The sequence below is a fragment of the Propithecus coquereli genome, unplaced genomic scaffold (assembly GCF_000956105.1).
Source record: "Propithecus coquereli isolate 6110/MARCELLA unplaced genomic scaffold, Pcoq_1.0 Scaffold168, whole genome shotgun sequence".
Lineage (NCBI taxonomy): Eukaryota > Metazoa > Chordata > Mammalia > Primates > Indriidae > Propithecus > Propithecus coquereli.
In genome coordinates this window covers 420174-485599 of record NW_012141413.1, presented here as the reverse complement: position 1 = coordinate 485599, position 65426 = coordinate 420174, and the positions used below count along the sequence as shown (strand labels likewise).

At 43.4% G+C, this 65426-nt stretch overlaps 1 protein-coding gene across 1 annotated transcript; it reads left to right on the top strand.

The window, feature by feature from the left end:
* The first annotated feature begins 28326 nt into the window (after positions 1-28326).
* On the top strand, positions 28327-56466 carry FGF9 (fibroblast growth factor 9). The gene is made up of 3 exons (XM_012641694.1): positions 28327-29439; positions 37790-37893; positions 55949-56466. Exons 1-3 carry the CDS (start codon positions 29163-29165, stop codon positions 56192-56194), a joined length of 627 nt encoding a protein of 208 aa, XP_012497148.1. The 5' UTR covers positions 28327-29162; the 3' UTR covers positions 56195-56466.
* Positions 56467-65426: the final 8960 nt, after the last annotated feature.

Sequence of the window (65426 nt, the reverse complement as noted above, 5' to 3'; positions counted from 1 at the left end):
GTATATAATTTTTTCCCTCAATAAAGTTAAGGTTGTAAAACTACATCATAATTATTGTTTCCTACAAAACACATTGTAGTTTAACAGGTATTATATTCTCTAGTTAAGATATTTAAAGAAAATACTTGTGAAAAATACATCAAATTCTTTGGGAGAAGAGGTGCTATTTGAATAGAGGCAAAGGTGTTATTATTCTAATGTTTGTACCGAGGACAAGAGAGAAATACCTGTTCGTCCATTGTATGCATTAATACGAATGTTTGAATTCTCTAGAAGTTCATTTTATTTTTGAATGAATAATTGACTTCAAAGCTTTAAGATACTCTTTAGCATGATAAATTTTGGAATGGGGTTCTGAAAATTTCTTAAATACTGACCACAAAAAGAAAAAGTTTTTTCCTAGCACTTAAGTGTGGTATAATAATAGCTAACATAATCGATGCCACTTGCCTGGCACTGACTCAGTGCTCAGCGCGTATGGGCTCATTTAATCTTCCCAGAAGCCCTAGAGGAAGTCACTGTGTTCGTCATTCCGCTGAGGGTGCGGCGCAGGGAAGCTGGGTAAGTTGCCCAGGGCAGTCAGGTTCCAGTCTTCTTTCTTAAGTCCAGCGTGGTGCTACCTTTCATTGAGCTCCGCCATTAATACATGGCCCTTTTTAACACTAACCCTCCACCTCAACTAATGAATTTCTGAAGGGATAATTGGTCGAATTTAAAATTTCTTTCCCAATTTTTAAAGGAATTATATAATTTTGGATCTGGAAGAAAGCTTTGAAATTATTTATTAACTCTAATTTTACAAAGGAAGTAAAACGAACCCAGAGACTTGAAGTTTTTGTGCTAGATCCCGAAATAGAGCCCAGGTCTACTCACTCCGACTTAAATACTTTCTTCCAGATGAAGATTTTACTTCTTTTTTTTTAAGCATCAACTTGGTATTCAATAATTTAACATTCTGTAAGATAGACTAGTGAAAACAAAGCTAAAGCTAAAAACAAAACAAAGTCGACCAACATGTGGACTCATTATTTCCAGTGGTTTCTTAGTTGTGGGGTAGTGGGAAGACCAACAGCTTTTTTTTTTTTTGCGAGACAGAATCTCACTCTGTTGCCCTGGGTAAAATGCAGTGGCGCCGTCATAGCGCACTGTAACCTCGAACTCCTGGGCTAAAGTGATCCTCCTGCCTCAGCCTCCCGAGTAGCTGGGACTACGGTACAAGCTACTGTGCCCAGCTAATTTTTCTATTTTTAGTAGAGAAGAAGTCTCGCTCTTGCTGAGGCTGATCTTGAACTCCTGAGCTCAATGAATCCTCCCACCTCGGGCTCCCAGAGTGCTAGGATTACAGGTGTGAGCCACTGCACCTGGCCCCAACAGCTTTGGTAGGAGAGGACCAGGGCAAAGAGAGGGCAATTGATGTGTATGGGGTGCCTACTCAGTGCTGGTGATGTGCCGGGGTCTATGTCTATTGTCCTATTCAGTTATTCCATCTAGATTTATAACCTCCATGTTATAGAATGGAAAATTCCATTTCCCAGAGATCAAGTAAGTTGCCCGAGGTTGTCCAGCTTACATGGTCAGACCTGGGATTCCAGTTCCGGGCCTGCTCCCGCTCAGATCCTCACTGCTCTGTGGAGCCTGCCAGGCTGCTCTTCCCAAGCTCCCAGGTCAGGTGGCTTCTGCATTCATTGGGCTGAAAGAAGGCTCTGGTAGGAGCTCGGCAGGAAGGTGGAAGCCAGTGAGTCTCTCCCCCTCTCCTCCTCTCTCTGCCATGGCTCTGTCAGGCCCACCACGGGTCCCAATGGCACTGCCTCCCATCTTAGTTCGGGGTTGGTGGCAGTTTCCTGTTCTTGCTAATCCCTGAATTGCTCTACTCAGCTCTTCCATCACCTCTGTAACCCAGCTGCTGCATTAAATTCTTCAAGAGGTTTCCTAGTCAGATGCTGACCTCTATTCCAAATTTATTTAACTTAAAAGTTGATATTTTAAAAGAAATTATCTGATTTAAGTCCAAGGGCTGCTAATTATTACCTGATTTATCTTCTCTAAAATCGAGCTAATTTTTCTGCTTTCCCTTTCTCTCAGGACTGTTTGAAGCTCAAATGAGATAATGTAGGGGAAATCTTTGTAGTAAGGAGATGCATTATTATTATATGTTCTTGTCGCTGAAATTAATAACCTATGTAGGCATAGGGTCCCAGACTTCAGCAAAGCCTTTCTGTCTATAAAGTCTTTTGCCCAGGGGAGCTTTAAAAATTGCTGCTGCCTGGGTGTCATCTGTAGAGATTCTGATTTCAGTTGTCTTGGATGTGGCCCAGGCAACCCAAATTCTCAGAAGTCTGTTGGTGGCTCTATATGTGCTGGCAGGGTGAGAACCAAGCATTGCTTTACATCAGTGGTTCTCTCAACGTGTGGTCTGCAGGCCACAGCATCAGTATCACCTGGAAACGTGGTAGAGACTCACATTCTTGGGCTCTAAGCCAGACTTACTGAATCAGAGACTGCAGGGTGGGGCCCAGCACTCTGCATTTAACAAAGCCTCCCGAGCAGTGTGAGGCCCACTGAAGTTTGGATGTGGTGTGTTAGGTGAGTGCGTCATACCTCAGCCTGGGAAGTTCAGCCACCCCTGGCCTTCCCCTGCACCCCGCCCCCCCGGCTCCTCTGTCTCCCCTGGATGGCAAAGGGGGGCTTCTGGCGATTTCAGCCACAATTCCTCTTAACTCTTGCTGCTCCCACGTACACGTTACTACCTACATGACTGACTCGACGGCTGCTTCCAGAAAGCCAAATTTGGATGTTGAAATGGGATTTATTTGTGCAGCAGCACCTAGTTATCAAGTGCCTACTATGTACCAGAAACTGGGCAAGGCCTCGAGAGTGCAATAGTCAAAAGAGGAGATGGTCGCTGACTTCACAGTGCTTGCTAAGGAGAGACAGGCTTGCAGCCCAGCAATCCAGGTAGATCATAATAAACGCTCCGAAATAGCACTTGCCCTAGCTTGTTTTCCAAACCTAAGAACAGCATTATTGCTGCTCTGAAGACAATGATTGCAAGATTTATTGATAGCAGGTTTTCTTTTTCATATAATGAAGATAAAATTAATGTACAATGTTTGATACATGGAAGGACCAGGTCATTAGACGTGTAGTGACAGGGCTACGATGACTTCAGTGTATCCCGAAATGAGACCCACAGAAGTCTCTAGGAGCCAACGAGCCAGGCTGGCCCCTGGTCTTGTCTGAAATTCCAGCAGAGGAGGCACTATGGTAACTCACAAATGGGTCTACTAAGTTAACCCAAGAACTAGAATTTGGGACGTAAGGCCTCTGATTGCAGAGCAAATGACACTATGACGCCCTTGCCTGGAAGGACAAATATTCACTTGGGGAATAATTAGGAAGGCAAGTGTCTTTAAAAATAAATATATAATTTAGGTAAACCAAAGACAGTAAAATAAAAAAAAAAAAAAATGATTTGGGATGTGGATTTGGAGAAAGCCAGCAATTTTGAAGTGGTAGTGTTGGCTCTCTACACAAGAGGGCGCCTATATTCTTTGTTTTTATTTTCTATCTGGAAGCAACAATTTATGTTTTCATGCTGGCACAGAATAAACAGAAGAGTGACTTATGTTTTGCTGTTTGAAGAGCTGATTTTATGTAATTTTGATAGGTCAATTACATTCCAAACAGTTATAGTTTTTTCCTTTGGCACTGTGAAATGAGGGTAGGACATCAGAAATGAATGGGCTATGGCTCTCTGAACAGCATCCTTGTAATACATAAGCTCTATGCTATTTGGATTATCTGTAAAAGTATCTCCCTCATTAGGGCCTATGAACAAGCTCTGTCAGCAAAACAGTTGTCTCCAAAATATGCTTCTGCATATTTGGAAGAATATTTACATAACACTGAAAACAATTGGTAGATTCATTTAAAGGAGTGGAACAATGGAATGATACATTTTCTCACTACAGCACTATTGCGCCTAACAAATTCAGACAAGTAACACCACACTTTTCCAGATCTCACCCAGGAATAAGGAAGGGGCTGTCTGTCCCAGAGGTGGGCCTGGGGGTGAGGCAGACACAGGTAAGGGGGGGTAGAGAAGTCCGAAAATCAAAAAGCGGCTGCTTTTGAACCTAGTGTGAAATTGCAACGTAAATAGAACGTAGCAGATAGGAGAATGGAAGCAGAGGTGAAATGTTAATAGCGCTGGAGAAAAGCATGAGAAAGCCAGTCCCTGTGGCCCAGGGCTCTGTCGCGTCTGGTGGTGTAACACATCGGTGCGTGGGGATGAAGACACGATTTTTAGAGCAGAGTTTTGCAATTTTCTGCTTTCCTGGGAAATAATCCCCTTTCTCCCTCCCAGCCTCCCCCCAGCCCCCAACCCCACACTCCTCCAACCATTCTGCTCCTGAGCTAATAATAAGACTTGGGGAGAGGGGGTATCCGATATCTAGGTTGGGTTTAAGTTCTCTACAGTTTTCTGCGTAGGTCGGAGAAAGTAAAACTTCTGAGACTAATGATTTCGCTTCACCTTGTGGTGAGAACTTCTTTCCTGGCGAAAGGAAGAGGAGCTGGGAAAGACAAAACAACTTTCTGCGGGTCTCTATTATGTCCAGTCTTTTCTCTAAAAGTCTCGTATGTGGGTGAAAACGTGCAGCTTTAAATTAGCGTGACCCAGCGTTCACACGGCCGATTGTGTCGACCAGCCTGGCTGCGTGAGGATTCAGGGCTCTGGAGTTTATTTCTGTGGATGTCATCAGCAGAGATCATGATGAGGGAAGGGCTGTGGGGCTCGGAAAGTTTCTAGTGTGCTCCACGTTTTGTCATTATCCCAGGGTAATTGGAGTTGAGAGGGAAGGGCCTCTAATGAGCGCGTCTGTCGCCTAATGGATGGGAGAGTGGAAATTAGTGTAGCTCCTGCTGTTCTACATGAGTGCACTGGGCCGCTGGAGCCTCCAGCCAGTCCCTCCAGGAAGTTTTAGGCAACTGCCTAATGGCAGCCTCGCTAATGGCGACAATTACAGGACAGCCTTTTCAATAAGACCCGTGTGCATCAGTTAGAGACTAATCTCATTGGGCAACAACAGGCCTGCGACACGTCCGTTTGGTGACTAGCGCTTTGGCGTTGTTGGCTGGAGGTGGTTTGCACGTCTCCTGGAGGTTGAGAAGCTCCTGAGAAGGCCAAAACACGTATAATGGGACATGAGCCTATGCCCTTTTGCAAAAACCGAGTTGGAATAGCGAGTGAATAAAAGATGCTTGCTTCTCTCAAACCCCGTCCGCTGCAAGGCTGCCCCTTTCTTGTTTCAGGCCTTGCATTTAACAAGCACCGAGTGTGGGGGCAAATACAGAGTCATTTGCCTTTCCCCAGGCTCTGGCTTCGCAGTTACAAACTGCAACGCTCGAGCGTGAGAAATGGAGGGACAAAGGACAAGGACGGATGAGGGTTCTCGTGGGGTGGAGTTCCTCCCGCGGTGAGCAGGGCTGTTCAGTGCCAGTTAGCACGATCGACCCGGCTGCATCCCAGGTGTTAGCACTGCAGGTGTGACAACGCAGTGCTGCCGGGCCCTGCCTGTGAGAACCCTGCTTTCAGGGCACGGGAGGATGTGGCTTTGCCGGATCGTGGCAGCACTGGCTGGACCCAGAGGACTGGGGCGTGGGTGACCAGAGTGAGGGGCACCATGTGCAGAAGGTAAGGAGGGCTCCCTCTCAGGGTTGCTGGGTCACAGGCTCAGCTCCTGACAGGCGGGGCCTCTTACGTTTTGTGTCATAGGCGTCTCAATTGCCTCACCCTCGTGCTGGCCCTGAGAGGAATCACTTAATTTTTAGTCATGAGAACTCTTTCTCTAAATGACGTGAGTAATTGATTTTACTGAACTTAATACATTGCTAAGGGGCATAATATGGACACAGGCTGTATCTTCTGTGTGCAAAGACATAGATGTTCAATGGGTTGCAAAATACTTTTAATAGAAGAAAATAAAATTTAAGACAACAATTGAGCAGATTTTAAAATAAGCTAACTCTTTTTTTTTGCTACAATAATCTTTTCCTTGACTCATGTCTGGTCATTTTTGTTTGGAAAAGAAAAGTGAGGAACTTTGGAGTTTTTTTTTTACCTTTTTAAAATTTGTATGGTAGCTGTTGATTTATTGTCTTAGAAAAATGAAGATGAAGGGTGGGAGAATATCCAAAATATGTTCAGTGTACTAGGCTTTAAAAAGAGTTCTTGTTGTCATTTTTAGGGTTACGCATTTGTCTCAGCTATAGCATGCAGAGACAAAAATTTCTCATAACATAATATCACTAGAAGATCATTCCTTATTCAGTTAAACTGAGGAGCCAGTGCCGAATTCAGCTCACAAGTGACCAATTTAACTCATATTATTTGTGCGTGAAAATAATTGTAGGTGCAAAAAGGGAGGGCGCTGCTGAGCCACTGGCCTTGGGTACGCCAGGCACCGCGCAAGCGTCCTGTGAGAGTCCTTCTCTGCTTTGGCTCCGGTCGTTTCAGTGGCCTGTAGCTTTACAGGGAGAAGGTACAAAGAAAACCAGCAGACCTCGCCTTGTGTAAAAGAAAGGCTTTCTATTGACCTCATTTTACTCTTTTCATCTCAGAATTCAGAGGTGGAGCAGCTCACAAAGCACCTATTTCTGGTTTCAAATACGAGTCGTGGTTTCCCATTTGACAAACATTTGCTGTATTTTTAAGACCCTTTGCCTAAGAGTTGATGAAGTGCTTGTAAAGTTATGGTTGTAAGGGGAGATCCAAAATTCCCCAGGGAACTAATTTTTTGTTGTTATTCTCCAAATAGAAGAGGGGTTAGCTTTAGATGGCAGTGACTACCTGTGGTGATTTCTAAATCAGAAGTGGACGTAGGACACGTGGTCATGTTTGTGTGTGATCTTTGTTGTAAGCAAATTCCTCGCTTTGAAAGTCCAACTGAATCCTTTCCTTTAGAGAAATAGAAAAAAAATCGAATGGACTTGATAATCATTCTTGTCCCACACTGACCCAATCCACCTGATCCATGATTTAGGGGTACCAGTGTGAGGGGGTGGGGTTAGGTGCAGTCCTCGGTCCACGGAAAACCTCAAGCGTGTGAGCAGAGCGGTGACTTCTGGCAGCCACAGGGCTTCAGGACAACGTGCCGGTTACTGGGGAAAACAAACAGCTGGCAGTTTCTACACCCCCATCAGGAGATATGAAAAACAGAGTGCATACATTTTTTAATTTAGTGCATTTTTGCTGCTCAATAAATGTATAATAATAATAATCATCACATTTTTATTAGACACTGTGCATTTATGAGCAAGCTTGGTGGTCTCTTTGGGCCTCTGCCAAGGTCTAATGGAGCCTTCATAGTTGTTCAGATTCCTCTTTTTAGGTTTTCCTCTTCTTTTTGCATAATCAAAGAATAACAGCAAACCTACCTAGAATAAAGGAAAAGTGAAGAAAGTAGTTTTTATCTGAGTGTCAATCTATCCCAGTTTTTCCAAGCCAAGGACATTCTTATAGAAATCACAGTACTCTATAACAAAAGTTGAACAGGAGGTAAGCACTCACAAAGGAAAAGAAAAATGTTATTAGCCTTTTGTTCAAAAATTGGTTTCTGATCCAAGTCTCGATATTCATTAACCTATGATGCCAAATAGTTTGCTTACTTATCAATAACTGTGCAGCTGGGACTTGGGACAGAAGCACTACATGGCTTTTTAGAAACCAGAGGTGAAACATGCGCGAAGGCAAAGCTAATGCTGTAACATCAAGGCTAATGAATAAAAAATACCTTGAGTAAATGATAAAGATTTGGAAAGTAGCACAAAAATTATTTAGTAGAACTTAAAAATACCTTCCCTTACATTCAAGCAGATGGCTATAAGGTGTAATTAAACATCCTGATAACCAGCACAATTATATCAGGAGAGGGGAATTTGATTTTTTAGCATATCACCTTAATCAGTACCTTGTCAGATATAATCAGGCCTGGAACATAGAAGGGCGAGACAGGGACATTCATTCCATCAGGCAGCATCTTCATTGACACTTAACATGGCCCAGCCCCTGCTCTTAAGGTTTGCATGTGGCAGTGAACAGGGCAGAGTTCACACTTGGGTGTATATTAGGGGGCATAGCTCACTGAATAGAAAGCTCAGAGGAAATCTAAAATATAGTGTGAGTCTGCAAGTTTGGAAAATGAAAATGAAATAAGGAAACTAGTATTACTTAGCTTGGGAAGACATGACTGAAATGAGACTTATTGATCTATTCAGAAATACACAGAATTGTTATGTGGGTGATTATCTCCTTTGAGGATAGTACAGAATGAACTGACCCAAGTACTAGGAGGGAAATCTAAACTCGAAGGTGTGGGAAAATGACAATAAGAACTGGAATGCAATGTCAGTGGAAGGAAGAACCATGAGATACATTACATGTAATCTTCCTGAAACCAGCAGGGGTCTGGGTTCTCCAGAGAAGCAGGAATATATACAAAGAGATTTTCTATAATGAATTCGCTCATGTGATTACTAGAAGTCCCAAGACCTTCAGCCGGCAAGATGGAGACCAAGAAAGACCATGGTGTAGTTTCCGTCTGAGTCTGAAGGCTTGAGATCCAGGAGAGCCGACCGTGTCTGAGTTCCAGTCATGAGGCAGAGGACCAATGTCCCAATGCGAAGGCGATCAGGCAGGAAGAGAGAATCTTTCTCAGTCAGCCCTTGTGTCTATTCAGACCTCCAGCGGGTTGAGTGAGACCCACCCACGTTGGGGAGGGCGATCTACTTTACTCACTCACCCATTCACCTGTTAATCTCATCCAGGAACACCCTCATCGACACACCAGAAATAATGTTTGACTGAACATCTGGGCACCATGGGGCCCAGTCAAGTTGACACGTAAGATTAACCATCACAGTCATGAAGTATCGTCAAGCTTTATTTATTCTGTCTTTAAAACCTGAAACAGCTATAAACTTATTTACATGAATAAAAATACTGAATCATTGTTTTAGAGAAATAAACACCAAATAGTAGAGCACACATAGTTCTGTACCTCTAGAGCACATACGCATGTTGTGTCTCACATGTAGTAGCTGAGTGGGACTACATGGAAGGAAAATTTTCTCCCATCTGAGGAGATGAGTAACGTAACGTCCACGCACAAGGCTGGTTTATCACTTCCAGGTGTGTTGTATGCCCACACACATAATGTATATATGTGTGATTTATAATTATGATTTTTTTTTCCAAGATGTACAGTCAACATATCTCCCAGAGGATAAATCTTTGAGATGTTTGTAGAGTGATTTCATCTCTTGAAATTTGGGCAGGTACTGAGACAGCAGCGAGGTCAGTCTAGGAGCATAATTAGTAAAGGTTTAAGCACAGGTTCAGAGCAGGGCCTGGTGAGACACCCACTCTGCCCCCGCTTTGCACTGTGTCCCCATTACGAGATCACGTGACACAGCGTATGTGGAGCCTCTTAGGCGTGGAGGCCGGATCCTATGCAGTGTCGGTTCTCTGGCGTCTGGCGCAGGGCTGAGAGCTCAGCGGGAGCTCAGCCCAAGATTCTTGGTCTGAGCTGAATCTCATAAGCAGGAAAGGAGCCTCCTCAGGAAGAACCGCAAGACCAAGGACTGTGCTGAGGGAGCTGTCACTTTGCGCAGGTCTTTCCGCTCTACTCCAGGGCGTGTCTTTTGCCTTCTTGGAGCACTGCTTCCCGCACTTGTGCAAAGAGGGGTACTGACCTCAGGAGGGGATGGTGCCCAGTTTTAACAGAAGTTCATCATGTTCAAATGTTGACAATCCAGACATCCACCACTGGGGAAAATTGTTAAATCATGGTACACAGACACTCTGGAAAACGAAGTGGCCATTAACAAAGAATGAGGCAAGTCACGTGTTCTGACTGAGGAGGATCCAGGGTATAGCGCTGATTTTAGAAAGCAAGCTGCATATCAATATGTATAATTTATTCTCATATAAAGGAACAGTCCTATGCATCACACATGTCAGCACTTAGAAAAATGTCTGAGGCTGGGTGCGGTGGCTCACACCTGTAATCCTAGCACTCTGGGAGGCCGAGGTGGGAGGATTGCTTGAGGTCAGGTGTTTAAGATCAGCCTGAGCAAGAGTGAGACCCCGTCTCTATGGAAAATAGAAAAATTAGCTGGGTGCGGTGGTGCACGCCTATAGTCCCAGCTACTAGGGAGGCTGAGGCAGGAGGATTGCTTGAGCCTAGGAGTTTGAGGTTGTAGTGAGCTGTGATCACGCCATGGCACTCTAGCCTGGGTGATAGAACAAGACTGTGTCTCAAAAAAAAAAAAAAGCAAAGCAAAGAAAACTGGAAGGATGCGCACCACGTCCTAGTGAGTGCCTCTGAGAAAATGAGCGGGATTGTTTATTTTTACTCCCTACACTTCTGCATTGTTTGAATGCGTTACAAAGCGTGCATTACTTTTGCAATACCCTATATATTACATATATATGCATATATGTTACTACAAAAGGAGGGTCCTCTCTGATGTGTTTTGATAACCAAGAATGAATATATAAATGATATGTTAAATATTTATTTACTAAATATTTATTCTTTGTGAATTTAGTAACCATTTCTTTTTGGCGACCTAAAGCAGAAGAGTTCTCATGAAGGAGCAGGACCCTCTTTACTGGAAGGAATATCCCATTTTCTGTGACTGAAAGCCCCGTTACTTGGGCTTGGATTTCTTTTGGTGGGGAGTGAGAGGCCCCAGAAAGGGCCCTTCTGGGATCACGTGCGGGATGGGGAGGCTGTGGCGCAGAAGGACCTCTTTCTGTTTGGCGCGAAAGTCCGAGTCCTTGATCTCTATGATCTTGTTGTTCCCTGGAGTTGGGGTCCTGGCTGTGGGCACCCAAACAGGTGGTTTGCTCGGGTGCTCACAACTTGGTGATGAGGCTGGCTGAGCAGTCCAGTGAAAGTTGTTTTGCAGACCACTGACTACACCCTCAGAGTAGACTGTCACCTGGGAGCTTTACAGAAATGCATGGAGGTGGACTCCCTCTGGACCAATTTACTCAGAATATTTGAGGATAGAGCCTGGCACCCAGATGATTCCAACACTCAGCCAAGTTTATGAACCACTGGGTCAAGAAGAAAACCAGGTAAGAGAATGCAAATCAATCAGCAAAAATCACGACAGGTGAAACAAGTTGAAGGCTACACCACATTGCAGAGTTTCTACAGGTGTGTGTTCCGTGATCACCATTCAGGAATGTGCATTTTAAACACGGACCCCAGGTGGTTTCCAGGTAAAATTCTAGAACCCTTTGTCCACAGACAGTGGTTCAATAGCAGCATCTTTGGATTGAGAAGAATGCATTCATCAACCTTTCTGATAGAGGTAGCATATTTCAGTAACTGATTTTGCAAAACTAAAGAAAAATTTTCTGACTATATTGATTATGCTGTGGCTTCAGAGTTTGTGTTTATGTGGTACCTTTTATCCAAGGATCTTAATGTATTTTACAGGCATTCTTCTTGTAATGATTCTGTTGGTGTTTGTACTGTCCTCACTTTTCAGTATGAGGGTAACAGATTCATAATTAAAAGTCACATCCTGGAAATAAGAACCAGTATTTCTTTGGACTTTGTTGTAGTTCACACACCATGTGGTACAAGAAGAATATTGTTGTCATTAATATCAGAGCTTTAGACTCTGATAGGGTGGCATTTAAACATTTCAGTATTGTTAACAGATAGATGTGCTGTAAATTTACAACTGAATTCTGGTCCCAGACGTTCATCAAGTTAAAATCAATACTCTGTATTTCTACTTTTTGGTGATTAACTTCAGAAATGACCTTAGTAAGACTTTCTCTGATCCAAAACTTTATTTTAGAGGTAGAGAAAAGTAGTCGTGAAAATATTGCTTCTAAAATTATAGGCCTGTTTTTTTTTTTAAATCATAATTTGCACGTCCAATATTCTGTTTTTTTTTTTCCTGCTTTTTGCTTTGGCGTGTCTAAATAAAGCAAGCCAAAAGTTTAAGTAAAATTCCAGATCAGCGTTCACAGTTGAAGGGGAGGGGAATCCTAGCAGTGAGCTGAGATGGGCCCCACGCAACTGTACTCTCACGCCAGCCCACGACGATCCTGAGGGGAGCCAGGGCCGAGCCTGCTCCGGGGCTCCCTTCGGTGGTAACAGTGCTCCTCAAAGTGCCAGTCATGCGCCTGTGCAATCTTGACTTTCAGAAAAGAGAGCAACAGTGACACATCATTTCACCAATGCAAGTTTGGACTTTCCCCATTCCTTGTAGTGATCAGCATCAGATCCTAGTTTGGTATTTAAATGCTCATTATTTTAAAAGTGTCTGGAATCAAGGTTCCATCAATAATTTGAGACAGACCTAAATCACTGCCATACTTTCACTCTGGCAGCGGTTTGGATGAGATGCTCACAGTTTCCTCCCAACCAGATGATTCTATTTTAGGGCCCTGGCGAGTGAGGACCTGCGCACTCTAACTGGGTTCAGATTTCTCGGCTGGGTGAGTTGTATCCTAAGGTACTACAAAGATAAACGTTTCTGATGGCAGAGCCTTGGTCAATGGTGTTTTAGAAATGTTTTCAGGGCACTAAACAATCTTCTACCACACTAAAACACAATAGTTTGTAATATTATGTATCAATGTGTGTGGCTGCATCAGTCTATTTAACTCATTCCCTACTATTGAACATTTATTTGCAGTTTTCCTTCTCTCTTTCTGGTGTCTTTTTCCCCCTCGGTAGATGTGATCGTTAATTGTATGTGTCAACTTGACTGGGCTGTGGGCTGCTCAGATTCTTGGTCAAACGTTATTCCGGTGTTTCCGTGAGAATGTTCTTGGATGAAATGAACATTTAGATCTGTAGACTGAGTACAGCAGATGGCCCTCCCTAGTGTGGGCAGGCCGTGTCCTGTCGGATGGAGGCCTGAGTAGAGCAAGGCTGCCCTCCCCAGAGTGAGAGGGAATTCTTCTGCCTGATGGCCTCTGGAGTGGGACACGGCTCTTCCTGGTGACCCGGCAGCTTCCGGCCTTTCGACTTGAACTGAAATATCAGCTTTGCGGATTTTGGACTTGCCAGTCTCCATAATCATGTGAGCCAATTCCTCATAATCAATCTCTTTATGCATGTCTTCGTATATCTCCTATTGATTCTATTTCTGTGGAGAACCCTGACTAAGAATTCAATGGATGATGACAAACACGTGATTTTCAGTATATTTTCAGCCTTTTTTCCTCAATGACAAAAATATAGATTGTTAGCAGAAAAATATGTATTGTATTAGTTGTAAATTAGATACAATGGGCATGAGGATACTATAGTTATAATCTAGAAACCTCTTCTTATTCCAGTTTTGAGATAAAACAGATTTGGAAATGAGCAAATGCTGCTTAATGTAAGTTCAATTCAAAAATGGTAAGTGAAAATCAAATAAATCACTTGAAATACGTAACTTTAAAAAATTACGTTTCATGATAAACTAACAGCAGTATGATAGACATGTTATACATGTGATTATATTTAAAGTTTTAATAGTTTTACTACGATCAGTAACAATAACTTTCACTAATTCAGAAAAGTTAGTATTTTCAGCTATTTTAAAAAGGGACATATTTTCTTCATCTTACCCTTCCAAAATCACTCAAAACTTTGACACAAAAGGCAATTTCAGCTGGCCTCCACCTTGTGCCTCCTTACGTTTGACATTGTTGTCAAAGGGAAGCAAACTTTGCTTTACGTTGGCTTTTCCCAGCCTCTCTACGGTGGTTTCACCAGGATGGAAGCAGCAGGCTACGCGGAGGAGGAGGAACGCTGTCGCCGCTTGCTGTGGCATCTCCAGCGAGAGTACGGGAATGATGGTCGATGGTTGGCTGAGTGTCGAGTTCCTTACAAGCCTAGCACTGCATCGCTGGGCCTCGGGAAGGAAGTCAGGGACTCAGCAAGGGACCATTTCTGGGGGGGTCTACAACTGGTTGAGATACTAGTGGTTTTAAATACACTAGGAATTAGGAGAAAATAAAGAGAAATGTTGAATTTGATGTGTCGAGGCTGTAGTCCCCAGTTAGTCAATTGAATTGTGATTAACATCTATAGTCAGTTAACTTTAACTGAGGGAGATGATCCTAGATGATCTGGGTGAGCTTCCTCCAAGCAAGTTGCAAGGCCTTAAAAGCAGAACTGAGGTTTCCCTGAGGAAGGAAAAATTCTGCCCGTGGACTGCAGGGTCAGCTCCTGCCCTGCAGCCAGCGCTAAGAGCTCCAGAAGCCAATTCTCTTCTTGCAACGAATCTCTCCCTCTCCCTCTTTCTTCCCCTGCTCCTTCTCTCCTCTCCCCTACTCTCTGTCTCTCTCCCCGTCCCCTCCCTTTTCCTCTGCTTCCCTGGTGGCATCCTGACCAATACAGTGACCCTTAATACACCAACTGATTCACAATCGGAGAACTACCACCACTGTTGTTATCAAGGGACGTAATGAGGGCGGGACCCCATCTCATTTATTTTGTTTCCTCCTAGAGCCTGGCACATGGCTCTCAATAATGAAATCATTGTTAGCAATCATTGCAAACAGCTCTGGAGTGTATAAAACAATATCTTGAAAGTTTCTGCTAGGAAGTAGATAATTTATTCCAAAAAAAGCGTCATTTAGCTTTCAAAATTCAATATTTATATATTTTTATGTATATAAGTAATAGATCATACTACTGAAAATCTGGACAATAGAGGACAAAAACAGCATTAAGTTCATGATCCTAACATATATTTCCTTCTTGTTTACCCTTTCGAGCCCCTATCTTGTGCATGTGTTGTTTTTGTACAGTGGTAATCATACTGTACTTAAATTTTTTTTTCCTGCTTTTCCCCTTGTTATTACCTAGTCTTCAAAACATTTTTCTCTCTTTTTTTTTCCTGTTGAAAACAGCCTTACTGCTTAGGTAAAGTTAATTTATGCTCATTACCAAGATGTATCTGTATTGAGCTCTTCTTGGGCACCAGTATCAGGCACTGAACTATGCATTTTACATAGTCTAACTCTTTTTATCCTCAAAACAAATATGTGACAAGTATTATTACCATCCCCCTGGTACAGGTGAGGAAATCGATTTTGGAACTATTAAAGAACTTGTTCAATTGGCCAGATGGGAAAACTTCTGAAGACTGTGCAATTTCTACCTTGCTATACAGTCTCATTTATTTATTTTACATTATCTTTTCTTTTGTGGATGAAGGGCTATATGAATTGTGAGAAAGCTTTCCCTTTCATCTTGTCCTGTGAAAAAGAGTATGTGCAAAGACTCAACACTCTGGCTTCATAGTTTGCCATGTAGTACAGTGTTTTTCTTAAACTCAGCAAAGTGAAGCATGCCTTTTCTCTTTTGGGTGCATAACTATTGATGTTTTACTTCTATTCATATTTTCAAATTTAGTTCACATTCCAATAATTTTTACTGAGGTAAAAAGCCATAGATTTTTTAGGCATGGCATTAGTCACTGTTAACTATACTGCTCGCAACCCACATAATCAGACACCGACTTGAAGTGGACAGAAAAAGTGCTACATGGTCATCCCACCCAAGTGGAAGGATGCAAAGTGAAATAAATGAATAGGTGAATAAATAAATTCCAGCTATCATTAAAGAAATGTTCAATGATTAATAATGGGCGCTGTCAGTGGCTCTCCTCTTAGTTTTCCAGGTGAGAAGTGATTCAAAACACAGAATTCTCTCCAGATTTGGATATACTTAGAAATGCTAAGAAATTTTTATTGTTCTTTCACTGTGTGTTCAACACATTGAAGCAAACAATGCCAAACCAAACAATCCCAAATTAAAATATGTACTCGATCAAATTACAGCATTGAGGAGAAGGAAAGCATTACCACTCTTGGCATTTTAAAAATTTTTAAACACAATTTCACTTCCTTTGCCCCAAAGTAGCTCTTGTATATTGCAAATAAGAATGCTACATCAACATTAGCTGTCTACAGTGATGTAGTATGCTGAGTATGACCATATTTTCTTACTTTTCTTTGAACGCATGCTATCAGTTATTCTTGAGTAAATGCTGACATACAACTTGATGTTAACTGTGTGTCTTCTGGGTCTGGCTAGTTCGTGAATAAAATTTGGTCTCCTCTACCCTCTGATTTTTTTATTTTTTTAATTGTAGTGCTGGGTGAGGAGTTTTGAGCATAGGGATTTTCGGGATCTCCTTCAGAGGACAGCACACGAGCGTTGCTGACCACTATGCCGAAGACCACCTCAGCTGAATAGCAACTACTCTGCCACATAGAAGGGGCTTTGCTGAATTACAGAAGCTATCTAGAGGATGGTACTTAAGGATGTTGCACATTCCACTTCCTTGAAACACCAGCTTGATAGAGCTATCTAGAGAGATAGTAAGATCAAATATATCCTCCCAGCTCTGTTGAGAAGTCAGGATAGTTATCTCGAGGTGACTCTACATACCTACATAATTCATAGAAGTAACATGTCAGGAGGTTCATATAGGGTACAATATTATTCTTATGTAGCCTTAGAAAAATTTGGAATGTTATTTTTGATTTTGTGTTTTCTCCAATCAGCAACCCAGTAGAAAATGCTGCCTGAGGCGATTGTTTCATAAATGTTATAAACTTGCCTTTTCCAAGATCTAGGAAAGTGATTCAGTAGTAACTTTAAATCTCAACTTGCATCTGCATTCATGCAGTTTTGTAGATAAAGATTAAGTGCAAATCTGTTGAAGACTGTGTTATTTGGCCTGCTGAATCTCCCATTAATTTTATATCCTTATGTTAGAGAGAGAGTACAAGCTCGTCTCAGAAGGACTCAGAAAAGCCCTCCCAGCCTTTCCCATGCACAGCTGTGCTCAGGTGGGGTGACTTCAGAGGTTCCTACTGACGCAGGTACCCCCGTTTACTTACATCACAGACTTGGTAAAGGGTTTAACTGAGATAGTGTAAGACTTTTGACAACTGTAGACACTGTGAAATATGGAAAGAATACTTGCTATAATAATTTTCTCATTTTCAAAAATGAAATAGATGACTACTTCTGGATAGGAGGTAACTGGTCCCACTTTAGCAACTAGGAAAAACTGGAGAAATTACAAAAATCCTATTTTTATAAACATCAGAGAGTTGTGGAAGAAATGAGTATTAGATGAACTAAAATTACAGAGAGGAGAAAACTGTTCCAAGGTAAACTGATGACTGACTTTTTTCTGGGCCCCAGGGGCATTTGTTGATTCTGGACACTTGTTGAAGATTGCACTTGGTTCAGGTAGAGAGTCCTTGAGAAGGAAAGAGAAACCCGCAACGCTTTAACCAACATGGAGCAGGTGTGATGAATTGGCCACCTGGGGTGCTTCCAACTCAGAAATGGTTTTCCCCACCAGATATTTGCTGAGTTTGTGGGCTTTACAGGATACTGAGGAGTGAGTCTGAAAAATTTTAAAGGCTCCCTGAGGCTTATGTTCTTAAGAAACAAGGAGCCCCTGGGGGATAAGAGCCTGTTTTTAAGCACATGGCTATTTTCCCCCTTAAGACCTTTGCCAGATTTTGAAGTTTTTTGGGCCAAGAGGCTGGAAAGCTGGTGTGAAAACCTCTGAAGGGTAAAGAGAGTTTCAGGAATCTTTTAGGATTGAGGAAACTGATACCCACCAGACTCTCCATCAGAGGCCTGAGAGGGATATACCTAAGGGACGGGGTGAACCAAAGGTCTATTCAGTCTTGCTAAAACTGCAACAAAGTCCCAACCCAATTCAATTTCTGATTGGATTCAGGTGATCAGCCCCTCATCCAATCTGTCTAAAAAAAGAAAACACACTCTGATGAAATGTCACATCATCTGAAGCCTTCACTTTTTGACACAATGTCTGGCATACAATCAATAATATCCAGACATGCAAAGGGGCAAAAAATATGAATGATAATCAAGAGACAAAAAACAGGTAGCAGAAGCAGACCAGATGGTAAAACTATTAGAATTAGTAGATAGGAACTTTTAAAATAATGTTCAAGAAAAAAAGAGATGGAAACAACACAAGAAAATATGGAAAATTTCACCAGATAATGGGATTCTATTATTCAAAAATAAATTCAAATGGATAGTCAGAATTCAAAAAGTCAATATCTGAAATTAAGAGCTTAGTGGATTAGTTGCACAGCAGAAGGGATATAGTAGAAACTAGGATTAGTGAATCGGAAGAGAAGTCAGTAGAAGCTATACAAACTGAAGCCCAAACTGAAGCACAGAGAAATAAACTACTAGAAAAAAAATGTCTGACATACACATAATTGTAGTCCCAGAAAAAGAGTAGAGAGAGAATAGGAATGAAGCAATATTCAAAAACATGACTAAGAATTTTTCAAAACTAGAGGGCATCAATTATGGATTTAAGAAGCTCAGCAACTCCCAGGGAGAAAAAAACACACAATTTTTTTTTTTTTTTAAATCTAGGGACAACATATTAAAGCTGCTGAAAAATCAAATGCTAAAAAAGAAAAATCTTAGAAGCATCCAGAGATAAAAGACACATTATCTGTAAAATAGCAACAATAAGACTTGTAGTTTACTTCCTAACTGAAATTATAGAAGTTAGACTATGAGATGACGACTTTAAAATGGTAAAATAAAATAACTGTCAACCAGGAATTCTATGCCCAGTGAAAATATCCTTAAAAGGTGAAATAAATACATTTTGGACAAATAAAAACTGAGGGGATTTGGGGCCAGTAGGCCTAACTAAAAGAAAAGCCACACAGAGTTCTTTAGGCAGAATAAAAATGATTCCAGGTGAAAACAGGGAAATGCAGGAGGTAATAAAGGAAAGGGAAAATATAAATGAATATAGGCTATATGAAAACAAAGATAAGATTCATAACCATTTCCTATATGTATGCACATCCCAAACAAACCTCAAGCGCAGTGCCTTACACAAAGTACATGCAGCACAATAAAATTTTTCTGGATATTTTCTCCTTTCTAGAGAAATTCTGATCTAATAGGAAAGCAGCTATTTAATAACTGTATAAATTTTTTTTGAAAGAGAGATTATAGGAGTTAGATGCTCTTCTTTCATTTTTTTCTCTTTACCATTTTTCTTTTTTTTCCCTCATCCTTCACCACATTTGATATATGACTTCTACACATTTAAGTCACATCTCTAATCCTATTTTATTGCTCTTAATATAATTTATGCTTGTATAGTTTTTCTACTCTTCCTATGTCTTATGTTTTTAGGTTATACATACTTAGTCCAAAAATGGCACTTTGGTAATTATTCATTGAATCACTAAAAAGCATAGGACTATGAGAAATGCAGCAGCAGACAGATGCTCCATTAAACTTAGCATCCTCATTAATGGTGATGACAAAGGGAAGAGTTGTAAATAAATGGAGATGGGGAGAATTTAGACAGATAACTCAGTGGGAGTCTGAATAGAAATTAGGTTTAAGTTGAGGAGAAGGAGCAGAGGAAGCTGGGGGGAAATATAGTCTTAGAAAATGATAATTAGTGACAGCAAATATAGGGAAAGGTAAAACTGTTATTCTAATGAGAGTTACTAAAATTGTAGCCAGAAGATTTTCATGGTTGTTATTCAACACTGTTTAGCATTTGTTATGTTTGAAAAGTGAAGAAACTGCATTGCGTGGCCTGTGGATTCTTTTAAGGGAATCAGTCACCATGATGGTTGCTCATCACACTTAGAATAACATTCGACCCCAGAGCAAGGCTGACACGGATCTAGGGGACCTGTCCCTTGTGTGTCTCTCCCATTCATTTCACAGGATTTCTCTCCTCACTCACTCTGCCAGTGCCATTGGCTGCCTTTCTATTCGTCAGTCATTTCCGGGTCATTCGCGGGTCACTTCCGCCTCATGTCTCTGTACTGCTGATCCCTCCGCCGGGAAGTCCTTGTACAACGATGGCCTCTTATCCATACGGGATGTGTTTCAAGACCCCAGCGCATGCCTGAACCTGCGGGTAGCCCTGCACCCTACATATTCTTTAATGTCTTTTGGTCTGATAACCACGATGGCTGCTGAGTGACTAACGGGCAGGCGGGGTAGGTGGCATGAATTCACAGGACAAAGGGACGATTCACGTCCCGGGCAGACGCAGCAGAGTTCATCGCGGGAGAGTTCATCGTGCTACTCAGAATGGTGGTGAGCAATTTAAAACTTGTGAATTATTTATTTCTGGAATTTTCCATTTAATATTTTCAGACCTTGGTTGACCGCGGGTAACTGAAACTGCGGAAAGCCAAACTGCAGATAAGGGCGACTACTGTATTCAGATCTTAGCAAGGCCAGCTCCGTTTTGTCATTCAAGTCTCAGCTGAAGTGTCATCTTCTTAGAAAGCCCTGGAAAGCAGAGCTTCCAGCCACTTCCACAACATTCTGCTTTGTTTTCCTTTTGGCACTTACTAGAATTAGCTTCTTTACTTGCGTGTTGTCTGTTTCTCTCCTAAGAATGTAAGCTCCTAGCAGCAAAGGCCTGTTCTGTCTTACTGTTGTAAATACATCAGCCAGTAATAATTATTGTGAAGAAAAATAGTGATCGTGGGTGACCGGCTATTTTAGATAGAGTGGTCAAAGCAAACCCCTCTGAGGAGGTGACGATTCCGTGGAGACCCTCCCGAAGTGAGAGAACAAGCCATGAACAATTGAGGGAAAGGTGATGTAAGCAGAAGGCCAGCAGATGGGGATGTACCGGCACATTTGAGAGACAACAAGGAGGCCCGCCTTGCAGGAGTAGAGTGAACACATGGATGGTGGCAGGAAATAGAATCAGAGTGGGGGCCAGGGGTCAGAGAGTTAATGCTACTGTAGGTAATTTGGTGTCAGGGTAACTGAGAATGACACAACTTGACTTACATTGTGTGGCTTGTGTGTACGATGCCTATGCAAGAAGCCCAGTGAGGAAGTCATTGCCATAATCCAGGGACGAGATGTTGGTGGCTAGAGCCACGGTGGAATCAGTGAAGTTGTTAAAAAGTCGTTGGATTTTGGATCTATTTTGAAAGTAGAACTGTTACGGTTTGGATGAGGAACAACTCCACTGTTTTTGGTCTGAGCAGCTGAGTGAATGTAGTGACATTTCCTGAGAAAAGGAACACCTGGGAGCCCAGATTTCTGGAAGGAGTGGCATCTGGAGACAAAAGAAATCCATTTTGGTAGTGTTGGGGTTTTTTATTTTGTTTGTTTGCTTCATTTTGTATTTTTGAGAAAGTGTTTCATTCTGTCACCAGGGCTGGAGTGCAGTGGTGTCAATAGCTCACAGCAACCTCAAACTCCTGGGCTCGAGCAATCCTCCTGCCTCAGCCTCCCAAGTAGCTGGGACTACCAGTGCACACCACCACGCCCGGCTAATTTAGTGTTGGGTTTTGAAGGTCTTCTAGACTGTGGGGTGGAGGTGTCAGGGAAGCCGCTGAATGAAGCCTGGAGTTTAGGGGAGAGAGAAGGGCTACAGATGTAATTTGGAAAGCCTCAGTGAATGGATGGTATTTAAAGCTTTGGGAGTTGATGAAATCTTCTAGGAAGTGAGTGTAATTTGGCAAAAGAATAGATCCAAGGACTGAGCCTTTGCATGCTCCAGATGCTGGATGTTGGGGAGAAGAGGAGGATGCAGCCAAGGAAACTGAGAAAAATGATTTGTGAAGTAGGAGGAAAACCTAGAATGTTTGTGGTCATGGAGGATAGATGAAAGAAAGCGTATGAAAGCCAGGAGAGCGATTAAGTCTGCCGAATTGTGCTGAGGGGTCAATTGAGTAGGTTGGTAACTGACCCTGGATTTTCAAAATTGGACATCAATTTCAAGAGATTATGGTAGTAGCAATGAGAAGCAATTTGCTATTCGTTCCTACTCACCCTTGGAGAACACTGGGAGCGTTCCATCAACTATCAAGGAAGAAGAAAATATTGAAGATGCCTTTAGGAAAAAGGCATCTTTTCTCCGTATATGTTCAATGGAAGGATCTCTAAGCTAGCTATTTAACAGAAAAATCTATTTCAGTTTATTCTGAAATTCCATAGGGTATTAAAGTAGCTGAGAACCCAGGCTATGGTGTTAGGGGTCTGTGTTAGAATCCTGCCCATCACTTCCTAGCCATGTGACGTTTCAATTGTGTTAACCTCCCTAAATCTCAGTTTCCTCAACCTGAACAAATAGAGATAATGCCTAACTGGTCATGTAGTGAAGTTAAATGAAACAATGTAGTGAAGTTAAATGAAACAATGTAGTGAAGTTAAATGAAACAATGTATGTGAAGTTCTATGGTGTGTGTTTGATAAACGTTGTTGTTATTATTTTTATCCAATCTATATTGTAAAAGTAGTGAAATAGGCAGGAAAAGAAAAGCTAAGATGGGTTTTGTTGGAGTGTCCAAAAGAATAGTGAAAAGAAATGGAAAAAAAAGAGGGAGGTCACATCAGGAAGCTGGGCAGCGTTACTGGCCCTAAGGCTAGACTCAGAGTGGGAGATGGGGCACGTGGAACCAGGAGTGTGATGTAATTTTGGGACAATTACAAGTGAAGAAAATCCCAGGGCTTTGTCAGGCACATTTTATGATAGCAGAAACAAGGGGAGACAGGAAGGTAAAGTGAACAGGAAAAAAGCCGGGCAATGCTAAGGAAGGACAAGTTATAGTGGAAGAGAATGGAAAGTAGCGGCATCTTGCCAGGCTTCCCAAAGGCCTGATGAGTTTGACTTTTCACATTTTTGGAGATGTATCAATTCATGCACCAAGGGGAGTGTGGGGGAAAGTGGTCCCCAATTATAATATTTTCTGCAGTTGCTCACAAGATCTTTGCATCAGGCACAGTACTTCCATGCCTTTCAAAGAGGACTATGTAATTATTTTTAAAAAAATTAAACTGTTTATTATTTTTGTAAATAGATAAAACATTTCAGAAAATGTACATAGTGAAAATTCTCTGTCCTACTCCTAGTTCCCCAACTATACAATTTTCCTTCCCAAAGGCAACCAATGCTGTGTTTGTTTCTTGTATAAAAGAAACAGGGGCAGGGGGTGAGCTCCTAAGGCCTCTGGCAGCTCTGCCACTTTGGCTTTGCTGGGTACAGCCCATATGGTAGCTCTCCCAGGGTGGATTCCAGTACCTGTAGCTGTCTCAGGCAAGTGTTGCATGCTGCTGGTGGCACAACAGTTCTGGGGACCTGGGGACAGCCCCACTCTCATGGCTCTACTAGGCATTGCCTTAGTAGGGACTCTGTGTGGTAGCTCCACCCATGTGGCAGGTTTCTGCCTGGGCCCACTGGCTTAATGTGACATCCTTTGAAATCTAGGTGGAGGAGATCATGGCTCCATAGCTATTGCACTCTGCATGCCTACAGAGTTAGCACCACGTGGACACTGCCAAAGCCTATGGCTTGTGCTCTCTGGATCAGTGGCCCAAGCTGCACCTGGGGCCATTTGAGCCATAGCCAGGGTCAAGGATTGCTTTACTGGAATTGAAACCACCCTTTATAAAATTAATAAAGGGCCACAAGGTAGGAACTGTGGTAGGGGCTTGAATTAAGGTATAGGCATAGTGTGTGTGTGTATGTGTGTGTGTTTATATGTGTGTGTGTGTATATATATCTATATATCTATATCTATATCTATATCTATATCTATATCTGTGTAAAACTGGCCATCATCCCCTAGTTTGCTTTCTGGAGTCACATAGCTGACGGTTATAAAGATTCTTAAATTTCTTAATTTCTCCCATGGGTAACATCACCCTTGTGAAACCTAAGGCTAGTTTTTGAGATATCTTCCAGGCCCTGCATTCCAGTGGATTGGCTGACCCACCCAGACCAGTGGCCCATACCAAGGAACTGACTCAACTGTTCTTGTGACCCCTACCCAGGAACTGACTTAGCACAAGGAGACAATTTCTACACCCCTGTGGTTCCACCCCGAACCCAGGCAATCAGCAGACCCTATCGCCTAGCCCTTTGTCCATTAAACTACCTTTAAAAACCCTTTCTCTCAAATTCTCTTGAGAACTTCCTCCCATCTCCTTGCATGGCTCCTGTGATACTAAACTCTTTCTCCGCTGTAATCCTGCTGTCTGGGTGTGTTGGCTTCCTCTTGAGCAGTGGGCAGTGAGTACAGTAAGGCTGTCACAGCATGTGGGGAGCAGAGTTCGGAGATGCCCTTTGCAGCGAGCCTGTTGTGCTCTCAAGGCCCTATAGTTCTCAGCCTGTGCTGGGAGAGGCAGCCTGGAAGATCTCTGCAGTGCCTTCGGGCCATTCTCCCATTGTCCTGATGAGTAGTACCTGGCTTCTTTCTATGCCTTTCAGTTTCTTCAAGTCTTCTTTTTTGTCCCTAGGGAGATTTAAAAATATTTTTTCATATAGATCCTGACCATTTTTAAATTATATTCCCAGGGGTCGTCTCTCTCTCTCTCTCTCTCTCTCTCTCCCTCCCCCCCCCTCCTGTTGTAACTGGGGTCTTTTCCTTCATTTTGTCTTTTAACTGGTTGTTGTTTGTATATACCCAATATATTAATAAGTGGTTGCTCATGTATGTGAGTTTATACTCATCATTTATTTCTGTATATTTATTTTGTGGAAACATGCTTTTTAAAAACATTTAAAAGTATATGCCTGTTATGATAGAAGGCAGTGTTGTGTAATGGAGGTCTGAGGTCTATGAACTTGGCTCCACCATTTATTAGCACTGTGGCAATATGCGTGCTATAAGCCACAGTTTCCTCATCTGTAAAATGGGATAAAATAGTACTCACCTCACAAGATAGTTTTGCGGATTAAAAAGTTAAAGCACAAAAGCACTGTATAGGGTGTCTGAAACACAGTAAGCAGTCAATAAATGTTAGTTATAATAGTTCTATACTCTTACCATGGAAGCTCGAACCTAGCCCCTGGGGACAGACTGGGAACAGACTTCAACCTTCCCAAACCATCCCCTGCATCCCAAGCTCCTCACAGCTCCTAAACAAAAAGCCTATAAATAGATTGAGGGGTCGTGGGGTGGGGAGGGAGCGAATGGAAGATACGGAGATAGAAGGGCAGCGCCGGTTACACTTTATTGTTGTAGCACAGGCATGAAAGGATACTGATTTGCTTTGAGGGTCCAAGGAAACTGAAGGAGGAGACACATGTTAATGAACAAAGCAAGGCAGGTGAAGAGAGCACTTTTTTCAAATGGTCACACCTTAAATTTTTTGTAGAGGACTTTATAGCTTACGGGCCACTTTTATAGACCAGTATCCGAAACTGATCTTCGTAGCAATGCACAAGGGCCTGTGGGGAGTGTACCCGCAATCATACAGGGAGTAGGTAGAGGGCTGCGTGACATGTTCCAGATCTATTGACTCCTGTTCTAGTGCTCATTCCTCTTTATAGCCCTCTTTGCTTGTCATTTATTCCCATCTGGGCCTACATACTAAGTTGACAGCAGAAAGACAGGTGGCACATGTGATAGAAATCACAGGTCAGGGGAAGAAGGGAAAAACGAGAGAAGAGATGGCCTAAGAGAGCTTTGGGATTAAAATCAGTAATTATATTTGCCGAATACCCCCTGGGCAGAAATCCACGGAGGAACTACATAAGGAATAGTATAATGATAGCAACTATGTCTTGTGTGTTTATTGTGTGCTGCCTCTTTTATGTGCATTTTTTTTCTTTTATTCTTAACAACAGTCTTCCAAGGCAGGTGTTATTAAGCCCATAACACCACGTATCTCTAGGAAGCAAGACCTCAGTCTTTTTGGAGGCTGACATCTGTAATATATACTAATTGAAGAATACTTGGAAAATATACGCATAGGTGAGGACATAGGAGTTCATGATCATGGCATAGCCGTGAAGTAACCTTGAGGATGTCAGCCACAGCCAGTGGGGTGAGTGCAGGAGAAATGTGATGTGCTCAATGGAAGCAAGGGCTTGCTAATACTACTAATGAGAAAACCGGCCGAACTGAAGCAGCGAGGGAAACCAGGTGACCAGAAAGGCAAGGACACAAGGAAGCAGCAGAAGCTTCCTGCAGCTGGAGTTAGGGATGCAGACGAAATGTGGACTAAGCCAACCGCAGTGGAAAAGAGATGCCGGGAGGAGGCTGCTTCTGCCTGGGAAAGTGCTCCATCAGCTAGTTTGCCCTCTCTGCCATCCCTGCGTCGCTTTTGAAAGTGACAGTCACGATGCTGCAGGATTCGGAAGCGGAAATGGTCTTTGCTCATTGGATGACAGTCTAAATTCAGACCGAAAGAAGGTGGAGACAGCTGGTGGAAATGGTCCCAGTCTTGTCCTCAGTGGAAGTGTCCCAGTGCTGCTCGTCTCTCTCCCTATCAAGCATCTCCCTGTCTCCATCTCTTTCTGCTTGTCTGTCTTGCATCAGTTTTTTTCCCCTAAGTAACCAACCCAGCGCATTGTACCCAAGTGGTCGAGGGACGCCCCTGCTTAAACCCAGCGCTGCTGGCTGCCTCGGTGATTAACGCGAGCTACTGGGGTGGTTTATGAGATGTGACACTTCCTCCCCAGCTTCTTGTATCTGCCACCGAGCAGTCAACGTTAAAGCCCGCTCTGTACCTCCGCGGATGCGACTGCTGCAAATACCACCCGGTAGGGCTCTAGTGCTCCTGAAACACTTCAGCAGGACGCACCGACCCAGCCTCCGGACACCCAGTGACCCCGACTGCTGCAAAGGGGTGTGGAAGTGGGAGGAGGAGGACCACCTCGTCCCTCTCTCCTTGCTCCTCGTCCGGCCCGAGCACGCCCTCCACCCCGGGGGTGGGGCAGGAGAAGGTCGCTCCAGGTCGCCCGCACCTCCAGCCCTCTAGAAATCTGCAAATTCATTGCTCCCTTTCATCTTCAGGAGAAACTCTTGCGTCGGAGTAGGGCCAGCCCCAGTTCTTCACCTCCAGCCTTGAGCTGACTGCTAAGGCGGATCAGACTTCTCTCTCCTTCATAAAGAGGTTTTGATTCGTTTCCCCACCACAGGGGTTCAGTCTCGCCTTCGACTTCGCTTGTTACTCGCACTCCCTGCAGTCTGGAGCTGCGCTCAAGTCTCGGCAACTTTCACCATCTTGACCGAGAGTCGGGCCATTTCTGAGACAATGTGAACAAAGGAGCAGGGGGAGGGAGAGAGAGGGGCCCGCGGGCGGCTGCGGAGCGAGCTTGTGTGTCCGGGGCGCCGCGCTCGGCAGCAGCGGCCGCGGGGGATGCGGGCGCCCGCCGGCCGCCCCGGGCGCAGAGCGCGCCGCCGCCCGGCTCTCGGGCGGGCCGGGCCAGGCAGGGCCCCTCGCGGCCCTGGGCGGCGGGTTTCTTTGTCCCTGCCTCTGGCTGGGCCCGAAGGCCGCGGGCCGGGAGCAGAAACCCGAGCCGGCGCACCCGAGCTCGGTCTTCCACGTGCGGCCCCGGGGGCGAGCAGGAAGGTGCGGCTGAGGCCGGGGCGCCCCGCGAGCATCTTGCGCCACCTCTCCCGGCTCCGCGGCGGGCTTCGCCCTGGAGGGAGACACTGGAGCTCGCCTTTCGCTTCCCCAAGCTGAAACAGGGCTCGGGATGGCACGGTTCGTCCTAAGGAGCGTGGTTTGGGGGCAAGAGGGAGCCCACTGGAACGCTCTCCTCACCCGGACTCCCCGAGGAAGCGCGCGCGAGTCGAACTCGGGACAGAAGAGGTTCTCTGGCGCCCCCCTGCCGGCTGAGCGGCGGCCGCCGGGACTCCGGCGGGGCGGGACCTAAACGTAGCCCCAACCCCAAGATGCACAGCAGAACGCCCCAAACAGAACCGAGACGGGGGCCCCGCCTGCGTGTGTGTGCGTGTGTGTGTGTGTGCAAGGCGGTGGGGGAGGCTCAGATCCAACTGTTTTACCTGCAATATAGTTTGCGCTTCTATCTGGCAGAAGAATGAAAGAAATTGCCATGGCCATCCAAGCTCATTAAATCACCCCCCTTCCCTCCAACTCTCAGTTAAGACATATTTTATAATGCAATGCAAGACTGCAGAACCCACATGAAAACTAGTTTCCCTATTTCACGGTGGACCTCCCTCAATGTAGTGAGCTAGATTTTGGGTTACTAGCTTCTATTCCGCTGAACTTCGAGTCTCAGGAGACTCAGGGTTTCTTCCTCCTGCCTCGCGCAGTGCATCTTTCATTTGCTTTTCTTTGTAAAGCAAGGGCTCGGCGGCTGCCTCCCCAGGAAGTCCTGCGCTCTGGCGAGCTGCGCCCGGCCTGCCGCAGAGCGGCGCGGGCCGCGCGGCGGGCGCTAGGACCGCGGGGAGCCGGGGCGGTCGCGGCGCTACCTTAAACCCAGCCCAATGCCGCTGCCTGCGCCACTCTGCGCGCCGGCGGGGGCTGCGCAGGAGGAGCGCTCCGCCCGGCTACAACGCTCCGCGAGCCGGCGCGGCAACACCTGTTCGCGGCAGCCAGGGCGGCACGCGAGCTCCCGGACGCCGCTCTCCTCGCTCGCCGCTCGCCACCCGTTCCAAGCCCATGGACATCTGCCGAGCCTCTGGAGAATCCTGGATACTAGCTTTGGACGCCTAAAGTTTCTTCTTTTTGTTTTATTATTATTATTATTATTTTTCGGAGGGGGGACCGGGCGGGGAGATTTGTCGCCGCCGCCAACGTGAGATTTTTTTTTCCCCTTGAAGGATTCATGCTGATGTCTGCAGAGTCGGTTAGAGAGTAAAAACAGCGCATGCCTTCCTGGAGTCAGGATCCGTAAATTCTGACGTAGCCCGTGCATCTTAAAAATCCCTATAATAACGCCTAGGCATTTAAGTTGCTATGGTCATTCTGATCTCAAACCAAATGGAGCAACTACGGATTTTTTTCCCGTATTACGGCCGGATGGGATGAAGACCTTCCTGCCTGCTAAGAGCTGGGGATCTATCTATAGAGATACATAGATGTGTTTATCAATATGTCAGTGTGTGAGTATAAAGTGGTGGTTTCTTAGACTATCACTGGTTTGACCTTGAACCTGTGCCAGTGAAACAGCAGATTACTTTTATTTATGCATTTAATGGATTGAAGAAAAGAATCTTTTTTTTTCTCTCTCTCTGCAACTGCAGTAAGGGAGGGGAGTTGGATATACCTCGCCTAATATCTCCTGGGTTGGCACCATCATTATTGTTTATTCTTGTGCTCCAAAAGCCGAGTCCTCTGATGGCTCCCTTAGGTGAAGTTGGGAACTATTTCGGTGTGCAGGATGCGGTACCGTTTGGGAATGTGCCCGTGTTGCCGGTGGACAGCCCGGTTTTGTTAAGTGACCACCTGGGTCAGTCCGAAGCAGGGGGCCTCCCCAGGGGACCCGCAGTCACGGACTTGGATCATTTAAAGGGGATTCTCAGGCGAAGGCAGCTATACTGCAGGACTGGATTTCACTTAGAAATCTTCCCCAATGGTACTATCCAGGGAACCAGGAAAGACCACAGCCGATTTGGTAGGTATACCGTTAACCCTTTAGTGTCCATGCAATGACATGTTGGGATTATAACTACCGAGAAGGTGGTGGCCGGGTGGGGGATGTGGGAAGGGATCCCCCACCCCTTCTCTGTCTCTCTTTCTCTGTGTCTTGCCAGCTCAGGAAAAAAAAAAAAAAGCCTCCGGAATTGCAGATCTGCTGCTGGCACTGATGCAAGTATACATTGAAAGCCCCCCTTTTAATTTAAAGGGGGACACGATTTGAAATATAACACGAGTCCCTAGTTCTTTTGCACCAGATACACGGGTTTAGGAAGTTTCTTTTGAATGGACTGACTCCAGGAGTTTAAAGCTTTAATCATTAACTACTAAGAACTTAATGCATTCAGTTTCCTGAAGGCAATGGGTATCTTGTACCCAAATGAAGGTTTTTCTCCCTTCCTCTTTAATAAGTATACTGCTTGAATTGTAAATTAAGGGTATTGTTTATTCCCCCCTCCCCCAGTGAGGGTCTGAAAGCCCAGTAGGCAGAGGTTGCTGACTGATTGTCCTGTTGGGAGGAGGACTAAAGTCATATTTTAGACTCCCTGAGCAGCAAAGGCAGAGGCGCTGGGGGAGAATGACTTGGGAAGGAGCAGGAGGCTCGCTAAGGGTGTTCGTCCTTCCAGCTATCAAGTTATAATCTCTGCTTTTTATTCTCTATAGTGTGCAGCCCTGTGTGGGTTTCCTGCGTGGCTCTCTGGTGTGAGTGTGTGCGGGTGCAAAAGCTGCGAGCTAATTTTAAAGGGCATTCCGAGGATTTCATTTTCAGAGGAGGGTATTTGTGACTCAGCACCGAGGGCTGCAGACTGAGGGCTGGTGACTGCCCACTTTAATGCCTGCACGCACGTGCTTGCTGGGGCACCCTGAGCCCAACAGCACGAAGTCAACTAGCAGAGTCCCGATGTTGTGGACTCTCGGGTTTTCCCTTTAGTTAAAAAGAGAAAATTAAGCGCCAGTTTGGGCAACCAGACTGTTGGAAGGAGTTAACTTCTGAGTGAACCCACCTGACAACACTTAAACTAGGTCGTAAAAAATAAAGTCCTGTGGTGATTTTTCTTCCTCATGATTTCGTGCCAGATGTTGAACACAATCTAAACTGCATGTTTAGTTTCGTGGGGCTGTAGATGATGCCAGAAGGTGAGGAGGATTCCGGCCTGGGGTGGGGATGGTCCCAGATCCAGGAGGCCCAAGATTTGCTCACCGCTGAGCCCAAGCCCACAGCTGAACCTAGCGGTGTACATTCTCCGGTCGTCTCCCCTCGCTGCTTAAAAAAAGTTGTAGCTCTTCTCTTTGCAATTATTCAGTTTAAATATAACTGTTCCTTCCCCACCCCAGGAGGAGACGTAGCTGCTGGTTGTTGCAGAGGGAAGACCAAACTTCACTCAAGTGCTGTTCTATCTGGCCGCTTTAAGGGCTGCCGCTGTGCCTAGCGTTCGATACCAGAACAACAGGCAGTGGGCGGCCGTGGGTGGGAGAGCGAGTGTGCCCAGGGCCGCGGCGGCCACCCGCGGGGCGTCGGGCCCAGCGGGCCGAGGGCGAGCCGCGTGGGCGGCCGGCCTAGGTGCGCGGCGGCCGGAGCCCCAGCCCTCCCGCGCTCGCGGCCGGCAGGTGCCGGCTGGGCCGCCCGGGCCCCGCGGCGCACTCGGCGGCCGCCCGGCCGGCTCCGCGCGGTCCTAAACGCGCTCGGTTTCTGGCGCCCTTACCACCCGGCGCCGGTGCGCCCTTCGGGGCTGCCGAGACCGCTGGTGTCGGGGGGCGGCGGCAGGGGCTGGCAAACTTATGGTCGCGTTTAGGGAACCCGATTTTTCGTTTTTGCCGAAGTTCAGCCCCTTCGCTTTCTCTTTGTGTGTGAGTGTGGGTCTGGCGGGGCTGACAGCCGCCGCCCCGGGCAGCGCGGTGGTTTGCGGTGTGGGAACGGCTGGAAGCGCGTAGCGGCGGGAGAGTCGGTGGGGACTAAGGACAGGCTGCAGGTCGGACCCCTGAACTCCCCTGTCCCATCCCGTGTCTCTCCCCCTCTTTCTGAAGCACGCAGAGGGGTTTCGGAGAGTCGGCGGGCTGCGCGGTGCCGGGGAGGTGGGTCGGGGGCTCCTGGGCCGGCAAGGCCGGAGCCCCAGGGAAGGGGTGGGGGGACAAAGGGCAGCGGAGGCGGGCGGAGGGGCGGTGTGCTATTGTTGATCGCTTTCGGAGACCAGAGCTAGCGAGCTCGCAGCTCGTGGGTCGGCTTTCCAGCGTCCCCGCCTCGACTTCGGCCTCTCGGCCGGGAGAGCCCGGGGTGCGCGCTGGAGCGCGGCGGGGGCGCACAGCTGCGGGCGCCGCGGCGGGCCAGGGCCAGCTTCATTGTGTGAATTAGTCGAGCTCTGCCTTGGAGAGACCCCGTCGGAACTCCGCTGCAGCCCTACTGGGCCTTGGTGTAGGGAGATTGTGGGGTGTTCCGGTGGGGGCTCTTCCACGCACCGCTCACCCCCACGAGGTTTTTTTTTTTTTCTTTTTGATGCAGTCACCTTTAGGATAGGACGTTTGCCACACGCAGTCTAGTTGGGGAGAACCGGGATGCAAAGGTGGGGGCCGCGCGGGCGGGGAGAAAGGGGAGGCGCGTCCTGGGGTCAGCGGAGAGGACTGCAGCGAGTACAGCGGCTGAATAGAGACCATCAGACAAAAAGCTAGACCTCTCACCCCTCCTCGATCCTAGAGGTTGGAGAAAGGTGTCGCCAAGGAAGTGACATCTCTACCCTGTAGACTCTCCGCAGTGTGTGTGTGTGTGTGTCTTAGGCGGGTGATGTTGGGTGGGAGGGGAGCCGAAGCCCCGGCCCAGGTTGCGGACCGGGAGCCCCGAGCCCGGAGCTTGCTGGTCGGCCGCGGGGGAAAGGCGCGCCTGGCGCTCCGCTGTGCCACTCACCCTCGTTTGGCTGGAGTTGAGTGGGTGGCTGTGCGCAGTGGGGGTGGGGAAGGAGGGTTATTTAAGTCTCTCATCCGGTTGCAGTGAGAAGCCGGCCCCCGGGGTGACAGCAGTGCCGCGGTCTCCCGCTGCTGCCGCTGCGGCAGGTCCCAATATTAGCAACCTCTGCAGAGCCGTGCGTGTGCCGGGAGCCTCCTACTCTTGCCTTCCCAGCCCCGCCCGGAGAGAGGCAGGGTCGGCGCTAGGACCCCACGGGCGCCGGGGGAGGGCGGAGGAAGCGAGCGGGCACTGGGAGGGGGCCGAGGGGCTGCAGCAGCTCGTCACACCTGGCGCTCCGCTCGCCGCCGCCTCACCTTCTGCCCTCCTCCCTCCTCCAGCCCGCGCCTCCCCCTCCGCATCCCGGCTTCCCTCCGGGGACTTCGCCTTTCACCCTCAGTTTCTCTTCTGAATCTCTAGAAAAGAGTAAGGGGGGGCAGGGGGGCTTACACCTTGATTAAAATAGAAGGTGTATTTTCTACCTGAAATGAAACAGCAGAAAGAAGCGTGCTGGAAAAATGGTTTTCGCCGCCCCCATGCAGTCGCAGGTGACTGCAGCTGCTGGCAAGCTTAGCGGTGACACAGCAGCAGCAGTGCAGGGGACGTGGGGGTGGGGGAGTCTTGCTGTTCCAGCAGGAGCTGCAGCGATGTCAACTTAGGTGGGACCTTGAGGGAGCCCTTTGTTTTTTCCTCTGGGGGTGGTGGTGTGGAGATAAGGTTGAACGGGAGAAAAGGAACTGGGAATTGTGTCTCCGGTTAGTAGGCTGGGGGAGCAGGCCGTTTTGTTCCACATATGTATATGTACACACATATATACATATATACACACACATATTTTTTCACTTTCATATATGTATTCACTTTTAGAGCACTCCAGCCTTGCTAGACGGGGAAAAAAGGGAGCAGAAAAATCAACTGGGGAAATGAGAACGTAGAATAATAAAAAAGTGAACGTTGGGCCTGATCTACCGTTTGACTTGCACAAGAAGCCTGCGTGAGCTGACCGTTTGGCTGGGGTAGTGGCTCTGACAAGTGGGACCTCGTTAGGACCCTAGATAGCCAAACGGGGGCTTCAAAGGGGGTCAGCTGTCAGATGGAAGTTGTACTAGAGGGGAGAAATAGGATAGACAATATGATTTTTTAAAAGGAGAGGTTTAAAAAAATCTTATTTCCAGGGTTTTACACTTTAAAAATTCTGTTCTATGTATCTGACTCTTCAGTGTCTCACTAGGGGAAAGACTGGGCATTTAAGGAGCTGGTTTTAGGATGGCTTCAGATTCTGGAAAAACTGGTGGGGTTATAAACTCCATTCAGTTAGTCATTTTCTAAGTAGACTCTGAGCTGTGTGCCAGTCGCTACAGACCCAGACTTACCGGATGCAGGCTCTGGGAGGTGGATCTGGCAGCCTTGGTGGGGGCTTCTCCAGGTGAGCAGCGGAGCTCTGCAGGGAGGGGCTTACTCGTGGCTTTGCCACAGTCTTCGTGCATTTGTGTGGTCTGGAGAGTGCACGCTGTTAAGTGTTGGGGGCTTTTAGGTTCGAGGGCTGTTTAACAGGGGCCAGAGTGGAGCAGCTCTGGCCACTCTCCCGTGCTGGCCTTGTGTGGCCTTGGAGGTGAGGCCCAGCACAGATGGCCCTGGGGGCTGGGCCTGCTTTGGGCTGATGGTCTATTTGAACAGGGGCAGGGCAGCCATCAGCTCTGGGGCTGATCACCAACAGAATGTGAGTCTGGAGGAAGGTCTGGTGCAGTCATTTTTCTGAAGTCGTCCAGGCACTGACCTGGTCTCTTGTGGGCCAGGGACAATCTCTGACCTTATCAGACCCCATGGACCCCCATGAGCACGTTCTCATTTGGAACTGTTGGCTGCTGTGGAAGAGAATAAAGAAATGACACCAGCCACTGACCCTGTGCTTCTACCACCCCACCACAACCTGTCACTGTGGGCCTTCTGAGCTGAGGTTGTCCAGGCTGTGTCTGCCCAAGAGGGGGACAGGCCACCATGCTGTACATGTGAGGGCCACAGTTCTGATTTTAGGCACAGTTTCATCATTCTCTCCCTCCCTCCCTCCTCCTTCTTTCCTTCCTTCTTTTTTTCTTTCCTCTCTTCCTTGCTCTTTCCTTCTTTCCCTTCCTCTCCCCTTGGTCATTAGATGTTCAGATATCTCTGTGCAGAGGCTTTCTCCTGGGCCCTTACTGATCCAGCACCCGTGGTGCTGCTGCCCGTCCAAGTAACCAGGTAACGTGGGGGTGGGTCATGCTCCAGGGAGTGTGGTCTTAAGCTTGCTTGGCACCATCCTCGGCCCAGAGAGGGATGAGCTGACCTGGTTGAGGTTGTAGAGTTTATTGTGGACAAGATGGTACCAGGAATGATAAGGATTCCAGTCTGGTTGGGGTGGAATCCTGCTGCTGAGGTCGTCCTGACCTCACAGCATTGGCACTCTTTGTGCGCCTGACTCATGCATTCGGGTGCGCTTCCTGCCCTTGGGTCACTAGGGTCACCTCTTAAGAAGCTGGCTGTTCTTTTGAGGTCTCTATTTTCAGGGAGCTGCAGAGATAAGGATGGTGGTTTGGGGTGATGAAATCTTTTCCACCTGGGGTCACTAGATAGTTGCTTCTCACTTGGATAGCTCCTTGGAGACTTATCTCAGCTATTACTTTTTTCAGAAAGCCTCCTCTGACTTGCCTTCCCAAATCTGAGTGACTGCCCACACGCTGAGCACCTCCCTCCTGGCATTCGACACGTTGTTTTACATTTGTCTGTTTATTTGTCTTTCTTCCCATTCGATGGTGAGCAATTTGAGGGTGACAGGGCCTAGGCTATATCTTATTCATCTTTATAGTCTCAACAAATGGCATGGTGCTGGGCTTATAATAGTCCCTCAATAATAGTTTGTTGGACAAATAAGTGAATGCACATGAATTACAGTTATCTTGTCAATGCCAGAAAAAGAAACAAGATAGATATCTTAATACTTTCATTTCCAAATTATATTATGATAATTTCAGAACTTAAATATGTGAAAATGGTACAGAAATCACAGATACATTTAAAAAAAGTAAAACCAAATGTAAGATGTGCATAATACTAATAGTTAAGGAAATAGGCTTTGGAGTCTAATTGCTTGGGAGTAAGGTATTTAACCTTGTTAAACCTCAATTTCCCCATTTGTACACTGGGGATTAAAACATTGTAATGCCTAGGGTTGTTCTGAGGATTGAACGAGAGGAGGCCTCTCATCTGGTATAGACAAAATGCTCAAGAATTCCAGCTATTCCGATCACCATCGTTGTTGTTATTTTCCTTGATGTTCTTCAGCCCAGCCAGTGAAAGGGTTTTCTGAAATCGCATACACCTTGTTCTTTGTTGGACCTAATGAACTAATATTCATTATTAGTTCTCAGAGCTGCCTCATGTTTAGGGAAAACAGAAAGATCATCACATGCTCTCTTGGAAGATGCAAGTGTCTTTCAGTTTTATAATTAAAGCTTTCCTCATTGACCTGGTAACTTAAATTCTTCAGACCTCAAAGGTGGAAAATCATTTCTGTATTTCATTTTATAATGAAAATTGGACATTAATTAACTTCTTATACTAATTTCAGGATACATATGACCTATATTGTGATGTGCTTTCAGGTAGCTAAGAAGAGATTCACGTATATAAGGTTCCTAATAGTACTAAAATGCCACAATTTTGATTAATTTAAATTATAAGAATTATAAATACTATAATGAAATAAGATGATTGCATCAAAAAGAGAGTGCCTTTCACGTGAAATGAATCTCATGGAAACATTGCTTCATTTACCTTCCCATTTGCTTTATGAGGTAGGGAGGGCCAGTGGTAAGCTGGCTTGTTTTAGATGTATCTTCCATGATAGAGTCAGAGATTATCAGATTCAAAACACAATTTATAATTTCTCTTTAGATCTTTTCTGCATGCTATTTCATATTCTATGAAAATAAATAAGTTTGCATGTCCAGATATATATTCTGTAAACTGTAAGCACAAGATAGATTTGTTACGTTTTGTCCTTATAAAAGAATTAGGAATACCCCTTTAGAAGAAAGAGCTCTTCGTTTTTGTATCACCTTGGAACAGAGTTTCCTCTTGAGTTAATCCTTGCTGTATTAGATTTATGCAGTTCATGTCTTCTCTTGATTGTGGCACAGTCTATTTTGTGAGAGTTGCAAAACTAATTGTTTAAAAATCCATGTAAGTGCTTTTATATTGGTCACATGAGACTGACTATAGAACGGTGTTACTCTTAGTTTTTGCTAAACTCTTAAATGTAAGTAAATTCTTCAATATTTGAAGATATTTTAAAATAAGAACTCAATATTTGGTATGCATTAACACAAGGTCTACAAAAAGCATAGACTTTAATTTATAACAAAAATGAGAAAATGGCTGAGCACAAGTAATATTAGCAGTGTCCTAAACAAAGTGTGGGATAATCACCTTAAAACAACAATCTAGTTAGAGAAATTGAAGCTGCTGTTGTGTGGCCATAAAATCCTGGATTTATGCCCAGCTTAGGTGTTGTTATTCTTAGTGAGGTAAGCAAGGGGAAAGAAGGAAGTAAAAGAAGACCATTATGTTGAGTTGATTTTGGGATATGGTATTCTATGCCTATTGTAAATCAAGAGCACTTTTGGAACCAGAATTTTTCCCTCCAGAATATTGTTATCTAATTGCTTAACTATCCCTGAGGGTTGGATAAGTACAGCAAAAATCAACACTTAGTTTAAGCAGAAATATTTGGGATGTATGTAGGCTATTTCAGTTTTCCAGATCTCAAAAAAGTTATACAATAGAGAGACTGGATACTTTTCTGTCTCAATCAAGGCTTTAGTTAGCACTTCATACTTTCATTTTTGAGAGACACAGTCTGTGAATAGAATACTTTTTGGGGTTTTTTTTGGCTTACACAACAGACACTTACTTCTCACAGTTCTAGAGGTTGGGAAGTCCAAGATCAAGATACCCATACACAAATATTTCACTTCACATTTACAAAGTGGAATTAGGTTGTTTTTCTCTGAAATTTTACTCTTCTAGATGAATTAGAATATGTATGTTGGTTTGTCTGTCCTTTCACTTCTTAGCCTGTCTATGTAAATAGTAGCTTTCTTACTTTTAAAATGGTTTATTTATTATGTAAGTCATGTTGAGAAGTATTTTCGTATCACTATGATAAGATATAATTTACTTGGAAAATCAATTCTTTTAGGCAGCAGTTTTAACAGAGAAGACTCTTCTTTAACTAGTGAGAGGTTATTATCAAAGTTGGGAGGTGGGCTCAGGGTCCTCTCCAAAACCTCGGGGGTGCTGAGACTCTCAGGGCATGTTCTCTGCTCTAACCTGTCCTCTGCCTGCCACCTTTGTCTCACAGGCATTCTGGAATTTATCAGTATAGCAGTGGGCCTGGTCAGCATTCGAGGCGTGGACAGTGGACTCTACCTCGGGATGAACGAGAAGGGGGAGCTGTACGGATCAGTAAGTACTGGCAGAGACTTCATCAAGCTTTATGTCCCGTGGCTGCTTCGAGCTGCATTTTCTAGATTAAAAAGAGCTAGAAATGAAATGGAGTCTGTTTGGAAGGCAAATGTAAGCTTTTACTTTTTGAGGAAAGCCATTTATTTTTATTAATAGATAAACAGCTCTGCATCTTCACTAGACCAAAGTTGCTAAGAAAATGCTTTATTTATATGCCAAACCATCTTCATTATCAAGTAAATACAAAATTCACAAGTGTGAAAAATCCCATCTTCTTATATTGAATGAGAGTTATTTTTGAAATGAATTGGAACGATGTCCCAAGCTTTGCCAAGCATTGTAATTAAAACTAGAAATAGACCATGCAGTGAGTCTAAACTCTTTCTCTGAGCCTTGTCCAAGATTTTCATTATGCAGGGAGAGAAGGGAGATGGAAATTGTTGTCAGATATTTTTGTATGTGAATAAGAATATAACAATATTGTAATTATTTGCAAGTGTTATGAGTTTCTTTTTTCCCCTGCCTTACTCCCCGTCCGCGCTAGGATGTACAGTGTTGGGGGAGGCAGCGAGGAGCACTTACCTGTTCCGCCAGGTGCCGCGCCGTCTGGGTGCTGGGGCACAGCCGCGAGGGGGCAGAGTCCGCGCTGCTGCTCTCCTTCCGCGAGGGCGCTGACTTTACGCCATCGCCATCGCATCTTCTTCCGGCTAGGACAGTACCTAGACTCAGTGCCTGGTACACATAAACTTGCTAAACGTGTGAGTGTGAGTAATAGACTATTAGTTACCATATACTAACTTGGGTTTTCAGCATTAAAACTGGTGATTGAATTAATCGTCAGGTTTTTTTTTTTCCTTGCAATTATTGGTGGTCAGATGAGCATTTAAGCCATGTTATCTGAAATATGAGAACTTTGTTTACAGTCTACAAAGAGTTGAAAATTAAAAGAAGCTCGGAATGGGACAAGTTTCCGGTTCCTCAGAAATGAAAGGCAAACATTTTTCTAGACAGACTCCTCTCCTAGCCATATGCCAGTAAAGATTATACACACACACAGGTATATATGTAAGGCAAGGAAACTGTATGTAGTATTAAAGTTTTACTCAAAAGCTCCACATGACAGTAAATAGTAGCCTGTATAACTTGAGTATAACACACACCATTGTCAATGACACAAGGATGTGATTTTTTTCTGTCGTGGTAGAATTTTAAACGATAGGTGGGTTGGTTCAGTTAAATATTTAAGTCTTTTAAGAAAAGTGCCTTGTTGAGAGAATAAATTATTTTAATGTATGTTTGTAAGTATAGAATTGATTTTAGCTTTTTCAGTCCAGTGTTTGGTTCAGACAAAGTTATTTACTTCCTAAATGACGTTTGTCAACACCTTCAAGTGCAAAGAAAGATACATAAGATACAAGATGAAAGACGCTTTTAAATTTAAAAAATATAAAATGATGAAAAAGAGTATAAAATGATATTCTCTTTTTGTGAAACTCTCAACTCTTTTCACTTTTGGGTATGTAATGTGGGTTTAAATCAGTCACAGTTGAACTCAATAAAATGCTTTTTTGTATATAGAAGAGAAGTTCTCACCTTTAGTGAGTGGAAGGGACTATGGTTTATCACAGTGGTCTCCAAACGTTTTTTATCACATAACCCCACCTGTCATCTTAACATTATGTATGTTATTAATAAATTATTTTAAAATTGTATGTATAAAAGTATAGTTCATATGTTATATTATTGTATAAGATATTCATCAAAGTAAAAAAATTCAAAGGATCATAATGAATGAGTAAGTCCAAGGAGAGCCCATACTATTTTTTCCCTGCTGCAAGAATCACCTTGCACACCCCTCTGATTGTCCCCGGTTGTGAGGTGACCAGTCTGTCAGATGAAAGCACTGGCATGGTTCAGACGCCTGCGGTTTATTGGTTGACAGGGAGAGTGCAGCGAATTTTGTTTTCAGCAAAGTGGCCTGTAGGATTGTTGCCCAGACTGATCCTCCTCCTCCCGTCTGGACTGTGAGTGGTTTCTCACTCATGCCCTCCTGCCTGTGTATGCCCCAGTTCAGAGCACAGTGCCGGGAACAGGGTGAGAAGGACGCTGAATGAAGACGCAGTGGATACCGGTGGCGATACTGGGGGAAATGGCAGGCAGGGAGTGGAAAGTTGGAGAACGCCATCTTGTGTGTTTTCTGGGAAGCCAAACTGTCTTGTTATGCTTTCTGGGAATCCTGACTGCCTCATCTTGGGCTTTTTAAGAGCACTGTGGTTAGGAGTAGACTTCTCCCTGAACTGCCACGAGGCCACACAGCTCACTGACAATCCCAATCACAGAATCCCAGCTAGGCAAAGGGGGTATCCAAGAAAGGGCAAAATGGCTCTTCTTGTACGAGAAATGCATACCTTGTTATGGAAGAATATCCCCAGGCTTGGAAATGCTCTGAGGAGTGACACTTTTTCATATCATGATTTCCCTGTGGAAACATCTCCAGCATCAAGCATCTCCCACCTCCAATCCATTGTCCACACTGATGGCAGAATTACCCTCAAAACCCAGATATGAGTGTCACTTCCCCACTGAGATCCCTCCAAATACTTGTCTCTGAAGCAGAACACCCACAGTTTTTACTGTAGCAATCAATACTTTCGACAACCACTTTGCCTGGATCTGTTCGTCTAGATCATCTCTGGCACCGTTTTCTCCTTGCAATTTGAGTCCATCTATTTGCTGTTCTCCAAACACTTCATGCAGTCTGAAGTGGACTCTCTTGGATGCCTTTCTCTTCCATTCTCCACCTGATGAAGCAGCACTCTTTATCTTAATTTAAGATTCAATGGAAATATGGCCTCTTTTACAAAGCCTTTATTATACCCCTAACTGTGCACCTACTTACTCTAGTTAGCATTTCTTGTGTTTTCCTCTGGGCCCCAGTAATGCTTTGTTTATATTTCCATTATTACACAGGTAATAGTACAGTTTAAAAGTGTGGCCAATTGGCCGGGTGCAGTGGCTCATGCCTGTAATCCTAGCACTCTGGGAGGCCCAGGCGGGAGGATCACTTGAGCTCAGGAGTTAGAGGCCAGCCTGAGTAAGAGCAAAAGACCATCTCTACTAAAAATAGAAAAATTTCCCGGGTATGGTTGTTCACACCTGTAGGCCCAGCTACTTGGGAGGCTGAGGTAGGAGGATCACTTGAGCCCAGGAGTTTGAGGTGGCAGTGGGCTTCAATGACGCCACTGTACTCTAGCTGGGATGACAGAGTGAGACTCTGTCTCAGAAAAAAAAACCCTGCCAACCCTAAATTCTATAATCATTGAACACAAATGTCAAAAATAAACAACAACAACAAAATAAAGTATGGCCAATTGTATTTCTGTATTCTATAATGTATCAAAAGGGCATGGAACACATTTTTCTTTTTAACATTGCCTGACACATAGCAATGGCTCTTGCACATAGTAGATGCTTGATAACAATCATTGGATTGAATTGAATTAAAAGTTATGATTTATTTCTATCCACCATTAGATATATAGGTGTGGGCCTCATGGTGTCTGTGCTTGTGTGGTTGGTGTGTGTTTAGGACTAAGGTGGAAGAAGAATCACCGTCTTCCTTTCCCATGCATAACTGGACCATGTCTATGCTGTCTCTCGTGTGTACAGCCCAAGGGGGATATGGCTGAGGCTGGAGCGAAGAGAGTGTGTGGTTGAGCTCTCATTCTGTCTCTGCTATGGAGGAGGCACCAGGCCCTCATTCTCCTTGTCTCTAAGATGAAGTTAGACATCTGGAATGTCTCTTCCCATCCTGGATGGATCTCAAGAATTCTATAGTTTGGATTTTTCAGTCTTCACCCCCGAGTCTTCTCTGCCTAATCCATGATGTTCTCTGTGTGCACAAAATGTTTATGCAGCAAGGTCTTTTGCCTCTTCTGTGAGGAGCTCGGAGGAGAGCTCCCTGGGCAGCAGGTATTTCCCTGTGGCCTGTACCTTAGGCAGGTGAGGGGGAGGACGAGAGTGAGTGAGAGCCTGGCTCCTTGGGGGCCAGAATCGCATGTTTCCCATTGGGTTTGCAGTTATCATGCCTCATGTGGCAGTGGGAATGAGGAGTGACCAAAATATCCCATTTTCATTGTGATGAGTCTGAGAGAGGGAAAAAAAAGAAACAGGCAATGTTTCTCCTACTAAATACACTCACGTTTGGAGCTTAAGGAATCTTTACCCGTGCAAAGGTGCATAAAGCTTGGTGAACTAATGTGGAGGAGAGTCATTTCTAAATGTTAAAAAAAAAAACCTTTAAAAGACAGATCTTATTATGAAAGAAGGTAAATAGGAGATTTGGGGAAATAAGAGTCAATTTTATAAGGTAAATTAATATGTAAATATAGCCAAAATTCATTTAAACTGTATTTTCCGATTTTGGGATTAATTTCTCTTTTCATTCATGTAGTTTTTTGGTCTCCGAGTTTACCCTGAGAGTACATCTAAGAAGTCAGAGATTAATGGGGTAAAACTTCTTCAGAAAAATATCTAGGATTCTGATAGCCTATTAGAATGTAGAACTAGGAAAAACTATGTTGCTGATGTGTATCATGATTTGATTTGAAGGAGAACTTGAATAATTCTAACTCTAGGGTAGAGTTTGATTACTGTATTCATGTATTAATTTATCCATGCATCCATTCACTTATTTGCTCATTTATTTATTTCACAAACATTTATGTCTACGGTGTGTCTAGCGCTGTGTTCAGAGTGTGTAAAACAGCGACACAGATATCTCAAAATCTGGTAGGAGACATATAAATAATGAGTGCAATGCGAAATTCACCATGGGAGAGGAATGCACAGATGTCTTGGGGACCCAGAAGAGTGTTTAAATAGCTGATTAGGGAAGTTGGGTGGTAGCATTTAAACTGGGTCTTGAGGGCTGAATAGGAGCCCCCGAAAAGGAAGGGCAGGCAAGTTAAGTCACATAACCCTTCAAATGTAAAGATTAGAATATTCTGCCTGGTTGACATTTAGAGAGGATGTTAAATCACTCACCACCCACTCGGCTAGAGGACTGGAGTATTAGTTTACATTTGTCACTTTTGTTCTTATCAAAGAGGCTAGAGGTATGGCTCAGATAGTTACTTTTAGGGTCTTAATCTAAATGGTCTGAGTATTATCAAGATACTTTAAAACATCAAGAATAATTGACTATAATGTCTCCTTAAAAAAGAATGCCATGAAAAAATCTCCTTCAGGAAGCTTGCACTTAATGAAAGGTATTTGACCTTTCCATTCAAAAAGGTAGCACAGTCACCAAAATTGTAATGTTGTAGGAACGTACAGCGTGGAACCTGCCAGAGTGACGCCGGAGGATGGCACACAGATGGGGGGGGCGCTGGCATTTCTGGATTGTATCCCTTTATGGCATTTACTTTATTCTGCCCGGAATTTTAAGTCCTGTTGGTCTCTCCCATTAGATGAAGTTTTTTGGAGTCTGAGTCTCTGGCTTTAAAATCGTTCTGTTTCCTGAAGGCCCGGCGGTGTGCTTTATGTGAAGTTAGCATGTGGTAAATGTTTGCTGACCCAATTATTCAACCGTCATGAACCACGGATGTGCAGTGTCAACCGTATCTGAGCATCGTGCAGGAATAGCCCTGCCTGAATATGTAGTTGTCAGCTTGCAGCATCCAGGTGTTTCCACAGGAGTTACCTCATTCAACTACCAACACTGAAAATGAGAGAGGTTAAGTGACCTGGTCAAACATCCAGGGCTTGTGGATGCAAGGACAAGGCTCGTTCAGTGTTTTGGAGCCATTTCTGTCCTCATCCTGACAGAGGTGCTTGTTAAAGCAGGTGTTTGCTAGTAGGTTTGGTTATGTTTCCAGGGACACAACTGGGCCCTGGTTTATAGGAATCATGTAATCAGTAACCAAGCTGTGATGGGCTTTGACTGTGTTTGCAATGAGCAGAGACTTTGTTTCTGTGAATACATTAGTTGGGCAGTCGTCTCTCCCGGGTAGAGGTGTATGAGCCAAAGAGGTTTCTTGCATGCTGTGTCCGTATTGTGGGGTAAATGGAAGGAACCCTGTAGATCCACCTGTCCCAGGATTGAGGAATGTATCAACCTCTTTAAAAGGGAAAAATAAAATGTTTCAGATCCTTAGAACCCCATATTGACTTAAAATTATTTTTATTATGTTATTTGAATATGTACACACATGAAACTGAATACATATTCCCTATACTTACACCTCTTTGACAACTGTAGTTCAAAACATATTTATATTAAAATTCAAACTAAACTGCAAGACCAGTGCAATCCGATTGACACAAATGGTGTAACGTGGAGGGGGACGTTGCCTGGCTGAGACTCGGAGGCCGCTTGGCTGCGGCGTGGCTGCGCTTCAGGAACCTCGCGATGCCTGGGTTCTCCCTCGCTCCCTCCTGTTTGAATCACTGTGAGACCAAGTACCGCCACTTTGTCTTCCCAGACGTACCACTGATGTGCCACGCATGCCTTTCCCTTTTCCTGTTAGCCCCGAGGGTGAAGCAGCACTAGGTGGCACTGAAAGTCATTTTAAACCCAAATGCATTCTTGGTGGCAGTAGTCTATGGTTATGGGGTGTCACCTGGAAGATTCTGAATATCCTTGAAAGGATTCCTTTACTTTCTCACTGAAATGAAAAGATAAAGTGAAAACATTTTTGTTGCAAACTTGCGGCCCCCCAGATGATGTCTTCTAGGGATCTGCAGACGCGGGGTTTGAATGTGAAGCCCCGCGCGGGGTCGGTGGCGTGCTGTGGTGGCCGGAGGCCAGCCCTGGCAATTTCTGGAGGCCTTTCTGTCTCTATTAGGTGCTCTGCGGGGTTGGTCCTGAGCCACTTTTGAACAAGCAGAGTAACCTTGTGTATGCGTGGAACAGGATATCATACGGAATGGCAAGGCACCGCCGAACTTAGTAATTGTCATTGTGGTGCTTCAGTTCAGATTGCTTCGATGGGAGATGTTCAGACATGTCCTGTACAAAGAGTCTCCAAAGAATGCAATTCATATAAAGAAGATGAAAAGGTTCATTTGTTTAGGAATCTACCTGATATCAGGCATGCTCTGGAAATGGGTGGTTTTCAACAGACATTTTGGGTAATTGAGCATTGCTTTCTATCATGTTTCATATGTGCGTGGCCAATTTTCAAGGGATTAAGTAATAATTCTTAGGTGATAAAGAGGGTAGCACCTCAGAATAGCATCTTCTGCTATATGACTTAGTCCATGCAGTATCCTTGTTTTACAGATCAGGAGAGTGAGATTTTTAATGGCTTAGTGACTTACTTTAGGTCACATAGTAAGTGACAAATCAGGATTTGGATGTAGGTAAATTAGTAAATCTTGTCTGATACATATGTCTGTTAAAAGTGGCCATCCATTTTTGTGAATAATTTTTTTTTTTACCAGAATTAACCACATAGTGGAGCAAGATTTTAGTATTTCTTTCACAGATATGATTTTGGAGGAATTTTTTTCTTTCCAGTAGCCTAGTTTTAATTTAGTGGTTTGTTTCTTTCCTTAGCTAGATCTATACTGCTCGCCATTAGTTAGTGGAAAACCATCTTTTAAATCATGTATTCACTTATTTAATTTTAGTTAAGTTTGTGTTGTTGGGCAGGATAGCTACATTGACTAATTGTCTAAGGCACACTTCAAATATCCCAAGTTAGCATGGCCAAAGTCAGAGAACAGTGGTCCAGAGAGTTCCCAGGTTTGGGGAAAGATTTAGTCTTTATCATTTGTGCCTCAGTAGGCACATTCCCCAATAGGGACAGGAGTTTGCAGGAGAATGGTTCTGGTTCCCAGGGAATATGCTGGGAAATCCCAGAGCAGAATCCTCCTGCTGGCAGGTGCAGCGCTTACGGCTGAGCCCAGCTCCCGTTGCTTCTCACCTCAGTGTTGCTCCACACTGCTGCATTGTCTGCAGTCGCCCTGCCCTAGTCCCTGCCAGGGAAGCCTGCATAGGAAGGCTTGAGAGAAGAGTTTTGGGAAAACCCAAGTCAGACACTTAGCAAGCTGTTGCCTTTCTTAAAGCAGAAGATTTGTGAAGGCAGGGGCTTGGTTGCTTTTGTTCCCTGTACTGCCGGTAGTTAAAACAGAGCCTTGCATGCAGTTGGCACTTAATAAGTATTGAATGAATGAATGTGTTGTCAGTGGCATCCCAAATCACTTGTGTGTGTGTGTGTTTTAACAAAAAGGCCAGGCAGACCCTGGCTTATAAGTACCTAATTTACCAATAGGCATCTGAGAGCTTAGGAGAGTTGGCACATAGTCCTGTGGGTCCTGATCACTTGAGTGTAAGGTTTCCTTTTTGTCACAAGCGTTAGGGAGCCACACATGATGATAACTGCGCTTGTAAGTGTCTTTTGATTGAAAGGCTGCACTGGGACAACAACAACTGTGAATTCATTGACACGTGAAGACGAAACCCTTCCCCGCAGTTCACCTGTACGTTGGGGAAGAATGGTGGTCTGTGCTGTGGATGGGTATTTCGCATCTGTGGGTTCTGCCTTGGGACACAGGTCACCTCTGGTTAGCTTGTGAGTTGGCGACTGTGAGCACAACCAGGCGACAGCAGCATTAAGGACAACAGGCACAAGCTCGCTGATCCCCAGCTCGGCCCGCTTCGTCTGCCCCTGCTACCTCCTGAATCCTGGAACCCCTGTCACCCAGCCCTTCTCGCCACTGTCCTCCATCTCACCTCTCAGCGTCACCCCTTTTTTCAGAATAGACTGTCAGAGAAATGAGAGCCTCCGTGTCTCAGACTGGTTTTGAATCACAGAGCTTCTTGCTTCTTGAGTGGAGAGTTCTTCCAGTTAATGCTGTTGGCTGGACAGGCGAATTCGGAATTAGTAGTCGGTCTGTCATGCACACGTGCACTCTTCCTTCTCTTAGTGGTACACTTGCACACTCACTCGTGCTTACTTGCACACTCCTTGCTTTCTTTCGCAAAGTCAGCAGGCGTTGCTGATCACCTGCTACCGACACGTGCCAGGTACTTTAGTAGGTGCTGGAAATAAAGTCAATCCTCATTTGTAGATCGTGTATTTGTGAATTCACCTACTTGCTAAAATGTGTAACCCCCAAATCAGTATTCACCTGACTTTATGGTTATTTGTGGACGTGTGCGGAGAAGCGAAACGCACGAGTCACTTTCATGCTCTCATTCCCAGCTGAGGCCACCAAGACCATGCTCAGCTTCCTTGTCCCGGCTCTCAGGCTGCAAACAAGGGTTCTTTTGGGGTCTACTTTGTGCCGTGTATTTTACGTTTTGTGTTTCTTGTAGGTGATTTTGCTCTGTAAATGTCTGCTGCATGGTGCGGAGGTGTTTCTAGTGTTGCTGGGCTGTGGCTTGGCTGAGGGAGCAAACGTGTGCGTTGGAGAAGCTTCCTTCAGGCATGAGTTACAGTGCTGGTTGGCTGGGTGATGCTAATGAAGCAGCAATGTATTTTAAATAAGGTAAACATACATAAAAAAGGTTATGTATTAACCAGTTGACAAGAATGTTATGACCAGAGGCTCACAGGAACCTAACCCTGTATTTCCCCCTAGGAGCAATGGTTCGGTGTTCTAGGAGACTTCCTAGAACTTCACCACCTGGAATAACAACAGTCAGCGGTAACTACAAATGCAGATGTCCTTCCTCTTGTGGGTGATATCAGACATGTAAACCAAGAATTATAATTTGATGTGATAAATGTTATCATAGAATTATGTATAAAAAAGCCTCAGAGACTTGCAGGAGGGAGCTTACTTCTAGGGGTAGGAGAGAATGTTAGGATTATTCACAGAGGAGATGGAGAAAAACAGAGAGGTGTTCTCAGCAAAGGGAAAAGCTTTCCAGTTGAGAAGGCAGCTTTGCTGCTGGGCGGCTCTGAGATGTATTTGGGTTCTGCTGTCTTTCCTCCGCCCGGGCTTGGCTTCTGTTTATCCCAGCTGTTGCCAGAGGCTTCTTTGTTGACATTTGGAGGGTCCTCCCCTGTCAGCAGCATCAGCCACTTGGGCTGTTGCTGCTGTGCTGTTCTGTGTCCTGGCCTGGGAGGTGACCTTGGTCGTCACAAAAAATGCCGGCCCTGCTGGAGTGAAGTGGGAGCCACTGCCCTGGGGGCAGCGTCAGCAGTGAGCTGGCCACCCCATCCCTCTGCATTCCCTACGCCAGGGAATGACTTGAACTTGTACAAAAACATCATTTGTCAGCCTGCTGGCCTGGTGTTCCTCCGTGGCATTGTGACAACTGGCTGAGAAAAATGTCTTCATTCCTGACACCCCTGCTGCAGAGGGCTTCCCCGTGAGCATTGAAAGGTTATAGCGCTAAGTGGGAGAGACATGCTCGGGGCCGTGTTCCCGTGTGCTTTCTATAAATGCTTACAATCCCGACACAAGTTGATTTCATGACACAGCCTCTGAAAATAGATAAACACTTTTCTTCAGATCAAAATATGGCATTGCTCGAATTTTACTTTGAAATGTCAACTGTAAAACCTTATTTATCAAGATTGATTTTACGTACTTTATTCTCATGCTGCTCATTATTTTATCTACTTAAAAGAATTTTCCTTTATTCAGGGTTTCATTTACTTTGTGATTATGATTATTATTTTTTAAATGCTCACGTATTAGTGAATGCACAGGCTGTCCCAGCACCCAAAATACCTCTGTACCATTAGAGTCAGTCTCTCTGGGTAAGGCGCCGTTTTTAGCAAAGCCCATGTCAGCAGACACACTTGGTTTTCCTGGAGGAATAGGTTGACCAGATGATCATCTTAGCCTTGATTCGCACTGGCAGAGAGAGGGTCCCTGAGAGAATCAGAGACAGTCACGTAAGTGCCGAGGAGAGGAAGGGCCATTTCTATATCTCAAGGTGGGGTTGGCAGGAAGGGTTGGGTTCCGGAGAAATCTGGGCTGATATGAGTGAGTATGGGGGTCTAGGAGCTGGGGACCCAGGAGCAGGTGAGGGTGCTGGAGACAAGCTTTGTCTCCCTTGCAGTCTTACTCAGGATTTCTTGGTGGGTGTTGGGTGGAGATGGGGAACACAGGCCCCACTGGGGGTGTTTGGGAAATTCAGGAGTCACACGGAAATATCAAATAATGACTGAGGGAGTTCTGGTACTCTCTCTCTTTGGTGTTGCATTTTCTCTGCCTTGTGCGCCTATCCACCTTTCCCCTCAGATTTGGGAGTTCTATGATATTTCTAACTTTTTGTTTTCTTATAGGATTTGGGTTTTCTTTCCAGTAAGTTCTCTTTGGGCAGTTCATGATGTAGGGTTTATTGGTCAGGCAGGCTGCTCATTAATGAGCCATGTTTATTGAGGCCAGCGTTGGGAAGGGGATGTGGCAGGCACCCAAATGCAAGGAAGTATAATAGTAACATCCTCAAGGAGCACATCATCGGACGGTCTCCCAGGGAGGAGAAGGGAAGGCCCCTCCTGCCAAAGTGGCCGTCTTCTTCCCTGCCCTTCTTTCCTCCTTGAAATAGCAACCTCATTCTCTTGACTGTTTCTGGAAGCATAAATTCAGTCCACGTTTCCAATCTGCTGCCTGCTCCCCCCTGCAGTGGGCAACTGATGCAGCACATTTTATTTGGTTTCTTTCCCTCCTTTCCAACTGCACTGCAGTTTCTTTTGTCATTTCCTGTTCAGTATGTCCTTCCAGGGTTATTGTAGATAACTTTGCTTTCCACATTTTGATGTTCTAAGACTGAATCACTAGCATCTTAGTCTCAAAGGGACATTAGAGGTCTCTTAGTCAATTCCCTCATTTTACAGAAAAGGAAATTGAGGCCCGGGAATGTTCATCAACCCACCCGCAGTTACCAGTTATGTGTGCGTGTTTCTCCAAGGTTGGCATGCCTTTACTAAGGAAATCCTACGCAGCTTTGAGTTCGTCAAGATTTGTCTTGGGGTTTATACTGTCATCCTGTTTGTTTGTCTTTCCATTTCTCTTGTTTTATTCTACAAACCATGTGCTGAATTTAACCTGCCTTGTCTATCACAGGAAGCCTTTGGTGCATCTTTCTGTTTTGATTCTGCTCCCTCCAGTATCTCCAGTGAGGATCGCAGAACCAAACAGCTGGATTCAGTTGTCTTTGTATAACTCATTTCCTTAATTTCACCTGTCAGCCTTTTAGCTTTTCATTTCCCCTCCATTGCCTGTCAGTCTGATCCTTCAAGGCCATGCGATATTTAGTTTGAAGTATTTTCAGCTTTTGCATATCTTCGATGCTCATTTCAAGTGGTCATTGAATGACACTTACCAGATAATAGTCTACCCGGGAAGAAATGTTACATGTGATTTTTTTCAACTTGGTGTTCTAAGATTCTAAAAGAAATACGGTGATTTTTTCCTATGGATTTGTTCATGGAAGAATTAAATATATATTGGCTACACATTAACACAAGCAAAAATATTAAAGTGAATATTGAAATTTTCAAATTTGAATTCTATTATCCCTTGAGCAGGACTTTCTTTCCCCTGTGGAAACACATCCCTGCAAATGTATTGAAAGTTTATGAGATAGTGTGGTATGCTAAACAAGTATTCATTTTTATAGGCAGCTTCTAAGGAAGGCCCCTTAGCTGTCTAGTTGTCCTGTGGTACGTTTGGCAGGTTCTGTCGTTGGCAGCGTCTTGGCTGCCACGTGGCTGGCGAGCGTGCAGCGTGGAAGATGTGTGTACGTGTGCACGTGTGTATGTGTGTGTGCACCTAGACTCAGACTGGGACCCTGATCCTTGAGTCCCCAGTACTGAAGTAAGCAGCTTCTGAGGAGAAGGTGTTTTCTGTTTTCTTTTCGTTTCTCTTTTTTTTAGGTAGGGGAGGAATGGAGAGAATTTAAGAATTCTTAAATTTCTCCATATTTTGATGAGACAAAATGAAAAATTGCCTGCCTACTTGCATCATTTTGTTTACATTGACCAGACGCAACTGATTCAATTGTTCCCACAATTCCAGTGGCAATTTTGATGGCCAGGATGGTAGCTATAAAAGGAAGCCCATCTGGGATAGTGGGGAATTTTGAGAGGTTTTGAAAAACGGGGCTTAAGGTGAGGCATATTATTGAGGGCCTAGGGGATTGGATCTGGATTGGAGCCCTAATAAAATAAGAGATAGTGCCCTCCTGCCTATTCTCTCTGTGCTTGTTGCTTTCTGTCTAGTTGGGGACTTCTCCCAGGAGAGAAGAGTTGAAAGATCTGGCTTCTTATTAATGGTCCTTTAGTCATTATATTTAATCACCCTGATCCTTGCAACAACTCCCATTAAGGCTTTACTGCTAGATTATTAATGAAGAAGAGTGCATCTGTACGAGTAATCGTGGTTAAGGGAGGTTTAAATACCATGACTGTAATAAACAGTAGATATGAGAATGAATGATTGCATCAAAGTCATTAAGTTATGAAATGTTCAGGAACTCTACAATTAAGTCAATGTATAGTCACCGATCATGCATTTACGTGTCGTAGTAGTTTACAGTGTAGTAGCAAGTAGTTTAAGCAACCCTTGAGTTAAATAAATGCTGCCATTTGGGTAGTGTGGTTAAAGCTACACCATATGCTTGTTAATATGGAAATTATATTTTAAAATAGCAGCATGACATAAGTCTATATGTTTTCAATGAGAGCTACTACTGAGTCTTGAACTTTCAAACAATTCTGATTTCATTTTTTAAGTGGGCATAGATATGAATTGGCCATAATCATGCCCATGTGGATTACACGTTTTCAAATTGTCTAATATTTTAAAATAGCGTCTATATAAGTTTATGTCTTATAACATTCCTAAGCATTCTCTGGGCTGTACTATAATTTTCACATTATTATCTCATACTTTGGTTTTAATAGATTGGTAAAAGTTTTGAAGTTTTAATTTCAGTTTTTCCCAGTGCTCAGAATTTGATGATATAAAATGAAAAGAGGTTTCCATAGTTGCTAACATTCACCAGATTTTGTTCCAAAGCATAGACTTTAGTAGATTTTTGAATTAAATCCACATTCTCCACCCAAGCCTAGTGATATAATCCAACAGTTCAAAGATAGGTATGCCATAAACAGCTATAGTTAAATAATCTAAAAAAAAATTAAAACATGGAAATACAATAAAACAAGAATTGATCACTTTATAGTGGAATACTCTATAAACTGTCTGCATTGGAAACATGTGGTGAGTTTTAAAACATCTGAGTTCTATAATTCTAGAGTGTATAGTTTATTCGAAGGCAGACACTCCCTCCCCACCCCCCCAACATATATAAGAATATAGGTTAATATTTTTTTGTTGTCCCAATTTGTAGTCATTTACTTATGTTTAATTTAGAAAAATAGTTTTGGAGTAGAAATACATAATATAAACATACCACAACTAAATGATTTATCACTAAGTACTGAAGTGTGATCATAAAGAGATTAATTTTGTAAATCTTGCTATTCTGTCTAAAACAAAAACCACACATTGATATAGTCCCAAATAAGAGGAAGAAGTTATTTAAAAACATATACATGGTTTAGAAAAGTAACATGGTCTTTAACTTTTAATGATAATTTTAATTTTTAAAGCGTGCAAGTTTATCAGCATGGCATAATTGGTGTAATTACAGGAGCTGAAATGCAGCAATGGTTTTGCAATGTAATGTCTGCACAATCTCATTTAACTTGTTAACCTAAGTTATACAGCTCTTCCGTGAATAAGACAACTGGACTCTGAACTGTCATGAAAAATGCTGACTATAGATTGTACTGTTTTAAATTGAAATAATTCACTTTATTTTCTGGGTTGCCTTGAAAGTTATGTGTGTGTGAATGAAGCTCTCATGGCCCGCCAGGGACACAGAGCAGTGTTAACTGTGCAGTGAAAAGGCCAGCTCTATTTCTTAGCTGATTGACTATTTTAAAAGCAGTTTTTCATATTCTTAATAAAAGTGTAAAATGACAGTCTTTTCTTAATCACTGAAAACAAGTTAGTGTTCCACGTAGATGGTGATACCTCTACCACTATAGAATTTTGTTCATGTTTTCTGTTTTCCTTCTCTCTGCACCCATTCCTCCTGCAAAATGACTAGCATTTTTAGAAAATTATATTTCGACATAAAGAGGCAAGGACGCCTCTTTGAGAAGAGTCGCTGCGCTCGGTTCCTGAGCCTACTTTGCAAACTCTAGCCCTTCACCTGCAAGACCCTCCCCAGCGCCTGCCCCTAGGGAAACGGCATCTGAAGTCTCACTGGATGACAGGGGCGGTAGGAATCACGCTGCCCAGTCAGCGAAAAATGAAAACTGGAAGGGCTCTGTCTCAACAGTGTGGCAGCTCCGGCAGGGCTCTGGGAAACTTGCTCTAGTGGCTTCTTTATGTAATAATGAGATCTTGTTGCATAAAGACAGGGGCAAATCACTTCGCATCTGGGCCTTGCTGTCCCACATGTTTAACGTAGTATCAACACCACCAGCCTGTGTTCAGGGTTTCCTCTGTGCTCGGCACTGCCCTCCGGTCGCACTTTTGTCCCTCCCCTGTCTCAAGATACTTATTACTAACCTGTTTTAAACATGACGCTACCAAGACTTGGAGAGGTGAAGTAACTGGTTGTAGATGCCCTACAGCTGGCGACGGGGACGCTGGGACTTGAGTAGGCTCTGACTCGAAAGCCAGGCTCTTTCCCGTCGTGTAAACTCGCTATCTCCTGCTGAGGTTTCTGAGTTGCTATTTCTGATCCAGAAAGCTCATTGTGCGGTAGCCGTGCTACGTGTGCAGAGGAGATACGAATGCGTGCCCAGCTCATGGCTCCGAAAGGAGGAGGAAGTGTTCTACTTTTTAAAAATAAAGATTAATCTCACAGCGTTTGCAGGTGATGTGATTTCCTGCTGAAAAAAGAAAGCTTAATTCGAATTTGTTTTCCTGTCCTTTGTAGAACTATACACTCGGCATCCAATCCCATACTTTGGTCCATTTTATTAATAAAAAAATATACATAATTTGTTTAGAAAATTCACTTAATTACAGCAAACTGAAACCAGCCATTTTCAGCCAGGAATAATCTTGCCTGTAAGGAAACTATTTATTATGCAAATGTAGTAAGGACTAAAATAGACCTTAATGTCTTTAACACACTTTAAAAATTTCATTGGTTTTAATAGAGATGAGAGAAAAATGACATTCAGCCTGATCTCCCCAGTGCAGGAGGTGGTCGTGTCCCTAGAAGAATGACCCTCCAGGTTCACATGCAGAGGGGTCTCAGGGGTGCCTCTCCACTGTGCACCCCGTCCTGCACGGGGGAGCTTCTCTAGCCACCCCCAAACGGGAGTAGTCCAGTTGTAGGCAGAGCTTGCTTTCCGCATCAGCAGTCTAAAGTTTTCCCATCGTTTTGTCCTTGCCTAACATATTATGGTTTTTTTCCCTGCTTTTTCTTTTTTCTCCCTTAGTAAAAATTTGTCCAGTGAGAGAATATTTTGCTAAAAACCTACTCGGTGCTTTCGACCACTTGAAGAGCACCTGTTAGCGGGCGCAAGCCCTCGTGAGCTATTTATTGCATGTGTCATAAGCCTTGGGGTTGGGGAAGGGACATAGAGAAGGCCTCAGATTGGACTATTGATTGATTTTTGTCAAATCCTCTCCTCTGTCCTTTGCTCTCTGGACGTACTCCACAAGCAGCTGGAGATGATGGATTCTACTCCACTGATATCTATAAATTCAGCATATTAAATTGTGTTTTTAACTATGTGCACGTAAAAAGGACGTTTGTATTTTGGCCACGTATAAAGTTTGCTGTTTGTCCTCTGGGTCTGAATGGCAGAAAAGAAAGATTGTTAAATGCTCTTATTTGCATTTGCTTATTTGTTTTCTTATTTATGTAAGGTTCCAGGAGCATAAGAGCAAAGGAGCTGTCTGAAGTCATCCTAGTGTTTACTTTTTAAAATTACCGTCTAGGAAGGTATTGATTTTAAAAGTTTCAACGAAGTGATGAGAAGAGCAAAAAGGCCAGTGGATCCTGTTGCCTGTTTCTCCAGGGCCAGCTTAGACGCTCTGCTGTCTGCCCGGAGCACGTGCAGGGCTGTGAGTCCTGCCGTCTACTTGAGTTCTGGCGGTCACTGCCCACGAGTCACACAGCGCAGGGCCCAGATCACGTGGTTCAGCGAGACCCTGGCTTTCACAGAGCTCAGGTGGAGGGAAAGTGAACATATCTGAGAAGATGGGGAACCGTTTGGTCTGGGAATGTAGGAATAGGTACAGTTTTCCTCTTGGAATCTGTGTACCTGAGAATGTGGCTTCTGTAGTTGGAAGTCTCTTCCTCTATCTAAATTCAAGGAAATGGGAGAGCCAGAATATTTGTTTTCCCTTTGTATTCAGGAAGACTCCATCAGTCACGACAGAAGCATTACATTTTAACATGTGGAGTGAGGATTATCTGCATGAGAATTCTTTCAGGCACCTGTTAAAAATGCATGTTTTTTGAGAATTTCTGAGTGAGAATTTTAAAGGGGTAGGGCTCAGAAATCTGCATCTGAAAAAGCATCTCAGGTGATTCTACTGCACAGTGAAGTTTGAAAACCACTCTTAGAGGGTAATAAATAAACACCCCTGCTATAAAGGGCGGGAATATCTGATACCACTGGTAATTTGCTAATGTTGGTCTCCACAGCAAGTACTTTATAAAAAATATACCTGTATACAAGATGAAGGAGTTATCCAAGCCTTTGTGTAGGCGAAGTCCCTTCCTCCCAGCTGGGTCACCGTGTAACTGCTGGGAACAGAAAGTGGGAAGAGCCATCGACTTTTGCCATCGCCTCATTCACATAATTGGCATGTGGAAGAGTTTAACTGGAAGACACTTAGAATCTTTGTATTTTAGTCATTAGGAACAGGAAATTAGAATGCAGTTATAGAGTTCAGCAGTTTTTGCAAAATGCATTATAATGGATTAAAAATCAGTATTTTCTTTCTCATCAGGGTTATATTGTATAGCAACAGAATATTACTTTTAATACAGAGAGTAGCCAATTTTACAACATATTTATTTGCCCTTTTTTTTTTTTAACAGGAAAAACTAACCCAAGAGTGTGTATTCAGAGAACAGTTTGAAGAAAACTGGTATAACACGTACTCATCGAACCTGTATAAGCACGTGGACACTGGAAGGCGGTACTATGTTGCATTAAACAAAGACGGGACTCCAAGAGAAGGGACCAGGACTAAACGGCACCAGAAATTCACACATTTTTTACCTAGACCAGTGGACCCCGACAAAGTACCTGAACTATATAAGGATATTCTAAGCCAAAGTTGACAAAGACAATTTCTTCACTTGAGCCCTTAAAAAAGTAACCACTATAAAGGTTTCATGCGGTGGGTTCTTATTGATTAGCCGTGTCATCACATCAGCTCCACTGTTGCCAAACTTTGTCGCATGCATACGTACGATGGAGGCTTGGATGGGAACATGCTGATTTTGTTCTGCACTTAAAGGCTTGTCCTCCTGGAGGGCTGCCGAGGGCCACTTGCTTGATTTACGTGAAAGGGGGGGAGAGACTGAGCGAGAGGGGCGCGAGTGTGTGTGTGGGTGAGCGAGGAGCAGGGGAGCTGGGAGCCGCGCGAGGACGAGGACGACGGCCTGATGCATGCTGGGAAATAGACACGCTTTTCCGTTTTTGATCAGTTGTCCTTCATCCTGTATCAGCACAGCTGCCATCCTTCGACTCATCGGATTCTGGCTGGTGGCCTGCGCAAGGGTACGCTGCATTTTCAAAGGCATGGAGGGTGCAGTCTTACTTAAAAGACTTTTTCAGTTAATTCTCACTGGTATCATCCCAGTGACCTTAAAGCAAAGACCTCTTAGTAAAAAAAAAAAAAACAAAAACAAAAACAAAAAAAAAGTTAAATTTATTTATAGAAATTCCAAAGGCAACATTTTATTTATTTTATATATTTATTTATTATATAGAGTTTATTTTTAATGAAATATGTACAGGCCAGATAGGCATTTTGGAAGCTTTAGGCTCTGTAAGCATTAAATGGCAAAGTCCGCTATGAACCTGTGGTAAATTCATGCAAGTAGGTATAATGGTGCATGGATATGAGAAATTCTAATGACCCTAATGTACTAAAGGCGACAATCTATTTTGTGCCCGTATTATTGTAAACTTATGCACATCGCTCATGACACTGAGTATTCACTCTTCAGACTGCTTGTTTCATAGCTTATCCCAGAGGATTAAAGATAAACTGGGTCTTAAACTTTTATCCTGTGTCTGTAATATTTCCTCTCTCATAAGTGACTCCATCATTGTAGTTTCACGGTTGGAAAGTATGAGGGTTGGTATATATCTTACTTGTTTAAATCTATTGCAGAACATACCAAAGCTAAACAGTAACTACGCTTTTATTTTAGCCGATCTCCAGAACAACAGGACTCATATCAAACATTGCACTGACTTAGAACTCTTTAAAAAAAAGGAAAAAAAAAAGCTTACATAGCACAGACTATTTTTTTAAGAGACAAGAATAAGATTAACAGGATCATACTTGTAAACTTTTTATTTGTGCACTTGGCTATCAAATATGAAATTATACAAGGACCATAGCGGTCATTGTAACATCTTTTAGAGAAAATGGCTTTCGGTGTGAATTGTCATAATTATGTGGTAATAGCACCCTTCAAGTAAAACTTGCAAAATGAAACTAATAAATCTTTATCAATAATGGCAATGAGGGGGAAAGTATAATACTTGTTGACTGTGTTTTGTTTTTTAAAACGGTCTTCACAAACGCTCAATTTTTTTAGAGGGGAGGTTACTATATAGAATATCTTTTACAAGGCTTTTATAACATTTTATGCCGAAAAGCATAAGAATACATATTTCTTGAGTAGCAATAATTTTGGAACTTGCCCTTGGGCAAGGGAGACTATTTCTTACTATATACTAAGGAAAAAAGAGCCAAATTCTTAAAGCAATATTTAAGAAAAAGGAATTTATAACAAATTCTTGTCTATATACAACACTTTCTAGCCAGTTATGTTGGGAAATTGAAAGTGACAGTTAAAAAATGTGCTGGGATTTATGTAACTAATTTTAAAATTTAATATTCCAACGTTGTTTTGCTCTGATGCACATTCTCTATAAAAAATAAAAGTTTGTCACTGGTGAGTTAAATCTGTTACGAGCTAGAAGTGCATGACTTATTGTGGTGACAATGTTGCCTTTCTGTGGTCCAAGCTGGAGTGTGTGGCACTGCCCTCCTGCTGATGTGCATTAAGGAAAAACTAGTCTAATATTTGGAATTGAGAAATATTCTTGGGGGAGGGGACAGAAGCAATGTAAAATAGTTGGTTTATGATAAAAGATGGTCTGCATTTCATTTACTTTCTTTTCCTTTTTTCCTTTTTCTTTTCTTTTTTAACTTTCAAAACAGAAACTGCATTTAATTCCAAGAAGTAGTATTCTTATTTATTATTTAACTCTTTGCTGCTGCTAAAATGTGCACACATTCAGGCTTTAGTTTTTCCAAAAGGCATTTAATTTTTTTGGCTAAAAAACATTAAACATTTGACCACAGGGAAGAAGAATCAGATTTCTAAGATGTCATAGGTATAATATTTAGCACTGAAGAAACCGATTTTAGAAGACAGCCAAAAGTAATCTTAAAGTAGCACAAGACCCTAGATTATCAGCCTAAAAGAAAAAAAATTTGTGAAAAACACTAAAATCTCCATGCATTCCTAGAAAATGCTACTTTAATGTCTACTTTTGGAGTTGTTTTGGTACCTTTTTATTTTTAAAGAAAAGCAAAATGTTATATGGTTTTGGCAATTGATAAACTGTAATGGTCTGTAAATAAATAAATACTGACTTATGCAATTTATGTAAATAGGTGTTCTGGGAGAGTAGATGGCTCAGGGTTTTGCGTGGACATTGTCTTTTGGGCAGTAGAGCCAGCGAGCCATCCCCAGCTCATGGGCTTGCATCCGGTTCTTGTCCTAAGAGACCCAAAGCCTGTGGATGGCAGCCCTGAGCCTCTGCGGAATGGGTGGTTCCAGTTTCACAAACAGTTGCTCATGTAGCTAAACCACTATCTTTTTGGTGCCAACACTTGCACCGGGGTCAAAGACTTCCCGAGCATGGACTGAACTACCTTCCTTTCTGTCACACGAATGTCCCCCAGCAGTGCTGAAGGACAGGCCAGGTCAGTGTTGGGGAACCTGCCCTGCCAGGTCCTGTTTTGTAGATAAATGACTGGCTTCCGTATGGTGTTTTCATTCTATTTCATCTCATTAACACTACAACATTGTGTTACTTACTTGCTAATCTGTAATTGTATGTAAATACATACAGAATTGTGTAATTTGTGTAAATACATAATTACAGACTTTTGAAAGCTGGTATATATATATTTTTTTAACTTGATGTCCATTTTGGAGCTGCTTCAGATTCTGTGCCTACATGAACCAATGGAATTTTAAAAACATGCTTTCTTGCTCTCACAGCTGTGCGTGTGTGTTGAGGGCTTGGGGGTGTGGGGCGATGGAGGGGGAGGCGCACACACGTCCAGATGTCTTTTCTGCAAGCATTCAACGAAGAAGCAAGTAATGTTCTGGGACGAAGATTTATGAACTTGCAGCAAGCAAAGTGCAGCATGTGTGCACGTTTACGTGGATGGGTGAATGGACAAAGGCGTATTGTTTGAGGTCAGATTCTGTTTGCTGCATCACTTGACCTTAAAATGTGCGAAATTTAGATCTGTTCGTGGTCACTTGCACGGAAGAGCAATGAAATGGTGGGGTTAGGGGAACATGCCAGATGGATTTGAAAGATGTATTAGCCACCAAGCCCCCTCAGGTGTACGTGCGTGTATGTGTGGTCTACATGCTGTGTGATACCCGAGTGTATCCACAGACATCTCACAGCTTTAAATTGATATTTTATTCTTAAAAGTGGAATGGGGGGGAATTATAACAATAAATTGTGTCTACCGCCTTTAGTACACAGTCCAAAATTCAGAGATTCAGGTTTGTAGCATGGACCCCAGCCACAGAAGACTTGGTCACAAATATGTGAATAATGGCTTAAAAGTGTGATTTCTACCTTTTACTTGCAGTGAGTGAGTCACTGTTGTTGCCTTTAGTTCTTTAGAAAAAAGTTTGGATGTAACCTTTTCTTCATCAAAGAGGAACGTGCAGAAGTAAGAAATAGATGCTTCTGTAATTTTCTCTGGGAAGAAAGTGAAAACCTGTATTCTTACGTACACTCTCCGCCAGCTGTAGCCACCGGGTTGCTGGACAGATGACTTCTCTAAGGTGGGACAATTATGAAGCCTCTTTGCTATTTTGGTCAACAGTAAAAGAGAAAATTCTGACTTAGAATTCTCTTATTCTCTAACTATATTCCAGCTTATATCCTGGAAAACATTTTTAAAATTTAATTAGAAATTTTGTAGGCATAACCGCATATCCGAATGGCCCTTGGCAAGCTGTGCTTATACTTGGTCCTTGCTTCCCCCGCCGTCCCCAGCCCCTTCTGAAGGTCCTTTTAACTGTGTGGTTTTGGTTATGATTCCCGTCGATACTAGCAGATTTGGGAGAGTCTGATACTGGGGGTGAAGGAGTTAAAATAAAAAGTTGTGTGATGAGAAGTCCGGAGCTGAACAACTAGCGCTGCTCTCCTCACAGGGGGAAGGGCAGGCATTGTTGACTCGCTGATGGCTCAGCTCGAAGAAACTTATTTTTAAAAACCCTCATGCAGGCTTTCTCCTGAGTGTGCTGTGGGCCGTGGCAAACATTCTGTGAGGCTCCACCTGGCTGTGGCCTCCGGCGTCTGGTGCGCGCGTGCGCCCCGGGTTGGCAAACGACAGCCCCGCGCGGCTTCTGTTTCCGCTGCTAATGAGCGTTTCCCGGTCTGCGGCGGTATTAGAGTTGCAACTGCTCTTTCCGAGGGAAGCCATACTCCAAACGTCTCTTTATGTGCGACCACCTCCTCCCCTCCTCCCTCCCTTCCTATTTTTCTCTCCCTCGCTCTCCTCCCTCCTCCCTTCATCCTGTTACGTGGAGGAAGAAGCCGGGCCCGGCGCTGGCGGCGCACGCAGGGTCTAAGCCAGCGGACGTCACGGCTCCTCCGTGCAGCGTGCGGTGCGCGCCGTCCAGGCCGGGGAGGGTCCGGGGTCTTGCCGGCTAAGATGTCATGCAAGGGACAAGTAGGAGTCATGGAAAAGAGAGCCACAGATTGTCCGGTGTTTTCTACATGTGTCCAGAAAGTGCTTTGCCCTTTGAGAATTTGGGCTCACCGCATCTTTTGTGTTCCCCGTGCCTGTGGCTGAGCCTGAGTGTGGGAAAAGTGGCAGCCCCGAAGGGCCAGCTTTGGTCTGCAGAGTGTCCTGCCCTGTGCAGGGCGTCGGTTCCTGGAGACGAGCAGAACCGCAGTCTCTGGGTCGGACCCGCGCTGTTGCCCTGGGCTCACCTGTGGCCTTGTTCAGAATGCTCTTTTGTTACTCTTGGTTTCTGTCCAGAAGAAGTTGACTCTACTAGTTTTTATTCATGTTATTCATTTTAATTTTTCACCTCGCATTTACTTTCATTTCACAGGCAAAATCTGCAACATAAAAACAATTGAATACAGGAAAATAAAAGAGACAAAACTATAGCACAATCTTTAAAATATCCAATTCACTCTTTTAATAAATATGTATTGAGCAACTACTATATAACATGAAACAGTGTTGGGGATATAGTAGGAAAAAGAAAAGACAACATTCTGATCTTGTTTATTAAATACTAAGCTGGGTTCTGCGTCAGTGATTATAGAGACACATGGGACCTGCTTACGACACTGCAGGACTGGGCTGCCTGCATTTAAAGGCAATGGAATGACTTTGGCGATTTTCCATAAACTTCACTCTTCTTCAACCATGTGTTTAATTACATTAATATATAAGAACCCAGTTAGAAGCAGCCTCATTCAACTCCCGTTGTTTTAAGTAGGATGGCATTGGAAGGGTGTCTTCAAATTTGATGATACAGATTGTTTCAGTAGATGAACTCTTTCTTGGCAGAAGATGAGTCTCTTTTGACATAAACAGAGGCTGAGCTGGTCTCTTCTTCTTGGGAAAATTCAAGGAAAAAGGCAATGAATTCCAAAAGTTTATTAATTATAGATTTGTGATGTCTTTTAAGGGTATGAGAGCTCAGTGAAGACATCACTTACTGGGCTAAAAGAACTGATAATGCTTAGAGAATGCCTCATCTCCTCCCATCACACCCACCCTGTTGGAATAAAATGGGCATAGAACATACACCCATAGCTTTATACCAGATAGATGAAATTATACATCTCGGTACAGGGATGAAAACCTTTTATTTTGTTTGTCTTTACCGGAATGACAAATCTGCGGTTAATCAGCTTCTGGCTTCCTTGTGGCTTGCTTTGGTTTTCTTTTCTAGTTATAGAGGTACCATGAATTCCTACTCCTTTGGGTCTCTCTCTCCCTATCCCATATTTAAAGAGTAGACGTGTTTAAGTGCATGTTACAGAATAAGTAGAAGTGACAGAGTGTGATGGATGGCTTTTAGAATTTTCCCAGAAGAGTTATCTTAAATGTGGCGTAGGATATAAGAATTAATTGAATTACAGCAATGCTCAAGGGAGGGCATCTTTGCTAGAAAAGAAACTCTCCATCCTTCAGGAGATACTTCAGGATGGACCCGGGTAAAGCCCAAGGGCTAAACGTTCTATGATGCTGCCGTTCACCTGGCATCTGTAATGCTGTCTGCAGATGGGTGAGGGTTATGAATGACTCTTTGGTAAATGGCACAAAATTAGAAATCAGGCCATTTCTTCTGATGATTTGTTTCAAAGAAGCAATTTAAACTTTTGTGGTGACTCTAATGTGCCTATATATATGCTTCCTGTTTTGTCCTCTTGGCATATTTCCTATGCAAGCAGGCTAAATTCTACTATCCTCATCTCAGAGTTTTCATTTTTTTCCCAGATGCAAAATGCTTATTTTTTAAGAAGTATAGATTATTGAATGGAAGAATTATATTGCATTAACTATGCTTTCTGTTGAAGTACATGACTTAACCTGCCTGAAAACATGGTCTAGTAACATCTAGCCCATATCCATGAGTCTAAAAACAGATTTCAGTATTTCGGCCCCATTCTGGATTCCACATGGCCCTAAAATGTGTTTCAAGTTTCAGTACCTTGAAATGGCCAAAATGCATCTCAAATGAGTTGTTTTATGTCCTAATGAGCTAGTTTCAATAGACACTTGGATTATGTATATTTTTTTCAAATACCAGAAGTTCAGATTAAAGGAGAACTAAAAATAAAATACAGATCAATGTTGTAGTTTGAATAAAAAAAGTTATTTTGTTGTAGTTATGAATTACATTTGGTACTTAAAAAAACCAAACCTTTAAAAACTGGCTAACAATTGAGTTTTATTAGGTAGACCCATGATTTTTCAACATGTCTATAATAACCAATGCATGGCTTAGAACCCAAATTCAAGTGATAGGAACTTTTCATTGAAACTTATCAATTTATTCAACAAGGCATTATTGACATATATATTCCAGGATTATGAAAGTAGAAATATTAAAATTTATTTTCATATATGTGTGTAGACATATTTGGCTTATGGAATTTTCATGAACTAATTTTCATGAGCTTTTTTCTTGTTTCCTTTATGGAAAATATCACTTCTTCCTGGGGAAAGGGACTAGGATATGGCTTAGAGGACCGTCTCTTTAAAGCAAGTACTTTAAATAATGAACTTAGGCCATTTGGAAATCTTTTGTTTCTCATTCAACTGGGTGCTTAAAATTGTTCCCTGAGGAATTCCTTTTTGGTTTGACTTTGAATTGAAAAGCGTCTCTGAAAAATAAAGCATGCATAAAGTTAATATGAAGTAATTTAGCATAACTTTTTGGCATGTTTTATAATAATTAGTTTTATATTTTTAGTTCAGAACAGCAGTTAAGGTTCAAAATTCCTGTGTGACTGTTTTTATCTCAGAAACATGTGACAGCTTGTCATAAGGCTATCTTATTTGGGAGCCACACCCAATTGTTCTGAGCACACTCAAGGAACTATATTAAGGAGCATATGACAAATGTATGAGCAATTTATAAATATATTTGATTAGTTACTACCCTCTAGAAAGGGGCTGTATACTGATTGGTGCGTGAGTATAAGGAAACTACTTGAGGACAGAGAAAGAGTCCCTCTAAAAGATGATGGGTAACATTACTTGGCACTTACAAAGGACTAGGAATAGTGCCTTCCTTCTAGCCAGACTAGAAAATGTCAAGATTCACAGAGCACTGGGTAGAGTACACAGAAGGTTGTGCTTCAGTTGTGGAGAATAATTAGTCCTAGACTAAACACTGATCAGTCCTACTTAGCATATTTTAAAAGCAACACCAAAAAGGATCAAACTATTTTCATGTAGCTCATCCCAGAGCAAAGCTCAATAATATATATAGGAATAAAAAAATCTAGCACCCAGGAAGGTAAAATGCACAATATCAGACATCCAATCAAAAACCACCAGACATGCAAATAGGCAAGAAAATACAACTCATAATGAGAAAAAAAAATCAATTCAACCTGACCTGGAACTACAAAGATGTTAGAATGAGCAGAAAAATACATTGAAACAGTTAGAACAGCTATATTCTACATTTTCAAAAAGTTAGAGACATAGAAGTTACAAGAAAAGATTCAAGTTGGACCTCTAGAGATGAAAACTACAATGTGTGAGATGAAAAATACACTAGATGGGATTAATAGCAATTTAGACAAATTTAGGCAAAAGAAAAGATGAATGCTTATAAAATTATAGCAATAGAGACTATATAAAGTGAAAGAAAAGGGAATTAAAAAAATCGAACAGAGCATCAGTGAGCTTTGGAACAACTTCAGATAGTTTAATATATATGTAATTGAAGTCTCTAAAAGAAAGGAGAAGGAGAAGAGGAGACACAAAATATTTGAACACATAATGGCTAGATAATTTCTAAATTTGATAACAATTATAAACATAGAGATCCAAAGTTAAATAAACCTCAAATTTATTGGGGAATATGTTCATGTTCATAGGGAACATGAAAGAAACTACACCAAAACACATCATAATCAAATTGCTGACAACCAATGATAAGAAAAAATCTTAAAAGCTGCCAGTTAAAAAATATGTTACAGAGAAACAAAGTTAAGATGACAACAGATTTCTTATCAGAAACAATGGATGCAAGAAGACAGTGGAATAATGTCTTTAAAGTACTGAAAGAACAAAGCTATCAAACTAGAACTATGTGCCTAGCAATAATATATTTCAAAAACAAATGTTAAGACTTTTTTGACATTTGTAAGCTTAAAAAATTCATCATCAGCTGACCCATACTGTAAGAAATGTTGAAATTGTAAATGTTAATGTTAAAAATGTTAAAATGTTAAAATCCTTCAGGCAGAAGAAAAAGATACCACATGAAAAATATGGATCTATACAAAGGAATGAAGAACACT

Excerpts from the sequence above, each read along its gene's own strand:
- FGF9 (XM_012641694.1), top strand. The coding sequence starts at position 29,163 with ATGGCTCCCTTAGGTGAAGTTGGGAACTATTTCGGTGTGCAGGATGCG. Across the intron at positions 29,440-37,789 it reads GAAAGACCACAGCCGATTTG|GCATTCTGGAATTTATCAGT; the intron begins GTAGGTATACCG and ends TTTGTCTCACAG. Across the intron at positions 37,894-55,948 it reads AGGGGGAGCTGTACGGATCA|GAAAAACTAACCCAAGAGTG; the intron begins GTAAGTACTGGC and ends TTTTTTTAACAG.